The following is a 72089-nucleotide window of genomic DNA, read 5'->3' as shown; positions in this document are numbered from 1 at the left end:
TGTTGCACCGACTTAAATAGTGGTTTTTCGAAACAAGGGACTTGCTAGGCAGTTTTTAGCCACATAGGGACACCTGGGGTGATCACACATCAATTGTAGACTTGCATGTCTTGATCTTGAGCTCATGGGTGCACTATATAAGGGTCAAGAGTTGTGACCATTTGATCATTCATTTGCATCTTCACTTCTGGAGCTCCTGGACAGCTATCAAGTTTTCTTAGGCTCCATAATCCTTCTTAGGACTCTTGTAAGTGTCCTTAACCTCCCTTAATCCATTTTAGCTTAGTTAATTAGCTAAAAGTCAAACCGTCGTAATTAAGGTTTGACTCCGGGATTAGTCCATAATTACTCACTAATATCCCGAATTAAAAATACCTTTAAGTAGGTAATTATGTGGGTAAAAAACCCTTAAAAGGGTAATTCCAGAATCCCACTCTAACTATGCTAATTGTCGAGTCAAAGTACATTATAAAAAGTCAACAGAAATGACTATTTGCAAATTAATGCATAATTAGCAATGTAGGTTACATGCAATCTGTTTGATCATTAAAATAACTTGGTAATTAATGTAAGAACATGTTCCAACATGTTCAACTCGACAATTTTCAGTTTAGGCTCGGTTTGGAACCGAATGTCGTAAAGTTTGACTTCTGCTTTGACTTTCAGTTCTGACCTGTTTAAGCCAAGATTAGGATTGCCTTAGAGCTTCTTTTGAACCTATTTACATGTTAGTATAACTCTCTGAGATTATACAACTTGGTTCATTGGATATCCTATTCACGTGCATGTTTCCGTTAATCGCTTATATGTTGACCATTATGCCCATTTGACCTTAAAACGTGATTTTTGAAAATGTAAAAGGGTAGGCACCTTAGTTGCTGATTTATAAACTTGCACCCAAAATTTGAAGTCAGTTTGAGGTCTAGATTAAGAGTTATGCTCAATAGCGTAATTAAGAGCTTCTTTACTAATTAAATGGCGTAAATTACGTATAGCCTATTAAAACCCAAATTTTTATACCAAACTTTTTACCCACTGTTATAAAATAATATTTTGGGATTTTTGGTGATTTTTATTTATTTTTAGGCTGAGCATAACTTAGTGTTCTAAGATCAATTCGGTTTATGCCGGTTTTGCCCTTTTTAGCCATAAAATGAGTTTTACAAAACCTTTGACCTCAAACCAATTTCTATTGATTTTTTATGATAAATAAATTATTTTGAGCCTTCTGGAATATTAAAAATATCAGCTTTTTACAGAAAACCCGGAAATGGCTCCAAATCGCCTTTTTAGGCATTTTTAACACATAAGTGTGCACTAGGACCTTATTTAGCATAAGGGTTTGAACCTACTGATGCAATTAGTATACTTTTATATTTTTAAACAGTAGGCAAATGTTTTGAACTCAGAATTCCAGAATTGACCTTTTAGGCACTTGTGAAATTACCAAAATGCCCCTACGGTGCATAGTAAGGTTAAAGTCAATAAATTTCACATAATTTTGATACCCTACTGTTATAACTTAGTAAATTAAATATATTTACTAATGTAATCAGACCTTTAACTCAGGTTATTAATTTAACTCTTTTACACCTTATAAAATGACTAAAACGCCCTTATGAGGCATAGTTTTGGTTTAACAATCATTTGGGGCATAATGGAAGGTATCATTCTGATATCACAACATATTTTAAGTATATTAACTTCAGAAACTTGTATTTGACTCCTATGGTTACTCGTTACGCATTATACGCGTTCGGATCGGCTTATGTGGCTAGTTTGGCCATTTTAGCCGAAACGGGTCAAACCATATCTTTTTGGTCTCAAAATCCAGAATGTGATTATGATACCCATATAAAACAAGTGTGCAAACTTGTTGGGGGCAAAAACCACATTCTAAAACGGTCTTCGCCTTATTGTGCGTTTAAAACCGTAATCTTTATATAAGACTAACCGGTCTAAGCTTAAGACCCGTTAGGATTCTAATAGGTTATTAAAACCTTAATTTCCAGATCTAGGAGCCCAGTAAAAGCTACTTGCACTCGTTATATTTGGTTTATACTTGCTCAGGTAAATACGTTTAACTTATTTTCCCTATACGGGCTTGGGGTACGGTATATAAAATACCGCTTGGTCGGGGAATTGACCTTAACCAGTTGATGGCTAAGTGCTGTCAAATTAACTCGTTTGAAAATGCTGTTTTGTTTGTTTAACGCCTTTGGGGGTTTAATGACCATGTCCCGGATATCCTTGGCATCATACCATGAATGGCCACGACCTTAGCACACGGGTGTAGGCGTACACCCGTAGTGCATTTTATTGCATATAATCGTCGGCACGGGAGGAGTCTCGCGGAGATTTATATTAAGTGGTGTGTCTATTGAGCTTTAACCCGGCACGACCCGGGCTACTGAACGCAGAACAAACATGTAATTCTTTTACAAGATTATTAAGCAAATAATTATCCCAAGTTATAAAAAGTTTTATGCCACGTGCATTTAAATCAATTTTAAACATTTTTCAAAATGAGTCAGTTGAATTGTATTTACCAGTGTAAACTGACGTATTTTCCAAAAAGACTAAGTGTAGGTACTACGCGCAATAGGCTGGTCACTTCTTAAGCATCCATAGAAGTCTCGCAAGCTTAGGATGCATGAAGTCTGTTGAAATGAAGTTTCCTTTTTGTTTGATTCTGCATGTGGATTTTATTTCGACATTTTGTGATACTTGGATATTACAATAAATTTTAAGTTGAAATAAATCTATCTTTGCTTCCGCTGTGCATTATAATTTGTGTTGTTTGACTATGACGATATCAACTACGTCACGATAATCCCCCACCGGGCCCACCAGTGACACGTGGAAATTAGGGGTGTGACAGGTTGGTATCAGAGCCAACACTGAGTGAATTAAACACTAGCCTTTTGTGTTTAGTCTCAGTGCACGAATTGCACATTCTTTGAGTTCCGATGTCTAGACAAAGAACATAGGACAAACTCTGTTTTGTTTTATTTTTGGGTCTTATTTTATTATATTGTGGTTATCTAAAACTTGTATGCAGGTCAACATGCCACCAAGATTTCTTTGCGGACGAGGCAAGGCCCCAGTCACGGGTCACGACCACGAAGCCGGGCCTTCGCACCGGCGTACCCCGTCCATCACCATGAGCACTAGTCCACAAGAGCCGTGGAGGCTCTATGTTGAACCCGAGAGACGATCAGTTTCCCTCAGCTCTTCACCTTCTTACCAGCATTCATTTGGGCCCCAGTCAGAAAATGAGCCCAACGAGCAACCACCCTCTTTCATACCTCTGCAGAGATCCAACTCTCACCACTCCTTTGGTGACCCAACCCCAACCTTCCAGAGCCGGTTCAACCCGGCCAACATTTTTCCAGAACCCATGGGTTTTAACCCACTTGGACCGGAAGACCACTTCTCTGGGGAAAACGATATGGACGAGGATACTGACCCTATGGAGCCTGCTACAGGGACGCCCAATCACCCGATAGAGATCTCTGACGGATCATCTTTTAACGGATCGCCTTATCGCGGTCCAGACAGCTACGAGGAGAGGTTCCGAAACATCGACTGGTATTTTACCCCCTCACACCACTCGTCCCCATACCACCAGCAGCAGCAGCAGCCGCAACAGCAACAGGATCCTTCTCAGGATTCTCGTTTCGTGGCAGTCACTCCGCCGCCACCACCACCAGTGGAACAGCAGCCGCCTCCGGAGCCACCGAGGCGGAGGAGATCGAACGCACGGATGTCCGTGCGAGGGGGTGTCCGCATCAGCACACCCCAACCATCAAGTGGCAGCCATTATCCGCCACTTCAGGAGGAAGAGGAAGAACCACAATTGGGGGGTCCATCAAGCCCCATTCCAGAAATCAACTCAGTGCCTATGGCACCTCCATTGGGTTTTGACAACCCAATCCCTGCATACGCTGGTTCAGCAGCGTATAACCCCTTTGAGCAGCCAGTGCATACTCATTACAACTTCGGCTATGCGGAGGTCGATCCATATCAAGTAGCTCGGGACTACAACGCTCTTCATCCTGAAGGACCATACGGAGGACCATGGACCACTGGTTACCCGACTTATGGGTACCAGCATCCACCACCTCCTCAACCTATGTACCAGCCGCCGCAGCCACAACTGATTCCGCCAAAACATCAGCAGGAGGTTCTTGAGAGGTTGCATCAAGTCGAACAGGAAGTTCGAGAAGACCGCAGGGAGCGGCAAGGCTTCTTCAAGGGCCTGTCAGACTTACTAAAGGGGAAGTCTAAGAGGAGGGGTCATTAAGGACCTTTGATGTTTGTCTGCTTAGTTGTAATCAGTCCCTGCGTGGACTTTATGTTTATGTATTCAGCTCCTGCGTGAGCTTGTCTTTTAGTATTCTGCCCCTGCGTGGGCATGTCTTTCAGTTGACCCCTGCGTGGGTTTGTTTGTTGTTTTATTTGTTGTATTTCGCCCCTGCGTGGGCATGTTGTTGTAGAAGTCCCGTTTTGGGCAAATGATGTACTGTTAAATCTTGATTTAGTGAAATGTTGCATTTAAATTTTCATGATTGTTGTTATAAATAAGTATATGAATAAACTTAAAATAAAATGAAAATAACATTTCCTAAAATAAAGAAGACCTACCATTTGTGTAAAATGGCAAAATCTAAAAAGGGACAAGACATAGCCACATGTCATTTTAAGACAAGGCCAAGATGGTATCTCCATAATTAGATTCAGGTCCATAATTAACGTCTCAACTTAGGATTGATCTGCGTTATAAAGAGAATCTAAGGGGTAAGACCTAGCCACGTGTCGTTGCAGATATGGCCAAGATGGTAGAACCTGTCTAGAAGATTCCAAATTCTGTTAACATCTGTAAGTATGTTAACATAGTGGGCAAATTGTGACACAATAAAAGTCACACAGGCCATCATTGAAAATTGGGTTAATTTGAAATCCCTGTAAGTAAATGTCCATTCCTTGGGAATGAAGTGCCTACGGGTAATAATTAATGTCCTAGGGACTAAGAGACAGTTAGAGTCTGCAACTCACTGTCTAGAATAGGGAAATGAACTGTGATTCAAACCCTAATGCCTTGATTCGGTAAGAATCCGGGTTATAGGCTAACACTGTCCTTGTGACTAAGTTATATGTTAATTCTTAACTATAATATAGGGTTATAATGCAGACCCTGAATTTATGTTTAATTAATAATTTAACCTGCAATGACTATTTAAAACCATGGTTAATAAAATACATAAAATACTGTATTAGCTATTAAATAAAACCTTGCCCATTATTGTTTATATGTAGCAATTGAAGCTACATGGCGGGGTCGGATGAAGTGAATAGTCGTCCGGTGGAAAACCACGATAATGCAAAGATACAGTTAACTGGTGCGGAGTTGAAAGCACTGGTGGATGATGCGGTTACAAAGGCATTAGAAAGACAGTACAGTGAGTACAGTGGGACCCATAGTAGAACCCTGTCTACACCACATAATAAATCTAAGACTCATTCAGAGGCTCACAGCAAGCCACCTTCTGTCAAACCCAAGTCTAAAAAGGAGGAATCCAAGAAGGAGGACTCCAAGAAGGAGGATGATAGACATTCTTCGAATGAAAATGATAATCATTCCAAGAAGATTGTGCTTTATGATGCCCCACGTGCCAAAGGTTACACGTATAAATACTTTGTATCTTGTAAACCCCGGGATTTCACTGGGGAGAAGGGGGCAGTAGACTGTATGACTTGGCTTGATGAAATGGAGGCAGTAGTGGATATAAGTGGCTGTGCTGAAAAAGATATTGTGAAGTTTGTGACGCAATCTTTCAAGGGTGATGCCCTGCAATGGTGGAAGTCGTTGATTCAAGCCAACGGGAAAATACCTCTATACAACATGTCTTGGGAACAATTTGTTGCCCTAATCAAGGAGAATTATTGCCCACAGCACGAGGTCGAGGGAATAGAGTCTGATTTCCTATCTCTGGTTATGAAGAACCTAGACTGCCAGGCTTACCTCACAACCTTCAATACCTTGTCGAGGCTGGTTCCCTATCTTGTAACACCTGAACCAAAGAGGATAGCCCGTTTCATTGGGGGTCTGGCCCCAGAAATTAAATCAAACATCAAGGCCTCTCGGCCCACTACTTTTCGATCAGTGGCTGACCTATCTATGTCCCTTACAAAAGACGCAGTTAGACAGAGATCACTGAGGGTTGCAGATGCCGAGAAACGAAAACGCGAAGATGATGGTTCGCGACGCCCAGATAAGAAGCGGAAAGGCAATGACGACCACAAGAAAGGGTCGGGATCCAAGAAGGGAGATCAACAGTCGGGCGAAAAGCCCAGGTGCAAGGTGAGTAAGAAGCACCATTTCGGGAAATGTAGGCAGGAGTCTAGGTCCCAATCTCAGCAGAAACTATGTGGGATTTGCAAGTCCCCGGATCATAAGGCATTAGATTGCAAGAAACTTAAGGATGCCACCTGCTTCAATTGTAATGAGAAGGGACAAATTAGACCCAGCTGCCCGAAGCTTACCAAGAAAACAGAAGAGGGAAAGAAGACTAATGCAAGGGTCTTCCGCATGGATGCAAAGGAAGCTATACAGGATGATAATGTTATAACAGGTACTTTTCTCATTAATGATGTCTACGCAAGGGTTTTGTTTGACTCTGGGGCGGATAGGTCCTTTGTAGATAATAAGTTCTGTAAACTGTTGAAATTACCTGTTAAATTCCTACGTATGAAATATGAAGTGGAATTAGCTGATGGATCAATAGAAACAGTTTCGACTGTATTAGATGGATGTGTCCTATCCATTAGGAACCACTCTTTTCCTTTGTCCTTGTTACCCTTTAAGCTAGCTAGCTTTGATGTAGTAATAGGGATGGATTGGTTATCGCATAACCAAGCCCAGATAATGTGCAATAAGAAGCAGGTAGTAATCAAGACCCCATCTGGTGAGCCACTCACTATTCAGGGAGATACTCAACACGGAATGCCAGAGCGTGTGGCCATGCTTAAGGCATCCGGGTGCACGAGTAGGGGTTGTGTCATTTATATGGCACGAGTAACCATTGACGAGAAGAAACCCAGGATCGAAGACATACCGGTCATTTCTGACTATCCCGAGGTTTTTCCGAAGGAACTACCTGGTTTGCCACCAGATAGGCAGGTGGAATTTAGGATTGACATCATCCCCGGAGCTGCACCAGTGGCCAGAGCACCGTATAGATTAGCACCAACGGAGATGAAGGAATTAAGGACACAGCTTGATGATTTGCTAGCTAAAGGCTTTATCAAACCTAGTTTATCTCCATGGGGAGCGCCAATTCTGTTTGTCAAAAAGAAGGATGGATCAATGCGTCTATGCATTGATTACCGTGAGCTAAACAAGGTTACTATCAAGAACAGATATCCTTTGCCTAGAATCGATGATCTATTCGACCAGCTACAGGGAGCGAGTTATTTTTCCAAGATAGATCTCAGGTCTGGCTATCATCAATTGAAAGTCAAGGAGGAGGATGTACATAAGACCGCGTTTAGGACTCGTTATGGTCATTACGAGTTCCTAGTGATGCCTTTTGGGCTCACTAACGCGACTGCCGCATTCATGGATCTCATGAATCGCGTATGCAAGCCTTATCTAGATAAATTTGTCATCATCTTCATCGACGACATCCTCATCTACTCAAAGAACCAAGCTGACCATGAGGAGCATCTTCGGTGCATTCTCAAGCTACTCCATCAAGAAAAACTCTATGCCAAGTTTTCAAAGTGTGAGTTTTGGCTTCGCGAAGTCCAGTTCCTTGGTCATGTTGTGAGCGAACGTGGAATTCAAGTGGATCCCGCAAAGATAGAAGCTATTATGAACTGGCAAGAGCCAAAGACACCTTCAGAGATTCGTAGCTTCCTAGGTTTGGCTGGATACTACAGGCGTTTTATTGAAAACTTCTCAAGAATTGCTGCACCCTTAACGTCGTTAACACGTAAGAACATTAAGTTTAATTGGGGGCCTAAGCAGCAAGAATCTTTTGATATCTTGAAGCAGAAGTTGAGTAACGCTCCAGTACTGACTCTACCTGAAGGCATTGAAGAATTTGTGGTGTATTGTGATGCGTCACACACCGGAATGGGTTGTGTGAATGCAAAAGGGCAAGGTCATAGCCTACGCTTCACGTCAATTAAAGGTGCACGAAAAGAATTACACCACCCATGACTTAGAGTTGGGTGCCGTTGTATTTGCACTAAAGCTTTGGAGGCATTATCTGTATGGGACGAAGTGCGTGATCTACTCCGACCACAAGAGCCTTCACCATCTGTTCAATCAGAAAGATTTGAACATGAGGCAGCAACGATGGATGGAAACCTTGAACGATTACGATTGTGAAATAAGATACCATCCAGGCAAGGCTAATGTAGTCGCAGATGCTTTGAGCAGGAAGGAAAGAGTGAAGCCGATAAGGATCAATGCCAAGAGCATTGAAATTAAGAGCAGCTTGAATGAGAGGTTGTTAGCTGCACAAAAGGAAGCTGTGTTGGAAGCTAACTATTCCGAGGAGAAATTAGGAGTAACTGAAGAACAGTTGTCCTACGATAAAGACGGAATGTTGAGATTAAATGGACGAATATGGGTTCCTGTATATGGAGGACTTCGTGATGTTATCCTCAAGGAAGCCCACAGTTCCAAGTATTCTGTCCATCCTGGAGCTGATAAGATGTACCAGGATTTAAAGGCGAATTATTGGTGGATAGGCTTGAAAAAGTCTATAGCTGCTTATGTAGCTAAATGCTTGACGTGTGCTAAAGTCAAAGCTGAACATCAGAAGCCGTCAGGTTTACTGCAACAGCCTGAAATTCCCACTTGGAAATGGGAAATGGTGACGATGGACTTCATCACCAAATTGCCTAAGACGCCGAAGGGAAATGATACTATATGGGTCATAGTTGATAGACTGACTAAGTCAGCACACTTCCTGCCCATTAGAGAGACCTTCAGCTCTGACATGCTAGCCCAATTGTACGTAGATAAGATTGTGGCCTTGCATGGTGTGCCAGTATCTATTATCTCGGATCGGGATACTAGATACACATCTCATTTCTGGAAGAGTTTCCAACAGTCTCTGGGCACTCAATTGAATTTCAGTACGGCTTACCACCCTCAGACGGACGGGCAGAGTGAACGTACCATTCAGACGTTGGAAGACATGCTGCGTGCATGTGTGATTGATCTAGGAGGAAGTTGGGACAGGCATTTACCATTAGTCGAATTCTCCTACGATAATAGCTACCATACTAGCATTAAGGCTGCGCCTTTCGAGGCACTATATGGTAGAAAGTGCAGAACGCCCATTTGCTGGGCAGAAGTGGGAGATACGCAATTATCAGGTCCTGACTTAGTCTTCGAGACAACGGACAAGATTGTCCAAATTCGCGACCGCCTGAAAGCTGCTCGAGATAGACAGAAGAGCTATGCGGATGAAAGGCGAAAGCCTCTCAAGTTTGAGGTTGGCGATAAGGTTTTGCTCAAAGTATCACCTTGGAAGGGGGTGATGCGATTTGGCAAGAAAGGTAAGTTAAGCCCAAGGTATATAGGACCTTTCGAGATCATCGAATGTGTAGGATCAGTGGCTTATAAATTGAACTTACCTGAGGAGCTCGATGGTATTCATAATGTATTCCACGTCTGCAATCTAAAGAAATGTCTAGCTGACGAGTCGCTAGTCATACCACACACGGATGTGCATATAGACGAGAGCTTAAAATTTGTGGAAAAACCTGTGTCGATTGAGGATCGACAGGTAAAGAAGCTTCGGAGGAAGCTTGTGCCTATTGTCAAGGTAAAACAGGATGCTCGTAGAGGTCCTGAATATACATGGGAGTTAGAGTCCAAAATGCAAGAGAAATACCCTCAATTGTTTCAGTAAATCTCGAGGTCGAGATTTCTTTTAAGGGGGTGAGGATGTAACACCTCAGAAATTCCTGTCCATTGAAATAAAGACACATGTCATGAGAAACAGACGTGTCAGGAAAACCGGATCAAATAAAAAGATGTATGGTAGGATTTTTAATAAAAAGGGCGTCATGTTATTTAAAATACCTCTGAACGACCCAAGGGCGACATGTTATTAAATCACCTCTGAGCGACCCGAATTTTATAAATCCCAAGATCCTTAAATCATTTGATAAACATCCTACATGATAACCGGTTGGTTCCAAATAAATAAAGTTCCATCTTTATTACTATGGACTTTGGATTAATAAGGTTTGTTACTATTGAAAATACTAAATAAAATCCTTGTAAATGGAATCAAGAATAATTATGAAGCTTGTTAACTATAATGGGAATCCAAGACTTGTTCTTGGTGTTTCCGTCACTTTACAAGTCCCATAAAAGGTCACATGAAGGAGGAAACATGTAAGACCTATCCAAGCATGCAATGGCTGAGCCAATGGCCCCACTACTGAAAAAGATGGACTGAATTCGGAAATGGTTTGATTGCATGGTCAAGACTTAAAAGTTTACAAATTTTTGTCCTCTGACCAACGGTTACGGACCGCAAGGCTCAAGGCTTACGGTCCGTAAGGAGGATACCTAGGCGATTTCAGCAAAGGTCGGTTACAGACCGTAACCATTTCAGCATACGGTCCGCAAGAGATGCTTACGGACCGCAAGGCCTTAAGCTTACGGTCCGTAAGGCTGTCGCTGGCAGCAGGTTTTGGACAGCTGCCTGTTCAGCCTGTTGCACCGACTTAAATAGTGGTTTTTCGAAACAAGGGACTTGCTAGGCAGTTTTTAGCCACATAGGGACACCTGGGGTGATCACACATCAATTGTAGACTTGCATGTCTTGATCTTGAGCTCATGGGTGCACTATATAAGGGTCAAGAGTTGTGACCATTTGATCATTCATTTGCATCTTCACTTCTGGAGCTCCTGGACAGCTATCAAGTTTTCTTAGGCTCCATAATCCTTCTTAGGACTCTTGTAAGTGTCCTTAACCTCCCTTAATCCATTTTAGCTTAGTTAATTAGCTAAAAGTCAAACCGTCGTAATTAAGGTTTGACTCCGGGATTAGTCCATAATTACTCACTAATATCCCGAATTAAAAATACCTTTAAGTAGGTAATTATGTGGGTAACAAACCCTTAAAAGGGTAATTCCAGAATCCCACTCTAAATATGCTAATTGTCGAGTCAAAGTACATTATAAAAAGTCAACAGAAATGACTATTTGCAAATTAATGCATAATTAGCAATGTAGGTTACATGCAATCTGTTTGATCATTAAAATAACTTGGTAATTAATGTAAGAACATGTTCCAACATGTTCAACTCGACAATTTTCAGTTTAGGCTCGGTTTGGAACCGAATGTCGTAAAGTTTGACTTCTGCTTTGACTTTCAGTTCTGACCCGTTTAAGCCAAGATTAGGATTGCCTTAGAGCTTCTTTTGAACCTATTTACATGTTAGTATAACTCTCTGAGATTATACAACTTGGTTCATTGGATATCCTATTCACGTGCATGTTTCCGTTAATCGCTTATATGTTGACCATTATGCCCATTTGACCTTAAAACGTGATTTTTGAAAATGTAAAAGGGTAGGCACCTTAGTTGCTGATTTATAAACTTGCACCCAAAATTTGAAGTCAGTTTGAGGTCTAGATTAAGAGTTATACTCAATAGCGTAATTAAGAGCTTCTTTACTAATTAAATGGCGTAAATTACGTATAGCCTATTAAAACCCAAATTTTTATACCAAACTTTTTACCCACTGTTATAAAATAATATTTTGGGATTTTTGGTGATTTTTATTTATTTTTAGGCTGAGCATAACTTAGTGTTCTAAGATTAATTCGGTTTATGCCGGTTTTGCCCTTTTTAGCCATAAAATGAGTTTTACAAAACCTTTTGACCTCAAATCAATTTCTATTGATTTTTTATGATAAGTAAATTATTTTGAGCCTTCTGGAATATTAAAAATATCAGCTTTTTACAGAAAACCCGGAAATGGCTCCAAATCACCTTTTTAGGCATTTTTAACACATAAGTGTGCACTAGGACCTTATTTAGCATAAGGGTTTGAACCTACTGATGCAATTAGTATACTTTTATATTTTTAAACAGTAGGCAAATGTTTTGAACTCAGAATTCCAGAATTGACCTTTTAGGCACTTGTGAAATTACCAAAATGCCCCTACGGTGCATAGTAAGGTTAAAGTCAATAAATTTCACATAATTTTGATACCCTACTGTTATAACTTAGTAAATTAAATATATTTACTAATGTAATCAGACCTGTAACTCAGGTTATTAATTTAACTCTTTTACACCTTATAAAATGACTAAAACGCCCTTATGAGGCATAGTTTTGGTTTAACAATCATTTGGGGCATAATGGAAGGTATCATTCTGATATCACAACATATTTTAAGTATATTAACTTCAGAAACTTGTATTTGACTCCTATGGTTACTCGTTACGCATTATACGCGTTCGGATCGGCTTATGTGGCTAGTTTGGCCATTTTAGCCGAAACGGGTCAAACCATATCTTTTTGGTCTCAAAATCCAGAATGTGATTATGATACCCATATAAAACAAGTGTGCAAACTTGTTGGGGGCAAAAACCACATTCTAAAACGGTCTTCGCCTTATTGTGCGTTTAAAACCGTAATCTTTATATAAGACTAACCGGTCTAAGCTTAAGACCCGTTAGGATTCTAATAGGTTATTAAAACCTTAATTTCCAGATCTAGGAGCCCAGTAAAAGCTACTTGCACTCGTTATATTTGGTTTATACTTGCTCGGGTAAATACGTTTAACTTATTTTCCCTATACGGGCTTGGGGTACGGTATATAAGATACCGCTTGGTCGGGGAATTGACCTTAACCAGTTGATGGTTAAGTGCTGTCAAATTAACTCGTTTGAAAATGCTGTTTTGTTTGTTTAACGCCTTTGGGGGTTTAATGACCATGTCCCGGATATCCTTGGCATCATACCATGAATGGCCACGACCTTAGCACACGGGTGTAGGCGTACACCCGTAGTGCATTTTATTGCATATAATCGTCGGCACGGGAGGAGTCTCGCGGAGATTTATATTAAGTGGTGTGTCTATTGAGCTTTAACCCGGCACGACCCGGGCTACTGAACGCAGAACAAACATGTAATTCTTTTACAAGATTATTAAGCAAATAATTATCCCAAGTTATAAAAAGTTTTATGCCACGTGCATTTAAATCAATTTTAAACATTTTTCAAAATGAGTCAGTTGAATTGTATTTACCAGTGTAAACTGACGTATTTTCCAAAAAGACTAAGTGCAGGTACTACGCGCAATAGGTTGGTAACTCCTTAAGCATCCATAGAAGTCTCGCGGAGATTTATAGTGATCCTTGTATCTAGCTCGTTACCATCCGAAGTTGTAACCATTATTTGTTATATGAAAGTTTGGTGATCGGTAGTTTCCATCACCCGAGGTTTTTTATGCCGGAGATCATTCGTTGATCAAGGGCTTTTTCCTCGTATAAATCCTTGTGTCACTTGTGCATTTTACATTTGAGTGATCCTTCACTTTGTTCATCATACCAAGCATCATTCCCCGTTTACATAAAGTTTGGTTGCATTATCTTTAAGTGATTTTTGACCAAAACAGTTTGGCGCCCACCATGGGGCCATTGGTGCTTCATTCATAAGGAAGTTTTTCTGTTGGTGATCATTCCGGAAGTGTTGCATGGCTTCATCGTTGAAGAATACTTCCACAGCGATGTCAGCAGTCAATTCATCTAATGGCATTCCACCTTTGCCTCCACCACCAGCTGGATCTCAGAAAAATGCTGAGAAGAGACCAACTCCTATCTCCTCTAAACCATCATCTTCTGCTCTAACTTCTTCTATTCCCAGTACTAGTGATATATTTACTTTGATTTTGCAGATGAGGGATCGTATGCAGCAGCAGGATGAAACTAATGACAGGATCCTCAAGGAAATCGGAGATCTCAAAAGGCAAAAGAAAACGGCAGAGGATCATTCCCCACTAATGCCCAAATCTTTGAATTTTGATACTCCGATGATTACTTCTCAGCCATCAGAGGTCCCAGACGTTCAACACATGTGTGGATCAAGAGGAGTGCATTTCGGCCCAGCAGTAGTGACTCAGGCATCAGGATCATATTTCCAACCGGCAGGATCCTATACTCAGCATATGGGGTCCTTCATGAACTCAGGATCCTCCTTCGTTCCGGGATCATCCCAGGTTCAAGGATCCTCCTTCGTTCCAGGATTATCCCAGGTTCAAGGATCCTCCTTCGTTCCAGGATTATCCCAGGTTCAAGGATCCTCCTTAGTTCCAGGATCATCCCATATTCAGGGATCCCTTCAGATGCCAGGATCCTTGAAGAATTTGCAAACAGGAAGTCCAGATGTCCATCAAGGAGATTTTATTCCGATGCAGTCCATTGCTTCCACTGGTCCATCAATCATCCCAGAATCCCAGCAATATGGATTCACATCCAATGTTCCTAACTTGAACCCGATGGGAGGTAACACTTTTAATAATTCTCTTACCACTAACCATGGATTCATGCAGGATACAGGTATCAATCATGCTATGGCCAGAGAACTACAAAAACTGAAGGATATGATATCAAGTGTTCTAGGGGTAGTCAAACCTATCCCGGAGATTGCAGATGGAAGCCATAAGGTATCTCGTTTTGCACCACCAATTTGTGATGCTGAGATACCCAAAAGATTCCATATCCCTACTATGAAGCTGTATGATGGTACAACGAATCCTGAGGAACACATAGCACAATACAGGGAGAGGATGGAGATCAATCCTATTCCAGAAAGGTTAAAGGAAGCATGCATGTGCAAGGGATTTGGATCCACTCTTACTGGATCAGCTCTTAAATGGCTACTAAGTCTTCCCCCTTACTCTATTACTTCGTTTGCTAATTTAGTTAACTTATTCAATAATCAATTTTCTTGTAGCAGAAAATTTGAACGATTGACTAGTGATTTATATAGGATAACACAGGGTCATAATGAATCATTAAGGGATTATATAACCAAGTTTAGTAAAGAATCCTTGGACATTCCTAACTTGGATGTGGCCACAGCTGTTGAGGCCTTCAAGATGGGATTGCTTAAGGATTCATTGTTCTATGATGATCTTGTTATGACACCGTGCAGGAACCTAGACGAAGTAAGAACCCGGGCACTCAGGTTCATCCGGCTAGAGGATGACAAAAGGATCCAGGAGAGACAAGTAGGATCCTCAAAACAAGAAAAGCAAGGATCCTCTTTCAAAAGCAACAAATTCAAATCCTATAACAGAACTGACAATCAGAATGTGCATGCTATAGACCAAGAAGAGGATGATGAAGATTATCCTCCAATTTCTGAATACTGTTTTTCCGTTGATAATCATGAACTAATCCTTGCAATGCAGAATCTAGGAGAAAAAGCCAGATGGCCCAGAAAAAATGACAAAACAGCCGCAACTAAAGATAAATCAAAGTGGTGTGCATACCATGAAGATTTTGGGCATTTGACAGAGGAATGCATCGCATTACGAAAGGAAATTGGATATCTGCTGAGCAAGGGGCATTTGAAAGAATTGTTGGGAAGAAAAAAGCAAAGGACTCAGGATCCTGAAAGGATCCCTGAGAAAGCTCCAGCTCCTCCAGTAGATGCACAAGTGATTAACTTTATATCTGGAGGATCAGACATCTGTGGTACATCCTTCTCAGCAGCTAAAAGGCATGCAAAGGAAGCTAAAATGGATAACGGAGAAAGACCTATTCGAACATCAAGTGTCTCGGAAGGAAAAATCATAACCTTTGATGAGGATGATAGAATTAACATCCAGGATCCTCATCATGATAGTTTAGTTATTACTCTTTTTATTTCTAACCATTTTTTCCGCAGGATCCTTATTGACGGAGGAAGCTCAGTAAACATTATCCAGCTTGATGTTCTGAAGAAAATGGGTATCCCTGAATCAGATATCACACCAAGATCCTCCGTGCTTGTAGGATTTAGTGGCGAAACTAAGAAAACCCTGGGGGACATTAAACTCCCAATTTATGTGGAAGGATTACATAATTATCAAAAATTTTGTGTTATTGACTGTTTGTCTTGTTGTAATGTTATCCTTGGCAGGCCCTGGATACACGATATGAAGGCAGTCCCATCCACCTACCATCAGTGTGTGAAGCTTCCTAGCCCATGGGGAATAATCAAGATCGATAGTGATCAACAGGAGGCTAAGGATTGTTACACCTCATCAATGAAACCAGCCTCGAAATCAAGGGAGCAATAGCAATTAAAGTATCCTCCAAGGGGTGTCTTGCAGGCAAGAGAGCAGGATGTGGACGAAATCCTCTTGGATCCTGATGATCCTGAATCCAAGATCTACATCGGATCAGGGATCCTTGATAAAACGAAAGAAGACATAGTATCCTTCCTCAAAAGAAGAAAATCTACCTTTGCATGGAAACGTGAGGATATGACAGGTATATCTAAGGATATTATCACTCATAAACTTGGCATTGACAGGTCAGTTAAACCGATCCATCAAAAAAGGAGGAAGTTTGCACCAGAAAGAAATGCCATTATCCAGGAAGAGGTAGAAAGATTACTACGAGCAGGTATGATCAGAGAAGTGAAGTATCCAAAATGGCTGGCCAATGTGGTTGTTGTTCAAAAGAAAAATGGAAAGTGGAGGGTATGTGTCGATTTCACTGATTTGAATAAGGCATGTCCCAAGGATCCTTTCCCATTACCCCACATTGACTCCATGGTGGATGCAACGGCGGGTCATGAACTGTTAACCTTTATGGATGCATCATCTGGATTCCAACAAATTCAGATGGAACCATCTGACCAAGAGGATACGGCTTTTATGACCCCAACCGGTTTATATTGTTATATTGCTATGCCTTTTGGATTAAGAAATGCAGGTGCAACGTATCAAAGGCTGGTGAATATGATGTTCAAAGATCAAATTGGACAAACCATGGAAGTGTACATAGACGATATGGTGGTGAAATCCAAAAAAGCTGAGGATCACCTAAGGGACTTGGAGGAAGCATTTGATATCCTTGATAATTATAACATGAAGCTTAATCCTTCAAAATGTCACTTTGGTGTTAAAGCAGGTAAATTCTTAGGATATATGGTAACCCAGAGGGGCATTGAAGCAAGCCCAGAACAAATCAAAGCATTGGTGAATATCAAATCCCCTACCAACGCTAAGGATGTGCAAAGGCTAACAGGCAGGATAGCAGCTCTAAACAGATTCATATCCAAATCCTCATAAAAGTGTAAAGAATTCTATGATATCCTAAGAAAGAACAAGAAATTCGGATGGACTGAAAAGCATGAGAATGCTTTACAAGCCCTAAAAGAATACATGTCCTTAGCCCCAGCATTGATGAAACCAGAAAAAGGAGATGTGTTATCCTTATACCTTGCGGTATCCTCAAAAGCAGTAAGTGCAGTCCTTGTTAAGGATCATGAAGGTACACAATATCCTGTCTATTATGTAAGTAAGAGTTTACTTGATGTTGAATCCAGGTATTCACACCTTGAAAAACTTATTCTTGCACTGATTTTGGCATCTACTAAACTAAGACATTATTTTGAAACCCATGTTATTGTTGTTAGAACTAATTTCCCAATTAAGAATGTCCTCAGGAAACCAGATGTTTTGGTCAAAAATCAGACAAGGAGAATGCAACCAAACTTTATGTAAATGGGGAATGATGCTTGGTATGATGAACAAAGTGAAGGATCACTTAAATGTAAAATGCACAAGTGACACAAGGATTTATAGGAGGAAAAAGCCCTTGATCAATGAATGATCTCCGGCATAAAAAACCTCGAGTGATGGAAACTACCGATCACCAAACTTCAATATAACAAATAATGGTTACAACTTCGGATGGTAACGAGCTAAGTACAAGGATCACTATAGTATCGTGTGTCAAAGCGTGTGAGAAGTGTGTTGTGTCTTCCGAATGTTGAAGAGTGCTACTTATACAAGTGAGTGTGGTCATATTTTAGGTAAATAACCTAACTATTAGCTCGTTACCCCTTCAAGAATAGAAGTAAATTTAGCCTAAATTTTCGCCCTTAAATTGTGCTGAGTTTCCATATTGTCCACAACGTCCATCTTTGATTATGCATATGCCAAAGTAGAGTGACAGGTTCCTTGTTTACGTTGTTAAGAGCGGATCCTACTCGAAATTCCTGCAAGACAACATTAAATCCAAAGAGAACAATCGTTAGTATGAGGATCCCTAGGATGGTCCGTGATCCTGATCCTGGAACTCTTCTGAGGATCACTATCTGCCAAAGAAACAAGGATCACTGGTTAGGATCACATGTAAGGATCATAAGTCATAAAAATCCAGCCCTAACAATTGCCCCCAAAATATAAGGAGTATTTATCTAATATAAACGAGTTATATTTTGCCAGTCTTATCTCTAACTGACTTAACGAATATATAGCCGTTACAATGGAACTATCCGTTGTGATCTGACGTCACAGAAGTGACAGCCCTGCACAAATCATCATTATAAATAGAAATAGGGATAGGATCGAATGCATTTAAATTCAAAGCGACTCCCTTTATAACCGTATTCGGAAGATCAGCCAGGTATTCTCCTTCGCATCTTCTTCTCTTTTGCTCTGTTTTTCTTCTTCTTTCCATTCTTCTGTAAAGATGTTGCTCCGGAACTCCCCGCATAAGGATCCTAAGAAGAACAGCCCCTTGAAGGGTCAAGGGATCATCAAAGATTCTCCCACCGATAGATGCTGTTTTACCGATCCTCAGATCGACAGAATCCGTCAATGCTTTCCGGCGAACACTATCTTCAAGTCTTTTACCCCCACTGCTTTGAGTGATTTTATTTCTGATACTTGGGTAGCTTTCTCGGTTACTCCGTTCTTGATAGGATATTCGTATCCTTTCCCACAGTTCACTCAATCCTTTTTCTCTCTTACCGGCATCTGCTATATCCAGGCTATGCCCATGATCTGGAGGGTGTTATACACCCTTGAGAGGATCATTGATCAAGAGGCCTTTAAGTTGACTCATCTTAAGTTGACTCCTGCTGCAAAAGAGAGACTCTTGGCCTTTAAGAAGCTTGATCCGGAGACAAGAACTTTCCAGGTTGCCATCCAGGATTCTCAAGAAGTATCCTCTTCCTCTGTCACAATGTCAAGTAAGTATCCTCATTTAAAAAGTAATTCTATGTAGGATTTTCAAGTTTAATTAGAATACTTATCTTATTTTGGTTGTGTAGGTGCTGGAAAATCTTCTAAGTCTGCCTCAAAGTTTGGCATCGATGATCTGACCAACGTGAAATCCTCAAGAAAGAAGAATCCTGCTAGCCCAAGCGCTTCAGCCCCTAAAGCACCTATTAGGGGTAAAGGAAAGAAGAGAAAGGCCTCTGAGGATTTACAAGGTCTGCCCCTGCTCCGCCAACAGTTCCTGGACTACTTCAATGAGGTAAGGATCACTGCCCCTGTTTGCTATCCTGACAGTTTTGAGGATCACTTGTTTCTGATGTTGGGCCTTGTTTTCCTTGCAGAAATTTGCTGAAATAGAGACTTATGTTGGCCACGTCGAGGATCAAGACCGTTAAATCGCTGACCTCCAACAAATGGGTGTGCTGAAGGATCTCAAGATTGCTGATCTTGAGAAGGAGCTCCGGGCTACCAAGGATGATGCTGCCAAGATGCTGATCAACTTTGATTATGAGAAGCATGATATCACCCAGGATGCCAAGGTCTCTGCTGTGATAGCCATGTATAAGATCCAGCTGCAGATGGCTGCGGAAGCTCAGGATCCTGCCTTCGACAAAAGCACATGGGACGTGGAGGGCTGGAAGGCGAGGCTGGCAGAGTTGGAGGATGATGAGGAGGCTGAGGAGATCCCGATGCTTGAAGGTGCTGGCAAGGATCATGCTGGGGAGGCAAGTGGAGCCGGTGGTGATGGTGCAGCGAAGGATTGAGCTGCAAGATTGGGCAATGATGGAAACTTCGTGACTTAGCCGGAGCCCAATTTTTTTGTGGTTGTTGATGTTTTTTAGAAACAATTATGGTCTGTAACTTTGAACAATAGTTTTAGGATTAAGGATCCAGGATCCTTCAGACAATAGGTAGGATTGCAAATGGTGGAGGGATCCTCTGTTTGGGGGATGAAGCCATTGTGATCCTGCCGCCTTTTAATTTCCTGCATGCTATGACCGCACAAACAATGGACACCCTTTGCTAACCCATGTGGACGGGCCACGTTTTGCTGGTAGAAACGTGGGTTGGCAATTTTGACAACTTTGAAGGGTTTTAAACCTTTGTTAATAAAATAACTCTAATCTTTTTGGCTTATCTCGTATTGTTATCCTTTTAATTTCCAACTGTTTTGATACATGTTTGTTTGAGTAAGAAAAGTTAAGCAAACTATGTTTAAGAAATTTAGGATATGATCCTGGATCAAATATCCTATAATCGAAAATTTTCAAAGTAGTTTATTTTAAGGATCATAGGTTCAGTTGTCAAGGTCTAAGGGTTATTCAAATGAATAATGAATGAAATTGAAAATAATTAAGGATCATACCTGAGGATCCAAGTTAGGATCCTAACCTTTAATCAGGATAACCATAAATGAAACTTTAATGGATAATAAGGATTAAGTGTCACACCCCCAAAATACCACCTAGGGAGTGTCCCTGCTAGGCGTGTGACGTACCAGCACTGAGCCACTAATCACATTGAACCCATACAAGTTTCTAAATAAAGTTCTCAATTATTAATAAAATACCATCAATATGTTTAAATGAAAACCAATATGTTCAGCGGAAGCAAATAGTAAACCAAGTTAAACTGTTTCAAAACCCAAGTATAGTTTCATGAAATCAATCGCATAAATCCTCCCAGTCGACCCATGACCACTCCAGCTACTCCAGACAGCAAGTTCCCCCAAATCCAAGATACCTAACGACCTGCGAGCATGCAACAAGTGTATCAGACAACGCTGGTGAGTTCATAGTTTTACAAAAACGTTGGTTACCAAGTGTTTAGTTAATCCATTGAATTTAATTCCGAAAGTAATGTTGAAAACAATGTTGATAATACCCCAATACAAGACGGCTTCTGATTTACATTGCCCTTTCTCCAATGCTCCTATCAAAGCATTGGTCATGACTAGGTCCTTAGTTCAACACCCGTCCTCCCAGGTACGGGGTGAGGTTGCCAAACCTAAGTAGCGCTACTAACTAATACCATGTTACCTTCCTGGTAACCAAACAACACGGAGGGACTTTAAAGGTGATAGGAAGAGTATATTATCCAACATTCCCGTTTTTACCCAAAAGACTTATCCCTTCCCGGGATACCCACTGACAGTCCCAACCACCGGGACGCATGCTCAAGAAAGATGAACTCACCTTTGATTTGCTCGGTAAGACTAGTTATGTGTTCACACTTGATTAATCGAATCCTAATATCAGTTCCAGTTATGGTCAGCTTTATAGCACACAATCATACGTCCCTTATACACATTTTGCATGAAATTCCCACATAGATCATACAAGTCATAACAAGAAATCACGCATCACACTAGTCACAACATTCATTGAGGAATCAGTTTCAGTCTCACTGATTCGCTTTCGTCACATGTACAGGTATCACATCAACACTTAAATAAGCCATTCATGCATCCTACAATTTATAACTTAAGTGTTCACTAACTAGTGTACTTTAACCATTCAATCCATAGGTAACACATATTAAATTATTCCACTCGGCCTAACCCAACAAGTATTGTGATTCTTTTAATCTGAATGGCTCATTCATTCAGTTTATGACCCAAGTGATGCAGGCCCAAGGTTCGCTTGGGTGAAGTGGTATCACAGCCTAGATGTAACCCGGGCCCAAATCAAATGCAAGTGGGCTTCCTTTTTGCGCGATCCCCCCCACATTCAGCCCATGTTTAACGTGAAACTTTACCCAGTGAATTTAATAGTTGTTTACTTTGCAACTAGGTTAACACAAGCCATATTCAAGATTAATAGCATCTCTTTTACCACCCCCTAAACATAATTACCCTTTTAAGAAATTTCGAAAACAACAACATCATGCACAGTTGATTTTTAAGATGGCTTAACCAATCAATTATTCGCCCTCATGCACCTTAATATTACACATAATCCGATCTATGAGTAAACATCTATATTTACGTATCATTAATATGAATCATATCAATTTCTACACAAATAATCCAGTTAATAATGAACTAACATTTATATCTTTGACTAACCTGACAACACACATGGGCCTCCACTTTTTCATTCATGTTACCAAGCTTTACCAACCATGTACTATCAATCCTATTGGACCTCTAACTCTACTGTTACATCAATATTTCTTATGGATCACATGCCATCAAATGTATTGGACCCCCCCCCTCTAAAAGCTACTGATATATCATAATTAGCAAGCATTCAAGTTAAATAATATTCCCATCAATCCCTCACATGACCAATCACATTAATTCTATTACATACTCGAACCCCATCTTGTGTTTTAGACATACTAATTTAATTTCTGAATCCTTCTTTACTGTTATCATCTCAACTAATTTAATGCCATGTTCATGTATACAACACCCTAATCATCACATAAATACCACCTGTTATCATGATTTATTTAATGCATGATCCTAGCAATAATCATCCATTCCTCATTAATCGTTCAAGTCCACTGTTATATTCTTTAATCAAACTCATACACACAACATTAAGCACATAATCTAATCTCAACTAAGGTTATGTACACATACCTTTTATTACAGTCAAGCATCAAGATTAAACGTATAAATTGTTGCACCCCTACTAATGTTCGATCCCCCTATATCAACACAGTTTCTAACAAGACCAATTCAGACCTTTTACTTACACATACTCATGCAATCGAACATATCATCACATACCATATATTACCACATATGAGCATAATTCATGTCAACCTCAAGAACAACAAGCAGGTTAACAATAACAAGCAGGTTGACAATAAAATTACTAACCGAAGTCAAGAACGCCGATTGAAAGGCCTCGATGAAGGGGGGTCTCCTGGTGCCGTGCGTAGACTATGGAGACTAATAGGGTTTTTGTTTTTGATTTAGTGTTTATGATAAACAATCACAATTATCATGCAATAACTATTAAACTTTGAGGCGGAAACGGTTTCCTGTTTGGCCGACATGGGCTCCAGCCCACTCACTTGGGCTGCCATATCACTTAGCAAACATTAGTAAGGTTTGTGATGGCTTGGGCTTGTAAATATGTATGTGTTAATCAGGTTCGCGGCCCAAATGTATCACCGGCCCAATTTCTATATCTATAATTAGGCTTGGGTGAATTATATTTGATTATCATACTAATAAGTGTGCAAGTTCGGGTTTTGTATGCGGGAGTGTTAAACGAGTTTGCAGCCCAATCGAGTTGGTTCTTTAAATTAATTGAACAACACACAACAACATTTAACGGTTTCTTCTATGCATACACACCTAATCCTTAATAGTGCGCGATACAAGTAAATAAACACGGAGACACACGCTAAAGGTTCGTGGAATTTTGAGTAGTGCCAACCTTAATTATTCGGGTTGTCACATCATCCCCAACTTGAAAGAAATTTCGTCCCGAAATTTGATAAGCAATCCAAAACAACTCGGTGTTAGATCAGGATGACTGTGGATTTTTCCCCAGGTGCCACATCATCCCCAACTTGAAAGGGAATTTCGTCTCGAAATTCGCGAACGATATCAGAAGTTGATTCCACCGCTCGAATAACTGAGGATACTAGAGTTTATTCCGATCATTGTGTTACCATGTGAACTCCGGTCCACGTCTTGAGTTCCAACGAACTCTCTCACGATTGGGATTCGACTATACTAATAAACCTTGACTTTCTAGTCCATGCCAAGCTTCGTTACTATGCGTGGCTATGTGGGCCTTTAGGACCGGTCATCCGTACATGGTCGTCTTCAGGTTTTTAATACACCCTATTAAAACTCAGATGAATAGAATATCGAGACCAGCGTGCTTTTCCTGCACCAGTTCCCTAAGGTTGCTGTATAGTGAGGTCCGTATTCGTTCCATGAAGTAGCAAATATCGTCCGACCTGCCAAAGGTTGCTTCCCCATGCCCTACATGGGTCAATCTTGAGAACTCTCTTTCTTCAGTTCTCCAGTTTAAGCAAAGCGAGTCTGATCAGGTATGTTAGAGTCAATAGCAAGCTGCGAAGCTCGTGCACGTCCAGGCTTCAAGGTCGTATTCATTCAAAAGTTCCATCCAGTGATGTCGTTACATGTTTAACTCCTTAGGAACAAGGGTATACGGGAGGCCCTTGTGATCGGTCTAGGTAGCGCATTTGGTACCGTCCAAGCAATGCCTCCAACTTAAATCCAAAGACCATGGCTTCCACCGCAGGTCGTGACTCGTGTAGTTCTTCCTGTAAGTCCACCACGTAAGCCATCGCCTTCTCATGTTGCATTGGTGTGTGACTGGGACTCTGATTCAAACCATCATGGTATACCGCCAGATCATCAGTACTCTCGGATAGAAGTGATACTCATTGCGTTACAGGGTTGGGTTTCGAAAGCTGAAGAACGTTTCCCTGTTTTAGTTCCCATGAATTCACAGCTCCCCGCTGTGCTAAGGAGGTTGAAGTTGCGCCATCTTCGAAAACTCATGATGAATCTGCGATAGTATCCAGCGAACCCAAGGGATTGCTGTATCCCAGAAGGAATCCGAAATTGCCTGAGGTTAATTTGAAATTCCACCTGACGATGTGGAGGTAAACCAAGTAACTCTTCAGAAAACACGAGAGAAAATTTTACGAACACAGGGAAGATCTTCTTCAGGTTGCGAATCGGTGACGAGAGCCAGAATAGCAGGGTAGCCCTTCAGTAGACACTTCTGGGCTTTCATGGCTAAGACGATGCCAACAATGGCACCACTACGATGATCTTGAGCTGACAAGGGTTCCCCATTAGGGAGAGGGATACGCACGATTTTCTCTTTACAGAGAATTTCCGCTCGATGCATGGGTAACCAAATCCATGTCAACGACCACGTCAAAACTTACAAGGGTATCAGGAAGTAGGTCAATGTCGAACACTTGACCCATGAAATCAAGTTTACAACCAAAAAGAACATGAGAAGCTTCTATCGATTTACTATCAGTTAATTCTACTACATGCTTATTTACAATAAGGGTGCGAGTCAGTCCTAGCTAACGATTGAACCCCAGAGACACATAACTCAAATCGGCACCAAAGTCGAATAAAATAGAAGCAAAAAGATCATTCAAATAAGACGTACCGTTCTCAGCATTGCCATCATTGTGAGCTTCCCCCAGCGCCAATAGTAAATACTCTTCCACGTGCTCCGTTCCCACCATTGTTTCCATTGTTGTCGCTCCCAGTATTGTTGTTGTTGCCAGCATTCTGATTAAGCTGAGGGCAATCCCTCTTAAAATGACCCTCATCACCACACTGAAAGCACCCCTTTTGATTTCCCCGGTTCTGTTGAGACTGTTGCCTCTCCTGTTGCTGTGGCTGCTGCTGCGGCTGCTTTGGAAGCCAGACCCTGCAATCTTTAGCCATATGACCCACCTTGTTGCACCTATGACATACCCGGGTGCACGGTCCGCGATGGTGGAACATACACTTGTCACACTTTGGTAGCTTTCCCGCGTAAGAACCCTGATTTGAATTGTTGCTCTGATTCTGATTCACAGAAGACGACTGGCTGAAACTACGGTGGATGCTGTGGTCTGCCCTTTTCTGAGATTGGCTGGCACTGGTTGCTTTGTCAGTATCGCTCCATTTTCGCTTGTGATCACTAGCAGGTGTGGTAGCTGTAGCAGTCAAGGTAGTAGCAGAAACACGTGGCGGCAAGTTGCCACGTTCGACCTCTTGGTCAGTAATCTTATGTGCCAAACGGACGATACGGGGCAGATTGTCTAAGTTTGCAGCAGTAACGTACCCCTTAACAGCTGGTGCTAAGCCCTTGAGATACAACTCAATTCGCCGAGGTGGGGGTCGAGACATGTTAGGGCACAAAGTTGCTAAATCATTAGACCTCCTAGTGTATGCTTCAATCTCAGATCCCTCCATTTTCAGATTGTAGAACTCGTTCTCCAGTTTCTGAATCTCATCACGAGGACAATACTCCTCTCGCATCAACTCCTTGAAATCATCCCAAGTAGTGGCATTCGCCATCTCAATACCCAACATCTGAACCTGGGCATTCCACCATGTAAGGGCACCATCCTCGAGTGTACCCGTAGCATACTTCACTCTGTCCCCAGCTGGACAGTTACACATTGCAAATACTGATTCTGCCTTCTCAAACCATCGCAGGAGTCCTACAGCCCCTTCAGTCCCACTGAAGGTCTGTGGCTTACAATCCATGAACATCTTGTACGTACATGCAGGTGGAGCAGGTGGATTGTTTTGATTCGCAGGTTGACCTAAAACGTAAGAACGTACAACGCACTGGTAAGATTCGAGTATACGACACAAGGATATAAAGTAATTGGCACCTATCGTACCAGCCTGGTAAGCCGCTAGGGCTTCAGCTACACGAGTGTTGATCAGGTTGGTCAGCTCAGCTTGGGTCATCGCGATGTGACCACGTCCATGTCCTCGTCCACTCATGATTCTATAGGATAAGAGGGAAAGGTTACGAGTTGAAATGAGGTACAGGTCAAGTATCACGTTGAAATCTACAATCTACCAAGTTTACACACAATAGGGCAGAACCCTTCTCACGCTCGTTAAGCCTCACTGGGACTTGCATGCACCTCGCGTTATTATTATGTGTGCACCCATAATAATAAGGCGATTTGCATGCTTATCTCAGCGCCTCTTAACTTGCGCTAAAAGGTTCCCCACATTCAAATAGCAAGCGAAAAGGTTTTATATGATCAAGAATCACAACAGTCGAAGGGTAGTGTCACACTAACAGTTCACATAACAGGGGTTGGTAATATAAGGGCTCATGCTGTTGTGCTAAGTGTGCATTCACGTGTGATGTTATACATAAGTGTACACTAGATATACTATGCAATAGTAAATGAGAAACGAACCTTGCAGTCTGGAGCTGAGTGTCATGGTCGATTTCGGTACTGTTCGGTTATAGTCTGGTTTTATGAAAACGTTTTAAAACCAAGTTCACTATAACCAGTGGCTCTGATACCAAACTGTCACACCCCCAAAATACCACCTAGGGAGTGTCCCTGCTAGGCGTGTGACGTACCAGCACTGAGCCACTAATCACATTGAACCCATACAAGTTTCTAAATAAAGTTCTCAATTATTAATAAAATACCATCAATATGTTTAAATGAAAACCAATATGTTCAGCGGAAGCAAATAGTAAACCAAGTTAAACTGTTTCAAAACCCAAGTATAGTTCCATGAAATCAATCGCATAAATCCTCCCAGTCGACCCATGACCACTCCAGCTACTCCAGACAGCAAGTTCCCCCAAATCCAAGATACCTAACGACCTGCGAGCATGCAACAAGTGTATCAGACAACGCTGGTGAGTTCATAGTTTTACAAAAACGTTGGTTACCAAGTGTTTAGTTAATCCATTGAATTTAATTCCGAAAGTAATGTTGAAAACAATGTTGATAATACCCCAATACAAGACGGCTTCTGATTTACATTGCCCTTTCTCCAATCCTCCTATCAAAGCATTGGTCATGACTAGGTCCTTAGTTCAACACCCGTCCTCCCAGGTACGGGGTGAGGTTGCCAAACCTAAGTAGCGCTACTAACTAATACCATGTTACCTTCCTGGTAACCAAACAACACGGGGGGACTTTAAAGGTGATAGGAAGAGTATATTATCCAACATTCCCGTTTTTACCCAAAAGACTTATCCCTTCCCGGGATACCCACTGACAGTCCCAACCACCGGGACGCATGCTCAAGAAAGATGAACTCACCTTTGATTTGCTCGGTAAGACTAGTTATGTGTTCACACTTGATTAATCGAATCCTAATATCAGTTCCAGTTATGGTCAGCTTTATAGCACACAATCATACGTCCCTTATACACATTTTGCATGAAATTCCCACATAGATCATACAAGTCATAACAAGAAATCACGCATCACACTAGTCACAACATTCATTGAGGAATCAGTTTCAGTCTCACTGATTCGCTTTCGTCACATGTACAGGTATCACATCAACACTTAAATAAGCCATTCATGCATCCTACAATTTATAACTTAAGTGTTCACTAACTAGTGTACTTTAACCATTCAATCTATAGGTAACACATATTAAATTATTCCACTCGGCCTAACCCAACATGTATTGTGATTCTTTTAATCTGAATGGCTCATTCATTCAGTTTATGACCCAAGTGATGCAGGCCCAAGGTTCGCTTGGGTGAAGTGGTATCACAGCCTAGATGTAACCCGGGCCCAAATCAAATGCAAGTGGGCTTCCTTTTTGCGCGATCCCCCCCACATTCAGCCCATGTTTAACGTGAAACTTTACCCAGTGAATTTAATAGTTGTTTACTTTGCAACTAGGTTAACACAAGCCATATTCAAGATTAATAGCATCTCTTTTACCACCCCCTAAACATAATTACCCTTTTAAGAAATTTCGAAAACAACAACATCATGCACAGTTGATTTTTAAGATGGCTTAACCAATCAATTATTCGCCCTCATGCACCTTAATATTACACATAATCCGATCTATGAGTAAACATCTATATTTACGTATCATTAATATGAATCATATCAATTTCTACACAAATAATCCAGTTAATAATGAACTAACATTTATATCTTTGACTAACCTGACAACACACATGGGCCTCCACTTTTTCATTCATGTTACCAAGCTTTACCAACCATGTACTATCAATCCTATTGGACCTCTAACTCTACTGTTACATCAATATTTCTTATGGATCACATGCCATCAAATGTATTGGACCCCCCCCCCCCCTCTAAAAGCTACTGATATATCATAATTAGCAAGCATTCAAGTTAAATAATATTCCCATCAATCCCTCACATGACCGATCACATTAATTCTATTACATACTCGAACCCCATCTTGTGTTTTAGACATACTAATTTAATTTCTGAATCCTTCTTTACTGTTATCATCTCAACTAATTTAATGCCATGTTCATGTATACAACACCCTAATCATCACATAAATACCACCTGTTATCATGATTTATTTAATGCATGATCCTAGCAATAATCATCCATTCCTCATTAATCGTTCAAGTCCACTGTTATATTCTTTAATCAAACTCATACACACAACATTAAGCATATAATCTAATCTCAACTAAGGTTATGTACACATACCTTTTATTACAGTCAAGCATCAAGATTAAATGTATAAATTGTTGCACCCCTACTAATGTTCGATCCCCCTATATCAACACAGTTTCTAACAAGACCAATTCAGACCTTTTACTTACACATACTCATGCAATCGAACATATCATCACATACCATATATTACCACATATGAGCATAATTCATGTCAACCTCAAGAACAACAAGCAGGTTAACAATAACAAGCAGGTTGACAATAAAATTACTAACCGAAGTCAAGAACGCCGATTGAAAGGCCTCGATGAAGGGGGGTCTCCTGGTGCCGTGCGTAGACTATGGAGACTAATAGGGTTTTTGTTTTTGATTTAGTGTTTATGATAAACAATCACAATTATCATGCAATAACTATTAAACTTTGAGGCGGAAACGGTTTCCTGTTTGGCCGACATGGGCTCCAGCCCACTCACTTGGGCTGCCATATCACTTAGCAAACATTAGTAAGGTTTGTGATGGCTTGGGCTTGTAAATATGTATGTGTTAATCAGGTTCGCGGCCCAAATGTATCACCGGCCCAATTTCTATATCTATAATTAGGCTTGGGTGAATTATATTTGATTATCATACTAATAAGTGTGCAAGTTCGGGTTTTGTATGCGGGAGTGTTAAACGAGTTTGCAGCCCAATCGAGTTGGTTCTTTAAATTAATTGAACAACACACAACAACATTTAACGGTTTCTTCTATGCATACACACCTAATCCTTAATAGTGCGCGATACAAGTAAATAAACACGGAGACACACGCTAAAGGTTCGTGGAATTTTGAGTAGTGCCAACCTTAATTATTCGGGTTGTCACATTAAGGATCCTTAATTGTTTAACTTTGAAAACCTGAAAAATAGAACATAACTTGGGACTAAGCCAATATAAAAGATAAGTTAGTAACTGGGGACATGCCCAAAGGATCACTGGGGACAAGCCCGAAGGATAACTGGGGACAAGCCCGAAGGATAACTGGGGACAAGCCCGAAGGATAACTGGGGACAAGCCCGAAGGATAACTGGGGACAAGCCCAAGGATCGTATGTAAACTGGAGTATGGCCCTTACTGGCGATTATCCAAACTTAGTGACATGAAAATGCCAAAACCTTAGCTAACGTGAAAACGTTAGAAACCTTAGGAACGGATGTATGGTACGTCTACCATTATACGTAGGATCCTAGGTATAGCCAGTACGATGAGGTTATCAGCCCCTAAAGCGGGTACTGGTCCCAAAGACGTGAACTATACCAGGATCATCGTGCGCTACAGGCGAAAACTGAGGACAAGCCCAAGGATAACTGGGGTTGAACCCAAGGATCTGAGATGCTTTTGAAGACTATCAATAACATGCTGAGGATACCTGGACTATCAGAACTCAAATTCTCGTGAGAGGAGGATGAAGGATACATGATCCTTATCCTTAGGTAAAAATAAGAAAATGGAATAGTTTAGGATTAGGACTTTACCAGAGTAAGGATCATTGACATCACTGGGATCCTTCGAGGATGCTTTCAATGTAAGGATCATATGTGCCAGGAGGATCCTGCTCACATGAAATATTTCTTTAAGTGAACAGCATTCCAGGCTCTTGGTAACAAATTTCCTTCCATGGTTAGCAATCTATATGCCCCCTTTCCTGCTTCAGCTTCAATCAAGTAAGGGCCTTCCCACTTTGGTGCTAATTTCCCATCAGCAGGATTGATGGTATTTTGGAATGCTTTTCTCAATACGATATCCCCCACTTGGAATTTCCTTATTCTGACATTTTTGTTGTAAGCACCAGCCATTCTTTGTTGGTAGCTCGCCATCCTTATCCTAGCCAGATCCCTGATTTCCTCAATAGTATCCAAGTCCTGAGCCAAGTTTACAGCATTTCCTTCAGGATCACGAGTACTTGTTCTAGCAGTTGGAACCACCATTTCTGTTGGGATTACTGCTTCTGCCCCAAACACTAAAGAGAAGGGTGTTTGACTGTTAGGGCTGGATTTTTATAATACATGATCCTTACATGTGATCCTAACCAGTGATCCTTGTTTCTTTGGCAGATAGTGATCCTCAGCAGAGTTCCAGGATCAGGATCACGGACCATCATAGGATCCTCATGCTAACAGTTGCTTTCATTAACTTTAATGTTGTTTTGCAGGAATGACTAGCAGGATCCGCTCTTAGCATCACAATCAAGGGACGCGTCTTTACAATTTTGGCACACGCTCAATCAGAGATGAACGTTGCAAAGGATATGGAAACTTGGCATGATTTAAGGGCGGCAATTTAGGCTAGATTTACTTTTATTTCTAAAGGGGTAATGAGCTGATTATTAGTCTTTTTACCTAAAATAGGCCACCTACACTTGTATATATAAATACTCTTCCCCATTCGGAAGAACACACAATAAAATTCTCACACGCTTAGACACACATTACGATAGTGATCTTTGTACTCAGCTCATTATCATCCGAAGTTGTAACCATATTTTTGATATATTGAAGTTGGTGATCGGTAGTTGCCATCACCCGAGGTTTTTTATGCCGGAGATCATACATTGATCAAGGGCTTTTTCCTCGTATAAATCATTGTGTCTTTGCATATTACATACTAAAGTGATCCTTTACTCTTTCAATAAACCAAGCATCATACCCCGTTTACAAAGAGTTTGGTTGCATTATCCTTGTGTGATTTTTGACCAAAACAGTTTGGCGCCCACCGTGGGGAAATTAGTGCTTCATTCATAAGAAAACTTTCTGTTCGAAATCATTTCAAAGAGTTACATGGCTTCGTCATTGAAGAATACATCCACAGCGATGTCGGCAGTCAATTCATCTACTCGCATTCCACCTTTGCCTCCACCACCAGCTGGATCTCAGAAAAATGCTGAGAAGAGACCAACTTCTATATCCTCTAAACCATCATCTTCTGCTCTAACTTCTTCTGTTCCCAGTACTAGTGATATATTTACTTTGATTTTGCAGATGAGGGATCGTATGCAGCAGCAGGATGAAACTAATGACAGGATCCTCAGAGAAATCGGAGATCTCAAAAGGCAAAAGAAAACGGCAGAGGATCATTCCCCACTAATGCCCAAATCTTTGAATTTTGATACTCCAATGATTACTTCTCAGCCAACAGAGGTCCCAGACATACAATATATGGGTGGATCAAGAGGAGTGCATTTCAGCCCAGCGACAATGACTCAGGCATCAGGATCATATTTTCAACCGGCGGGATCCTACGCCCAGCATTCGGGATCCTTCATGAGCTTAGGATCCTCCTTTGTCCCTGGATCATCCCAGGTTCAAGGATCCTCCTTCGTTCCGGGATCATCCCAGGTTCAAGGATCCTCCTTTGTTCCAGGATCATCCCAGGTTCAAGGATCCTCCTTCGTTCCGGGATCGTCTCAGATACCAGGATCCTTCCAGATGCCAGGATCCCTAAAAAGTTTGCAAATAGGAAGTCTAGATGTCCATCAAGGGGACTTCATTCCAATGCAGACCATTGCTTCCACTGGTCCCTCCGTTATCCCAGAATCCCAGCAATATGGATTCACACCCAATGTTCCTAACTTGAACCCGATGGGAGGTAACACCTTAAATAATTATCCGACCACTAACCATGGATTCGTGCAGGATACAGGTATCAATCATGCTATGGCCAGGGAGTTACAGAAGCTAAAGGATATGATATCAAGTGTTCCACGGGTAGTCAAGCCTATCCCGGAGATTGCAGATGGGAGCCATAAGGTATCTCGTTTTGCACCACCAATTTGTGATGCAGAGGTACCCAAAAGGTTCCATATCCCTACTATGAAGCTGTATGATGGTACAACGGATCCTGAGGAGCACATAGCACAATACAGGGAGAGGATGGAGATCAATCCAATCCCAGAAAAGTTAAAGGAAGCATGCTTATGTATAGGATTTGGATCTACCCTTACTGGATCAGCTCTTAAATGGCTGCTAAGTCTTCCCCCTTACTCTATCACTTCATTTGCTAATTTAGTTAATTTATTCAATAACCAATTCTCTTGTAGTAGAAAATTTGAAAGATTAACTAGTGATTTATATAGGGTAACTCAAAGTCATAATGAATCATTAAGGGATTATATAACTAAATTTAGTAAAGAATCCTTGGACATTCCCAACTTGGATATGGCTACGGCTGTTGAAGCCTTCAAAATGGGACTGCTTAAGGATTCATTGTTCTATGATGATCTTGTTATGACACCATGCAGGAATCTAGATGAAGTAAGAACTCGGGCACTCAGGTTCATCCGGCTAGAGGATGACAAGAGGATCCAGGAGAGACAAGTGGGATCCTCAAAACAGGAGAAGCAAGGATCCTCCTTCAAGAACAATAAATTCAAATCCTACCATAGAAATGACAACCAGAATGTGCATGCTGTTGACCAAGAAGAGGATGATGAAGATTATCCTCCAATCTCCGAATATTGTTTTTCCGTTGATAATTGTGAACTAATCCTTGCAATGCAGAATCTAGGAGAAAAAGCTAGGTGGCCCAGGAAGAATGATAAACCATCCGGGACCAAAGACAAGTCAAAATGGTGTGCATACCATGAGGATTTCGGGCATCTAACTGAAGAATGCATAGCTTTAAGAAAAGAAATTGGATATCTGTTAAGCAAGGGGCATCTAAAAGAATTGTTGGGAAGAAAAAAGCAAAGGACTCAGGATCCTGAAAGGATCCCTGAAAAGGCTCCAGCCCCTCCGGCGAATGCACAAGTGATCAACTTTATTTCCGGAGGATCAGACATCTGTGGTACATCCTTCTCGGCGGCCAAAAGGCATGCAAAGGAAGCAAAAATGGATAATGGAGAGAGACCTATTCGAACATCAAGTGTCTCAGAAGGAAAGACGATAACGTTTGATGAGGATGATCGCATTAACATCCAGGATCCTCATCATGATAGTTTAGTTATTACTCTCTTTATCTCTAACCATTTTGTCCGCAGGATCCTTATCGACGGAGGAAGCTTAGTGAACATTATCCAGCTTGATGTTCTGAAGAAAATGGGTATCCCAGAATCAGACATCACACCAAGATCCTCCGTGCTTGTAGGATTCAGTGGAGAAACGAAGAAAACTCTGGGGGACATCAAACTCCCAATCTACGTGGAAGGATTACATAATTATCAAAAATTTTGTGTTATTGACTGTTTATCTTGTTGCCATGTTATCCTTGGCAGGCCCTGGATACATGATATGAAAGCAGTCCCATCCACCTATCATCAATGTGTGAAACTCCCTAGCCCATGGGGGATAATCAAGATCGACAGTGATCAGCAGGAGGCTAAGGATTGTTATACCTCATCCATGAAGCCAACCTCGAAGCCAAGGGAGCAATAGCAATTACAGTATCCTCCGAGGAATGTCTTGGAGGCAAGGGAACAAGATGTGGACGAAATCCTCTTGGATCCTAGTGATCCTGAATCAAAAATCTATATCGGATCAGGGATCCTTGGCAAAATGAAAGAAGACATAATATCCTTCCTCAAAAGAAGAAAATCTACCTTTGCATGGAAGCACGAAGATATGACAGGTATATCGAAGGATATCATCACTCATAAACTTGGCATTGACAGGTCTATCAAACCAATCCATCAAAAAAGGAGGAAGTTTGCACCAGAAAGGAATGCCATTATCCAAGAAGAAGTAGAGAGACTACTTCGAGCAGGTATGATCAGAGAGGTAAAATATCCAAAATGGTTAGTGTTTTGGTCAAAAATCACACAAGGATAATGTAACCAAACTTTATGTAAACGGGGTATGATGCTTGGTTAATTATGAAAGTAAAGGATCACTTCTGTGATAAAGATGCAAAGACACAATGATTTATACGAGGAAAAAGCCCTTGATCAATGTATGATCTCCGGCATAAAAAACCTCGGGTGATGGCAACTACCGATCACCAACTTCAATATAAGAAAAATATAGTTACAACTTCGGATGATAATGAGCTGAGTACAAGGATCACTATTGTTTCGAGTGTCTAAGTGTGTGAGAGTTGCGTTGTATGTCGTGTGTCCTCTTCCAAATGATGGAGAGTGGTATTTATACAAGTGTAGGTGACCTATTTTAGGTAAAAGGACTAATTATCAGCTCATTACCCCTTTAGAAATAAAAGACAATCTAGCCTAAATTGCCACCCATACATCAAGCCAAGTTTCCATATCCTATGCAACGTCTATCTCTGATTATGCTCCTGCCATAATTGTGAAGACGCGTCCCTTGATCATGATGCTAAGAGCGTATCCTGCTAGATATTCCTGCAAAATAACATTGCATTAAGTGAAGGTGACCGTTAGCATGAGGATCCTTTGATGGTCCATGATCCTGATCCTGAAGTCCTGCTGAGGATCAGTGTCTGCCAAAGAAACAAGGATCACTGGTTAGGATCACGTGTAAGGATCACCTATAATAAAAATCCTGCCCTAACAATTGCCCCCAAAATATAAGGAGTTTATTGTAAATTAATGAGTTGTATTTTGATCTTATCTCCAACGGGTAACTCCGAATAACTAGCCGTTAATATCGAACTAGCCGTTGCGATCATTACGTCATAGATGTGACAATCCTTGCAAATCATGATTATAAATAGGAGATAGGGTTGGGATCACTCTGCATTTAAATTCGAGATATCTTCCCTTTATAATCGCTGCCGAAGATCGATCAGGTATTCTCTTTTCTTCTCTTTTCATTCTTCCTTCTCTTGCTCTGTTTTTCTGCTGTGAGAATGTTGCTACGAAACTCTCCCCATAAGGATCACGAGAAGAGCAGTCCCCTGAAAAGCCAAGGGATCATTAAGGATTCTCCTACGGAGAGATGTTGCTTTACCGATGCTCATGTAGATAGGATTCGTCATTGTTTCCCGGCGGATGCTGTTTTCAAATCCTTCACATCCACTGCTTTGAGTGACTTTGTTTCAGACACCTGGGTGATCTTTCCTGCAACTCCATTTACCATAGGATATTCGTATCCTTTTCCGGCCTTCACCCAATCTTTCTTTTCTCTGACCGGCATATCTTATATCCAAGCTATGCCGATGATCTGGAGGGTCTTGTATACCTTCGAGAGGATCATCGAGCAGGAGGGGATTGATTTAGGGATGGCAGAGCTGGCCGCGCTTTATGATCTTACCACATTTGGTTCTCATCGATATTTGTTGAAACGGAAGGCCGGGGAGGATCACCCTGTTATGAAAGTTACCAAAAATGACGCAAATTGGAAGCGTCGTTTCTTCTTTGTGAGAAGGGATTCCCTCCCTAATGGGAATGATCTGCCCAAGGAGTGGGCCACTCATGGTAGGGTAGAGGATCCTCGAAGGATCACTATCAGTCTTGTCTCATATGATGAAGATCACTTATGTCTTTTTTCCTTTGTCTTTTGTGCAGCTATTTTCGTTGCTCACCTAAAATTGACCCCTGCTGCAAGAGAAAGAGTGTTAGCTTTTAAAAAGCTTGATCCTGAGATCAGAAGTTTTCAAGTCACCATCCAAGATTCTCAAGAAGTATCCTCCGCATCTGCCACAATGTCAAGTAAGTATCCTTACCAAAAAGTAAGTTCTATGCAAAAATATTAAATAAGTTAGGGGACTTATCTTGTTTTGATTGTGTAGGTGCTGGGAAATCTGCTAAGTCTGCCAAGTCTGCCTCCTTATTTGGGATTGATGATCTTGCCAACGTCAAGTCTTCGAAGAAGAAGACTTCTGTTGCTAGTCCTTCTGCTTCAGCCCCTAAATTACCCATTAGGGGTAAGGGAAAGAAGAGGAAGGTTTCTGAGGATCTTCAAGGATTTCCCCTAATTCGCCAACAGTTTCTTGATTCTGTCAACGAGGTTAGGATCACTGCCCCTGTTGGTTATCCTGATGGTTTTTGAGGATCACCCGTGTCTGACGTCATATCCTGTTGTTTTTGCAGAAACTTACTAAAATAGAATCTTATGTTAGCCACGTTGAAGATCAGGATCGCCAGATTGCCGACCTTCAACAGATGGGTGTGCTGAAGGATCTCAAGATCGCTGATCTTGAGAAGGAGATCCGGGCTGTTAAGGATAAGGCTGTCAAAGCATTGATCAAGTTTGATTATGAGAAGCATGACATTACTCAGGACGCTAAAGTCTCTGCCGCGATAGCTATGTACAAGATACAACTGCAGATGGCTACGGAGGCTCAGGATCCTTCCTTTGATAAGAGCACATGGGATGTTGAAGGCTGGAAAGCAAGGCTAGCAGAGTTGGAGGATGACGATGATGCTGAGGATATCCCTATGCTCGAAGGTGGAGATGCTGGTAAGGATCAGGGGGAGGCAAGTGGAGCTGGTGGTGATGGTGCAGCGAAGGTTTGAGCTGCAAGATTGGGCGATGATGGAAACTTCTAGACATAGCCGGAGCCCAGTTTTTTTTTGAATTTTGATAGTAGTTTGTGGTATTTGAAACAATTATGGTCTGTAATCTCCGAACAATAGTTTTTAGGGTTGAGGATCCTGGATCCTTCGAACAATAGGTAGGATTACAAAAGGTGGAGGGATCCTCTGTTTGGGGGATGAAGCCTTTGTGATACTGCCGCTTTTAATTTCCTGCACAATGCTAAGACCGCATAGACAATGGACACCCTTTGCCAACTTTTTGCAAGGGTTAAAGATCCTTTTGCTAATAATATAACCTTAATCTTTCTGGCTTATCCTGTGTTGTTATCCTTTGTTTATCTTTTTGGTTTCCAATTGTTTTAGAAATATATTTGTAACAATAATTAAGCAAACCATGTTCAAGAGATATAGGATATGATCCTGGATCAAATATCCTATAATCGAAAATTTTCAAGGAAGTTTATTTTAAGGATCATAGGTTCAGTTGTCAAGGTCTAAAGGTTTTTCAAATGAATAATGAAATTAAAAATAGTTAAAGATCATACCTGAGGATCCAAGTTAGGATCCTAACCTTTAATCGGGATAACCACAAGTAAAACTTTAATGGATGATAAGGATTAAGGATCCTTATTTGTTTAACTTCGAGAACCTGAAAGATGGAACATATCTTGGGACTAAGCCAATGTAAGAGATAAATTAGTAGCTGGGGACATGCCCAAAGGATAACTGAGAATGATCCTGGAGGATCACTGGGGACAAGCCCATAGGATAACTGAGAATGATCCTGGAGGATCACTGGGGACAAGCCCATAGGATAACTGGGGACAAGCCCAAAGGATAACTGGGGACAAGCCCAAAGGATCGTATGTAAACTGGAGTATGGCCCTTTCTGGCGACTATCCAAACTTAGTGACATGAAAATGTCAAAACCTTAGCTAACGTGAAAACGTTAGAAACCTTAGGAACGGATGTATGGTACGTCTACCATTATACGTAGGATCCTAAATATAGCCAGTACGATGAGGTTGTCGGCCCCGGAAGTGGGTACTGGTCCCAAAGACGTGAACTATATCAGGATCATCGTGCGCTGCTGGCGGAAACTGGGGATAATCCCAAGGATAACTGGGGTTGGACCCAAGGATCTGCGGTGCTTTTGAAGATCTTTGACGATATGCTGAAGATACCTGAACTATCATAACTCAAATGTTTTGTGAGTAGAGGATGAAGGATACATGATCCTTATCCTTAGGTAAAAAGTAAGAAAATACAATAGTTTCTAGGATAAGCATATTACCAGAGTAAGGATCACTGATATCACCGGGATCCTTTAAGGATACTTCAATGTAAGGATCACGTGCATGGAGGATCATGTTCACATGAAATATTTCTTTAAGTGAACAGCATTCCAGGCTCTTGGCAACAAGTTTCCTTCCATGGTTAGCAACCTGTATGCCCCCTTTCCTGCTTCAGCTTCAATCAAGTAGGGACCTTCCCATTTTGGTGCTAACTTCCCGTCAGCTGGATTGATAGTATTTTGAAATGCTTTTCTCAACACCATATCTCCGACTTGAAATTTCCTTAATCTGACATTTTTGTTGTAGGCACCAGCCATTCTTTGTTGGTAGCTTGCCATCCTTATCCTAGCTAGATCCCTGATTTCTTCAATAGTATCCAAATCCTGAGCTAGAATTGTAGCATTTTCTTCAGGATCACGAGCACTTGTTCTAGCAGTTGGGATCACCATTTCTGTTGGGATCACTGCCTCTGCCCCAAATACTAAAGAAAAAGGTGTTTGACCAGTGGCATTCTTGGGAGTTGTTCTATCAGCCCATAGCACATAAGGTAACTCCTCTGCCCATTTCCCCTTCTTGGATCTTAGCTTCTTCTTGAGATTGTTGATGATGATCTTGTTGGATGATTCTGCTTGACCATTGGCTTGTGGATGAACTGGTGTTGATGTTATCATCTTGATTCCCCAACTGTCACAAAAGTTAGTGGTTCTGCTTCCAATGAATTGGGAGCCATTATCACATACAATTTCAGAGGGAATGCCAAATCTAGTTATAATATTTCTTTTGATGAAGGATATGACTTCCTTTTCTCTGACTTGGGCGAAGGCTTCAGCTTCTATCCACTTAGAAAAATAGTCAGTCATGGCAAGCATAAATACTTTTCCACCAGGTGCTTTAGGAAGCTTGCCCACTATATCCATTCCCCATCTCATGAATGGCCAAGAGGATGGTATAGGGTGTAGCAGTTCAGCTGGTTGATGAAGGATATTGCTGTGTCTTTGACAAGGATCACATTTCCTAGCATATTCCACAGCATCCCTTTTCATGGTTGGCCAGTAGTATCCTGTTCTGAGGATCCTTGAGAATAATGCCCTGCCCCCAGTGTGGTTTCCACAATCTCCTTCATGGAAGTCTCTCAACACTTCTTCAATTTCAGGATCCTCAATACATCTTAAGTATGGTCCTGCAAGGGATCGTTTATATAGCACATTATTTAAGATTGTAAATTGAGATACCTTGATCCGGAAAGCTCTAGGGTTTTCTCCCATTGGAATCTCTCCGTTTTGCAAGTATTTCATGATTGGTGAGACCCATGATCCTGAATAAGATTGAGCTTCTTCACTAGGGATTATTGCAGTATCCTCTTCTATTTCCATGGCCACTTGATTTTCAATAGCAGGAGCCAGGATATGGATGATAGGGATACTTATGTCTTCTGGAATTTTTAAGGATGATCCTAAGTTGGCCAATGCATCAGCTTCCGTGTTATCCTCCCTTGGTACCTGTGTTAAGCTGAAAGAAACAAAAGAGAGTGCCAATTTTTTGACTATCTCTAAATATTTGGTTAGTTTTTCACCTTTAACAGCATAGGATCCGTTAAAGTGATTGGTGATCAATAATGAGTCTACATATACTTTAAGATATTTTACCCCCATATCCTTAGCAATTTGCAAGCCAGCAATCAAGGCTTCATACTCAGCCTCATTGTTAGTTGCTTGGAACTCACAGGCTATGGAGTGGGGTATTATGTCCCCCTGTGGCGATTTTAGTAGGATCCTGAGCCCTGTGCCCTTGACATTTGAGGATCCGTCAGTGTGTAATATCCAAGGATCCTTGGTTTCATCCAGCTGCTGGACCTCCAATTCTGCTTCTTTTTGTAGATCACTACTGAAATCAGCCACAAAGTCGGCTAAGGCTTGTGATTTAATGGCTGTTCTTGGTTCATATCTTATATCATGGGCACTAAGCTTCACTGCCCACTTAGCCATTCTCCCTGACATCTCCGGTTTCCTGAGGACATTCTTAATTGGAAAATTAGTTTTAACAACAATAGTATGGGTTTCAAAATAATGCCTTAACTTAGTGGATGCCATGATTAATGCAAGAATAAGTTTTTCGAGGTGTGAGTACCTGGATTCGGCATCAAGTAGACTTTTACTTACATAGTAGATAGGATATTGTGTACCTTCGTGATCCTTGACAAGGACAGCACTTACAGCGGTTGAGGATACCGCCAGGTATAAGGATAACACATCTCCTTTTTCCGGTTTTGCTAATGCTGGTGCTGAGGACATATATTCTTTAAGGGCTTGTAAAGCGTTCTCATGCTTCTCAGTCCATTCAAACTTCTTATTCTTCCTTAGGATATCGTAGAATTCTTTGCATTTTTCTGAGGATTTCGATATGAACATGTTCAAAGCTGCTATCCTGCCTGTCAGTCTTTGAACATCCTTGGCATTGGCAGGAGATTTGATATTTACTAATGCTTTGATTTGTTCCGGGCTTGCTTCAATGCCCCTCTGAGTTACCATGTATCCTAGGAACTTTCCTGCCTTAACACCAAAATGGCATTTTGAAGGATTAAGTTTCATGTTGTAATTATCAAGGATATCGAATGCTTCTTCCAAGTCCCTTAGGTGATCCTCAGCTTTCTTTGACTTGACCACCATATCATCTATGTACACCTCCATAGTTTTTCCAATTTGATCTTTGAACATCATATTTAGCAGCCTTTGATATGTTGCACCTGCATTTCTTAGTCCAAAAGGCATGGCAATATAACAATATAAACCGGTTGGGGTCATAAAGGCTGTATCCTCTTGGTCAGATGGTTCCATCTGAATTTGTTGGAATCCAGATGATGCATCCATAAAGGTCAACAGTTCATGCCCCGCTGTTGCATCCACCATGGAGTCAATGTGGGGTAATGGGAAAGGATCCTTGGGACACGCCTTATTTAAATCAGTGAAATCGACACATACCCTCCACTTTCCGTTTTTCTTTTGTACAACAACCACATTGGCTAACCATTTTGGATACTTTACCTCTCTGATCATACCTGCTCGAAGTAGTCTCTCTACTTCTTCCTGGATAATGGCATTCCTTTCTGGTGCAAATTTCCTCCTTTTTTGATGGATTGGTTTGATAGACCTGTCAATGCCAAGTTTGTGAGTAATAATATCCTTAGATATACCTGTCATATCTTCATGTTTCCAAGCAAAGGTAGATTTTCTTCTTTTGAGGAAGGATATTAGGTCTTCTTTCATCTTGCCAAGGATCCCTGATCCGATATAGATTTTTAATTCAGGATCACTAGGATCCAAGAGGATTTCGTCCACATCTTGTTCCTTTGCCTCCAAGACATTCCTCGGAGGATACTGTAATTGCTATTGCTCCCTTGGCTTCGAGGTTGGCTTCATGGATGAGGTATAACAATCCTTAGCCTCCTGCTGATCACTGTCGATCTTGATTATTCCCCATGGGCTAGGGAGCTTCACACATTGATGGTAGGTAGATGGGACTGCTTTCATATCATGTATCCAAGGCCTGCCAAGGATAACGTTGCAACAAGATAAACAGTCAATAACACAAAATTTTTGGTAATTATGTAATCCTTCCACGTAGATTGGGAGTTTGATGTCCCCCAGAGTTTTCTTCGTTTCCCCACTGAATCCTACAAGCACGGAGGATCTTGGTGTGATATCTGATTCTGGAATTCCCATCTTCTTCAGGACATCAAGCTGGATAATGTTCACTGAGCTCCCTCCATCAATAAGGATCCTGCGGACAAAATGGTTAGAGATAAAGAGAGTGATAACTAAACTATCATGGTGAGGATCCTGAATGTTAATGCGATCATCCTCATCAAATGTTATCATCTTCCCTTCTGAGACACTTGATGTTCTAATAGGCCTTTCACCATTATCCATTTTTGATTCTTTTGCATGTCTTTTGGCCGCCGAGAAGGATGTACCACAGATGTCTGATCCTCCGGAAATAAAGTTGATCACTTGTGCATTTGCTGGAGGTGCTGGAGCCTTCTCAGGGATCCTTTCAGGATCCTGAGTCCTTTGCTTTTTTCTTCCCAATAATTCTTTTAGGTGCCCCTTGCTTAACAGATATCCAATCTCTTTCCTTAAAGCTATGCATTCTTCAGTTAGATGCCCGAAATCCTCATGGTATGCACACCATTTTGACTTGTCTTTAGTCCCGGATGGTTTATCATTCTTTCTGGGCCACCTAGCTTTTTCTCCTAGATTCTGCATTGCAAGGATTAGTTCATGATTATCAACGGAAAAACAATATTCTGAGATTGGAGGATAATCTCCATCATCCTCTTCTTGGTCAACAGCATGCACATTCTGGTTGTCACTTCTATGGTAGGATTTGAATTTATTGTTCTTGAAGGAGGATACTTGCTTCTCCGGTTTTGAGGATCCTACTTGTCTCTCCTGGATCCTCTTGTCATCCTCTAGCCGGATGAACCTGAGTGCCCGAGTTCTTACTTCATCTAGATTCCTGCATGGTGTCATAACAAGATCATCATAGAATAATGAATCCTTAAGCAGTCCCATTTTGAAGGCTTCAACTGCCGTAGCCATATCCAAGTTGGGAATGTCCAAGGATTCTTTACTGAATTTAGTTATATAATTCCTTAATGATTCATTATGACTTTGAGTTATCCTGTACAAATCACTAGTTAATCTTTCAAATTTTCTACTACAAGAGAATTGGTTATTGAATAAATTAACTAAATTAGCAAATGAAGTAATAGAGTAAGGGGGAAGACTTAGCAGCCATTTAAGAGCTGATCCAGTAAGAGTGGATCCAAATCCTTTACATAGGCATGCTTCCTTCAACTTTTCTGGGATAGGATTGATCTCCATCCTCTCCCTTTATTGTGCTATGTGCTCCTCTGGATCCGTTGTACCATCATACAGCTTCATAGTAGGGATATGGAACCTTTTGGGTACCTCTGCATCACAAATTGGTGGTGCAAAGCGAGATACCTTATGGCTTCCATCTGCAATCTCTGGGATAGGCTTGACCACCCCTGGAACACTTGAGATCATATCTTTTAGCTTCTGCAATTCCCTGGCCATAGCATGGTTGACACCTGTATCCTGCATGAATCCATGGTTAGTGGTAAGATATTTATTTAAAGTGTTACCTCCCATTGAGTTCAAGTTAGTGAATCCATATCGCTGGGATTCTGGGATAACGGAGGGACCAGTGGAAGCAATGGTCTGCATTGGAATGAAGTCCCCTTGATGGACATCTAGACTTCCTGTTTGCAAACTTGTTAGGGATCCTGGCATCTGGAAGGATCCTGGTATCTGGGATGATCCTGGAACGAAGGAGGATCCTTGAATCTGGGGTGATTCTGGAACAAAGTAGGATCCTTGAAACTGCTGCGCTCCCGGATAGGCTCCTGAATTCATGAAGGATCCCATATGCTGGGGATAGGATCCTGCCGGCTGAAAGTGTGAGCCTGATGCCCGAGTCATTGCTGTCGATCCGAGGTGCAATCCTCTTGATTCTCCCATAATTTGCACGTCTGGAATTTCCGATGGCTGAGAAGTGATCATTGGAGTATCAAAGCTCAAGGATTTGGGCATCAGTGGGGAATGATCCTTTGCCGTTTTCTTTTGTCTTTTGAGATCTCCAATTTCCCTGAGGATCCTTTCATTAGTTTCATCCTGCCACTGCATACGATCCTTCATCTGCAAAATCAAAGTAAATACATCACTAGTACTGGGAATATAAGAATTCATAGCAGAAGGAGATGGAGATTTAGAAGTAGTAGGAGTTTGTCTCTTCTCAGCATTCTTCTGGGATCCTGCCGGTGGTGGAGGCAGAATGCTCTGGGACGAGGTGACTGCAGACATTGTCGTGGACATGTTTTTCAATGATGAAGCCATGTAACTCTTCGAAATGATTTCGAACAAAAGATTTTCTTATGAATGAAGCACCAATTGCCCCACGGTGGGCGCCAAACTGTTTTGGTCAAAAATCACACAAGGATAATGTAACCAAACTTTATGTAAACGGGGTATGATGCTTGGTTAATTATGAAAGTAAAGGATCACTTCTGTGATAAAGATGCAAAGACACAATGATTTATACGAGGAAAAAGCCCTTGATCAATGTATGATCTCCGGCATAAAAAACCTCGGGTGATGGCAACTACCGATCACCAACTTCAATATAAGAAAAATATAGTTACAACTTCGGATGATAATGAGCTGAGTACAAGGATCACTATTGTTTCGAGTGTCTAAGTGTGTGAGAGTTGCGTTGTATGTCGTGTGTCCTCTTCCAAATGATGGAGAGTGGTATTTATACAAGTGTAGGTGACCTATTTTAGGTAAAAGGACTAATTATCAGCTCATTACCCCTTTAGAAATAAAAGACAATCTAGCCTAAATTGCCGCCCATACATCAAGCCAAGTTTCCATATCCTGTGCAACGTCTATCTCTGATTATGCTCCTGCCATAATTGTGAAGACGCGTCCCTTGATCATGATGCTAAGAGCGTATCCTGCTAGATATTCCTGCAAAATAACATTGCATTAAGTGAAGGTGACCGTTAGCATGAGGATCCTTTGATGGTCCATGATCCTGATCCTGAAGTCCTGCTGAGGATCAGTGTCTGCCAAAGAAACAAGGATCACTGGTTAGGATCACGTGTAAGGATCACCTATAATAAAAATCCTGCCCTAACAGTTAGCCAATGTGGTCGTTGTCCAAAAGAAAAACGGAAAGTGGAGGGTATGTGTCGATTTCACTGATCTGAATAAGGCATGTCCCAAGGATCCTTTCCCATTACCCCACATTGACTCCATGGTGGATGCAACGGCGGGGCATGAACTGTTGACCTTTATGGATGCATCATCTGGATTCCAACAAATTCAGATGGAACCATCCGACCAAGAGGATACGGCCTTTATGACCCCAACCGGTTTGTATTGTTATATTGCCATGCCTTTTGGACTAAGAAATGCAGGTGCAACATATCAAAGGCTGGTGAATATGATGTTCAAAGATCAAATTGGACAAACTATGGAAGTATACATAGATGATATGGTAGTCAAATCAAATAAAGCTGAGGATCACCTAAGGGATTTGGAAGAAGCATTTGATATCCTTGATAATTATAACATGAAGCTTAATCCTTCGAAATGTCACTTTGGTGTTAAAGCAGGTAAATTTCTAGGATATATGGTAACTCAGAGGGGCATTGAAGCAAGCCCAGAACAAATTAAAGCATTGGTGAATATCAAATCCCCTGCCAATACTAAGGATGTACAAAGGCTAACAGGCAGGATAGCAGCTTTAAACAGGTTCATATCAAAATCCTCAGAAAGATGTAAAGAATTTTATGATATCCTAAGGAAAAACAAGAAATTTGAATGGACTGAAAAGCATGAGAATGCTTTACAAGCCCTTAAAGAATATATGTCCTCAGCACCAGCATTAATGAAACCCGGAAAAGGAGATGTGTTATCCTTATACCTAGCGGTATCCTCAACCGCTGTAAGTGCTGTCCTTGTTAAGGATCACGAAGGTACACAACATCCTATTTACTATGTAAGTAAGAGTTTACTTGATGCAGAATCCAGGTACTCACACCTTGAGAAACTTATTCTCGCATTAATTATGGCATCAACTAAGTTAAGACATTATTTTGAAACCCACACTATTGTTGTTAGAACTAATTTTCCAACCAAGAATGTCCTCAGGAAACCAGAGATGTCCGGAAGAATGGCTAAGTGGGCAGTAAAGCTTAGTGCCCATGATATAAGATATGAGCCTTAGGTAAAAATAAGAAAATGGAATAGTTTAGGATTAGGACTTTACCAGAGTAAGGATCATTGACATCACTGGGATCCTTCGAGGATGCTTTCAATGTAAGGATCATATGTGCCAGGAGGATCCTGCTCACATGAAATATTTCTTTAAGTGAACAGCATTCCAGGCTCTTGGTAACAAATTTCCTTCCATGGTTAGCAATCTATATGCCCCCTTTCCTGCTTCAGCTTCAATCAAGTAAGGGCCTTCCCACTTTGGTGCTAATTTCCCATCAGCAGGATTGATGGTATTTTGGAATGCTTTTCTCAATACGATATCCCCCACTTGGAATTTCCTTATTCTGACATTTTTGTTGTAAGCACCAGCCATTCTTTGTTGGTAGCTCGCCATCCTTATCCTAGCCAGATCCCTGATTTCCTCAATAGTATCCAAGTCCTGAGCCAAGTTTGCAGCATTTCCTTCAGGATCACGAGTACTTGTTCTAGCAGTTGGAACCACCATTTCTGTTGGGATCACTGCTTCTGCCCCAAACACTAAAGAGAAGGGTGTTTGACTGTTAGGGCTGGATTTTTATAATACATGATCCTTACATGTGATCCTAACCAGTGATCCTTGTTTCTTTGGCAGATAGTGATCCTCAGCAGAGTTCCAGGATCAGGATCACAGACCATCATAGGATCCTCATGCTAACAGTTACTTTCATTAACTTTAATGTTGTTTTGCAGGAATGACTAGCAGGATCCGCTCTTAGCATCACAATCAAGGGACGCGTCTTTACAATTTTGGCACACGCTCAATTAGAGATGAACGTTGCAAAGGATATGGAAACTTGGCATGATTTAAGGGCGGCAATTTAGGCTAGATTTACTTTTATTTCTAAAGGGGTAATGAGCTGATTATTAGTCCTTTTACCTAAAATAGGCCACCTACACTTGTATATATAAATACTCTTCCCCATTCGGAAGAACACACAACACAATTCTCACACGCTTAGACACACATTACGATAGTGATCTTTGTACTCAGCTCATTATCATCCGAAGTTGTAACCATATGTTTGATATATTGAAGTTGCTGATCGGTAGTTGCCATCACCCGAGGTTTTTTATGCCGGAGATCATACATTGATCAAGGGCTTTTTCCTCGTATAAATCATTGTGTCTTTGCATATTACATACTAAAGTGATCCTTTACTCTTTCAATAAACCAAGCATCATACCCCGTTTACATAGAGTTTGGTTGCATTATCCTTGTGTGATTTTTGACCAAAACATTGACCAGTAGCATTCTTGGGAGTTGTCCTATCAGCCCAAAGCACATAAGGCAATTCCTCTGCCCATTTCCCTTTCTTGGATCCAAGTTTCTTCTTCAGATTATTGATGATGATCTTGTTGGATGATTCTGCTTGACCATTGGCTTGTGGGTGGACTGGTGTTGATGTTATCATCTTAATCCCCCAGCTGTCACAAAAGTTAGTAGTTCTGCTCCCAATAAATTGGGAACCATTATCACATACAATTTCAGAAGGAATGCCAAATCTAGTTATGATGTTTCTTTTAATAAAGGATATAACTTCCTTTTCTCTAACTTGGGCAAAAGCTTCAGCCTCTATCCATTTGGAGAAGTAGTCAGTCACAGCAAGCATGAATACTTTTCCACCAGGTGCTTTAGGGAGTTTTCCAACTATATCCATTCCCCATCTCATGAATGGCCAAGAGGATGGTATAGGATGTAGAAATTATGCCGGCTGATGAAGGATATTGCTGTGTCTTCGACAAGGATCACACTTCTTAGCATACTCCACAGCATCCCTTTTCATAGTTGGCTAGTAGTATCCTGTCCTTAAGATCCTTGAGAATAATGCCCTGCCCCCAGTGTGGTTGCCACAGTCTCCTTCATGGAAGTCTTTTAAAACTTCTTGAACTTTAGGATCCTCGATACATCTTAAATATGGTCCTGCAAGAGATCGCTTATATAGCACATTATTTAAGATTGTGAATTGAGATACCTTAATCCTGAAAGCCCTAGGATTTTCTCCCATAGGAATCTCCCCGTGTTGTAAGTATCTCATGATTGGTGAGATCCATGATCCTGAATAAGATTGAGTATCCTCATTAGGGATCATTGCAGTATCCTCTTCTATTTCCATGGCCACTTGATTTTCAATAGCAGGAGCCAGGATATGGATGATGGGGATACTTATATCCTCTGGGATCTTCCTAGATTGGCCAAAGCATCAGCTTCTGTATTTTCCTCCCTTGGTACCTGTGTTAAACTGAAAGAAACAAAGGAGAGTGCCAATTCTTTGACTATCTCTAAATATTTGGTTAGTTTTTCGCCTTTAACAGCATAGGATCCATTAAAGTGATTAGTGATTAACAATGAGTCCACGCATACCTCAAGATACCTGATCCCCATATGTTTAGCAATTTGCAAACCAGCGATTAAGGCTTCATATTCAGCCTCATTGTTAGTTGCTTGGAACTCACAAGCTATGGAGTGGGGTATTATGTCCCCCTGTGGCGATTTTAGTAGTATGCCGAGCCCTGTGCCTTTGACATTTGAGGATCCATCAGTATGTAGTATCCAAGGATCCTTGGTCTCATCCAGCTGCTGGACCTCCAATTCGGCTTCTTTTTGTAGATCACTACTGAAATCAGCCACAAAGTCTGCTAATGCTTGAGATTTGATGGCTGTTCTAGGCTCATATCTTATATCATGGGCACTGAGCTTTACTGCCCATTTAGCCATCCTTCCGGACATCTCTGGTTTCCTGAGGACATTCTTAATTGGGAAATTAGTTCTAACAACAATAATATGGGTTTCAAAATAATGTCTTAGTTTGGTAGATGCCATAATTAATGCAAGAATAAGTTTTTCAAAGTGTGAATACCTGGATTCAGCATCAAGTAAACTCTTACTTACATAATAGACATGATATTGTGTACCTTCATGATCCTTAACAAGGACTGCACTTACTGCTTTTGAGGATACCGCCAGATATAAGGATAACACGTCTCCTTTTTCTGGTTTCATCAATGCTGGAGCTGAGGACATGTATGCTTTGAGGGCTTGTAAAGCATTCTCATGCTTTTCAGTCCACTCAAATTTCTTGTTCTTCCTTAGGATATCATAGAATTCCTTACACCTTTCTGAGGATTTGGATAGGAATCTGTTTAGAGCTGCTATCCTGCCTGTTAGCCTTTGCACATCCTTAGCGTTGGCGGGGGATTTGATATTCACCAATGCTTTGATTTGTTCCGGGCTTGCTTCAATGCCCCTCTGGGTTACCATATATCCTAAGAATTTACCTGCTTTAACACCAAAGTGACATTTTGAAGGATTAAGCTTCATGTTATAATTATCAAGGATATCAAATGCTTCCTCCAAGTCCCTTAGGTGATCCTCAGCTTTCTTGGATTTTACGACCATATCGTCTATGTATACTTCCATAGTCTGTCCAATCTGATCTTTGAACATCATGTTTACCAGTCTTTGATATGTTGCACATGCATTCCTTAATCCAAACGGCATAGCAATATAACAATATAAACCGGTTGGGGTCATAAAAGCCGTATCCTCTTGGTCAGATGGTTCCATCTGAATTTGTTGGAATCCAGATGATGCATCCATAAAGGTTAACAGTTCATGACCCGCAGTTGCATCTACCATGGAGTCAATGTGGGGTAATTGGAAAGGATCCTTGGGACATGCCTTATTCAAATCAGTGAAATCGACACATACCCTCCACTTTCCGTTTTTCTTTTGAACAACGACCACATTGGCTAGCCATTTTGGATACTTTACCTCTCTAATCATACCTGCTCGAAGTAATCTTTCTACTTCTTCCTGGATAATGGCATTTCTTTCCGGTGCAAACTTCCTCCTTTTTTGATGGATTGGTTTGATTGACCTGTCAATGCCAAGTTTATGAGTGATAATATCCTTAGATATACCTGTCATATCCTCGTGTTTCCATGCAAAGGTAGACTTTCTTCTTTTGAGGAAGGATGCTATGTCTTCTTTCATCTTGCCAAGGATCCCTAATCCGATATAGATTTTTGATTCAGGATCATTAGGATCCAAAAGGATTTCGTCCACATCCTGTTCTCTCGCCTCCAAGACATTCTTTGGAGGATACTGTAATTGCTATTGCTCCCTTGGCTTCGAGGCTGGTTTCATTGATGAGGTGTAACAATCCTTAGCCTCCTGCTGATCACTGTCGATCTTGATTATTCCCCATGGGCTAGGGAGCTTCACACATTGATGGTAGGTGGATGGGACTGCCTTCATATCGTGTATCCAAGGTCTGCCAAGGATGACATTACAACAAGACAAACAGTCAATAACACAAAATTTTTGATAATTATGTAATCCTTCCACATAGATTGGGAGTTTGATGTCCCCCAGGGTTTTCTTAGTTTCGCCACTAAATCCCACAAGCACGGAGGATCTTGGAGTGATATCTGATTCAGGAATTCCCATCTTCTTCAGAACATCAAGTTGGATAATATTCACTGAGCTTCCTCCGTCAATAAGGATCCTGCGGACAAAATGGTTAGAGATAAAGAGAGTGATGACTAGACTATCATGATGAGGATCCTGAATGTTAACGCGATCATCCTCATCAAAGGTTATCGCTTTTCCTTCCGAGACACTTGATGTTCGAATAGGCCTTTCTCCGTTATCCATTTTAGCTTCATTTGCATGCCTTTTAGCTGCTGAGAAGGATGTACCACAGATGTCTGATCCTCCAGAAATAAAGTTGATCACTTGTGCATTTGCCGGAGGGGCTGGAGCTTTTTCAGGGATCCTTTCAGGATCCTGAGTCCTTTGCTTTTTTCTTCCCAACAGCTCTTTTAAATGTCCCTTGCTTAGCAGATATCCAATTTCCTTTCTCAATGCGATGCATTCTTCAGTTAAATGCCCGAAATCCTCATGGTATGCACACCACTTTGACTTGTCTTTAGTTCCGGCTGGTTTGTCGTTTTTTCTGGGCCATCTGGCTTTTTCTCCTATATTCTGTATTGCAAGGATTAGTTCGTGATTATCAACGGAAAAACAATATTCAGAAATCGGAGGATAATCCTCATCATCCTCTTCTTGGTCAACAGCATGCATGTTCTGGTTGTTATTTCTATCATAGGATTTGAATTTATTGCTCTTGAAAGAGGATCCTTGCTTTTCTTGTTTTGAGGATCCTATTTGTCTCTCCTGGATCCTCTTGTCATCCTCTAGCCGGATGAACCTGAGTGCACGAGTTCTTACTTCATCTAGGTTCCTGCAAGGTGTCATAACAAGATCATCATAGAATAATGAATCCTTAAGCAATCCCATCTTGAAGGCTTCAACAGCTGTGGCCACATCCAAGTTAGGAATATCCAAGGATTCTTTACTAAACTTGGTTATATAATCCCTTAATGATTCATTATGACCCTGTGTTATCCTATATAAATCACTAGTCAATCGTTCAAATTTTCTGCTACAAGAAAATTGATTATTGAATAAATTAACTAAATTAGCAAATGAAGTAATAGAGTAAGGGGGAAGACTTAGCAGCCATTTAAGAGCTGATCCAGTAAGAGTGGATCCAAATCCTTTGCATAGGCATGCTTCCTTTAACTTTTCTGGAATTGGATTGATTTCCATCCTCTCCCTGTATTGTGCTGTGTGTTCCTCAGGATCCGTTGTACCATCATACAGCTTCATAGTAGGGATATGGAATCTTTTGGGTATCTCAGCATCACAAATCGGTGGTGCAAAACGAGATACCTTATGGCTTCCATCTGCAATCTCCGGGATAGGTTTGACTACCCCTGGAACACTTGATATCATATCCTTCAGTTTTTGTAGTTCTCTGGCCATAGCATGATTGATACCTGTATCCTGCATGAATCCATGGTTAGTGGTAAGAGGATTATTAAAAGTGTTACCTCCCATCGGGTTCAAGTTAGGAACATTGGATGTGAATCCATATTGCTGGGATTCTGGGATGATGGATGGACCAGTGGAAGCAATGGTCTGCATTGGAATAAAATCTCCTTGATGGACATCTGGACTTCCCGTTCGTAAATTCTTCAAGGATCCTGGTATCTGAAGGGATCCCTGAACCTGGGATGATCCTGGAACGAAGGAGGATCCTTGAACCTGGGATAATCCTGGAACGAAGGAAGATCCTTGAACCTGGGATAATCCTGGAACGAAGGAGGATCCTTGAACCTGGGATAATCCTGGAACGAAGGAGGATCCTTGAACCTGGGATAATCCGGGAATGAAAGAGGATCCTTGAACCTGGGATAATCCTGGAACGAAGGAGGATCCTTGAACCTGGGATAATCCTGGAACGAAGGAGGATCCTGAGTTCATGAAGGATCCCATATGCTGAGTATAGGATCCTGCCGGTTGGAAATATGCCTGATGCCTGAGTCACTACTGCTGGGCCGAAATGCACTCCTCTTGATCCACATATGTGTTGAACGTCTGGGACCTCTGACGGCTGAGAAGTAATCATCGGAGTATCAAAATTCAAAGATTTGGGCGTTAGTGGGGAATGATCCTCTGCCGTTTTCTTTTGCCTTTTGAGATCTCCGATTTCCTTGAGGATCCTGTCATTAGTTTCATCCTGCTGCTGCATACGATCCCTCATCTGCAAAATCAAAGTAAATATATCACTAGTACTGGGAATAGAAGAAGTTAGAGCAGAAGATGATGGTTTAGAGGAGATAGGAGTTGGTCTCTTCTCAGCATTTTTCTGAGATCCCGCTGGTGGTGGAGGCATAGGTAGAGTGCTCTGAGATGAGTTGACTGTAGACATCGCTGTGGAGGTATTCTTCAATGATGAAGCCATGCAATACTTTGAAATGATCACCAACAGAAGAATTTTCTTATGAATGAAGCACCAATTGCCCCACGGTGGGCGCCAAACTGTTTTGGTCAAAAATTAGACAAGGAGAATGCAACCAAACTTTATGTAAATGGGGAATGATGCTTGGTATGATGAACAAAGTGAAGGATCACTTAAATGTAAAATGCACAAGTGACACAAGGATTTATACGAGGAAAAAGCCCTTGATCAATGAATGATCTCCGGCATAAAAAACCTCGGGTGATGGAAACTACCGATCACCAAACTTCAATATAACAAATAATGGTTACAACTTCGGATGGTAACGAGCTAAGTACAAGGATCACTATAGTATCGTGTGTCAAAGCATGTGAGAAGTGTGTTGTGTCTTCTGAATGTTGAAGAGTGCTACTTATACAAGTGAGTGTGGTCATATTTTAGGTAAATAACCTAACTATTAGCTCGTTACCCCTTCAAGAATAGAAGTAAATTTTGCCTAAATTGTCGCCCTTAAATTGTGCTGAGTTTCCATATTGTCCACAACGTCCATCTTTGATTATGCATATGCCAAAGTAGCGTGACAGGTTCCTTGTTTACGTTGTTAAGAGCGGATCCTACTCGAAATTCCTGCAAGACAACGTTAAATCCAAAGAGAACAATCGTTAGTATGAGAATCCCTAGGATGGTCCGTGATCCTGATCCTGGAACTCTTCTGAGGATCACTATCTGCCAAAGAAACAAGGATCACTAGTTAGGATCACATGTAAGGATCATAAGTCATAAAAATCCAGCCCTAACACCAGAGATGTCCGGAAGAATGGCTAAGTGGGCAGTAAAGCTTAGTGCCCATGATATAAGATATGAGCCCAGAACAGCCATCAAATCCCAAGCATTAGCAGACTTTGTGGCTGATTTCAGTAGTGATTTACAAAAGGAAGCCGAATTGGAAGTCCAGCAGCTGGATGAAACTAAGGATCCTTGGATACTACATACTGACGGATCCTCAAATGTTAAAGGCACGGGACTTGGTATACTACTAAAATCGCCACAGGGGGACATAATACCCCATTCCATAGCTTGTGAATTCCAAGCCACTAATAATGAGGCTGAATATGAAGCCTTAATCGCTGGTTTGCAAATTGCTAAACATATGGGGATCAGGTATCTTGAGGTATACGTGGACTCATTGTTAATCACTAATCACTTTAATGGATCCTATGCTGTTAAAGGTGAAAAACTAACCAAATATTTAGAGATAGTCAAAGAATTGGCACTCTCCTTTGTTTCTTTCAGTTTAACACAGGTACCAAGGGAGAAAAATACAGAAGCTGATGCATTGGCCAACCTAGGATCATCTTTGAAGATCCCAGAGGATATAAGTATCCCCATCATCCATATCCTGGCTCCTACTATTGAAAATCAGGTGGCCATGGAAATAGAAGAGGATACTGCAATGATCCCTAGTGAGGATACTCAATCTTATTCAGGATCATGGATCTCACCAATCATAAGATACTTACAACACGGGGAAATTCCTATGGGAGAAAATCCTAGGGCTTTCAGGATTAAGGTATCTCAATTCACAATCTTAAATAATGTGCTATATAAGCGATCTCTTGCAGGACCATATTTAAGATGTATCGAGGATCCTAAAGTTCAAGAAGTGTTAAAAGACTTCCATGAAGGAGATTGTGGAAACCACACTGGGGGCAGGGCATTGTTCTCAAGGATCTTAAGGACATGATACTACTGGCCAACTATGAAAAGGGATGCTGTGGAGTATGCTAAGAAGTGTGATTCTTGTCAAAGACACAGCAATATCCTTCATCAGCCGGCTGAATTTCTACATCCGATACCATCCTCTTGGCCATTCATGAGATGGGGGATGGATATAGTTGGCAAGCTCCCTAAGGCACCTGGTGGAAAAGTATTCATGCTTGCTATGACTGACTACTTCTCCAAGTGGATAGAGGCTGAAGCTTTTGCCCAAGTCAGAGAGAAGGAAGTTATATCCTTTATTAAGAGAAACATTATAACTAGATTTGGCATTCCTTCTGAAATCGTATGTGATAATGGTTCCCAATTTATTGGGAGCAGGACTACTAACTTTTGTGACAGTTGGGGGATTAAGATGATAACATCAACACCAGTCCACCAACAAGCTAATGGTCAAGCAGAATCATCCAACAAGATCATCATCAACAATCTGAAGAAGAAACTTGGATCCAAGAAGGGGAAATGGGCAGAGGAATTGCCTTATGTGCTTTGGGCTGATAGGACAACTCCCAAGAATGCTACTGGTCAAACACCCTTCTCTTTGGTATTTGGGGCAGAATCAGTGATCCCAACAGAAATGGTGGTTCCAACTGCTAGAACAAGTACCCGTGATCCTGAGGAGAATGATGCAAACCTGGCTCAAGACTTGGATACTACTGAAGAAATCAGGGATCTGGCTAGGATAAGGATGGCTAGCTACCAACAAAGAATGGCTGGTGCTTACAACAAAAATGTCAGGATAAGGAAATTCCAAGTTGGGGATATGGTATTGAGAAAAGCATTCCAAAATACCACCAATCCTGCTGATGGGAAATTGGCACCAAAATGGGAAGGCCCTTATTTGATCGAAGCCGAAGCTGGAAAGGGGGCATATAGATTGCTTACCATGGAAGGTAATCTGTTACCAAGAGCCTGGAATGCTGTCCACTTGAAAAAATATTTCATGTAAGCAGGATCCTTCTGGCATGAGTGATCCTTACATTGGAAGTATCCTTCAAGGATCCCTGAAGCATCAATGATCCTTACTATGGTAATGTCCTAAGCTTGAACTCTTATTTACATATCTTCTTATTTAAGGATAATGATCATGTATCCTTCATCCTTCTCTCACGAGATTTTGAGTTCTGATAAGTTCAGGTATCCTTAGCATAATGTTGACAATCTTCAGAAGCAACTCAGATCCTTGGGCTTGTCCCCAGTTATCCTTGGGCTTGTCCCCAGTTTTCGCCTGCAGCGCACGATGATCCTGGTATAGTTCACGTCTTTGGGACCAGTACTCGCTTTAGGGGCTGATAACCTCATCGCACTGGCTATACCTAGGATCCTACGTATAATGGTAGACGTACCATACATCCGTTCCTAAGGTTTCTAACATTTTCACGTTAGCTAAGGTTTTGGCATTTTCATGCCACTAAGTTTGGATAGTCGCCAGTGAGGGCCATACTCCAGTTTACATACGATCCTTGGGCTTGTCCCCAGTTATCCTTCGGGCTTGTCCCCAGTTATCCTCCGGGCTTGTCCCCAGTGATCCTTTGGGCATGTCCCCAGTTACTAACTTATCTTTTATATTGGCTTAGTCCCAAGTTATGTTCTATTTTTCAGGTTTTCGAAGTTAAACAATTAAGGATCCTTAATCCTTATTATCCATTAAAGTTTCATTTATGGTTATCCTGATTAAAGGTTAGGATCCTAACTTGTATCCTCATGTATGATCCTTAATTATTTTCAATTTCATTCATTATTTATTTGAATAACCCTTAGACTTTGACAACTGAACCTATGGTCCTTAAAATAAACTACTTTGAAAATTTTCGATTATAGGATATTTGATCTAGGATCATATCCTAAATTTCTTAAACATAATTTGCTCAACTTTTCTTACTCAAACAAACATGTATCAAAACAATTGGAAATTAAAAGGATAACAATACGAGATAAGCCAAAAAGATTAGAGTTATTTTATTAACAAAGGTTTAAAACCCTTCAAAGTTGTCAAAATTGCCAACCCACGTTTCTACCAGCAAAACGTGGCCCGTCCACATGGGTTGGCAAAGGGTGTCCATTGTTTGTGCGGTCATAGCATGCAGGAAATTAAAAGGCGGCAGGATCACAATGGCTTCATCCCCCAAACAGAGGATCCCTCCACCATTTGTAATCCTACCTATTGTTCACAGGATCCTGGATCCTCAACCCTAAACTATTGTTCAAATATAGACCATAATTGTTTTAAAACATCACAACCACCAAACAAAAAAAATTAGGCTCCGGCTATGTCTAGAAGTTTCCTTCATCGCCCAATCCTGCAGCTCAATCCTTCGCTGCACCATCACCACCAGCTCCACTTGCCTCACCAGCATGATCCTTGCTAGCCTCTCCACCCTCAAGCATCGGGATCTCCTCAGCCTCTTCATCATCCTCAAGCTCTGCTAGCCTCGCCTTCCAACCCTCTACATCCCATGTGCTTTTGTCGAAGGCAGGATCCTGAGCCTCCATAGCCATCTGCAGCTGGATCTTATACATGGTTATTGCAGCAGAGACCTTGGCATCCTGGGTGATCTCATGCTTCTCATAATCAAAATTGATCAGCATCCTGGCAGCATTATCCTTGGTGGCCCGGAGCTCCTTCTCAAGATCAACTATCTTAAGATCCTTCAGCACACCCATCTGTTGGAGGTCAGCAATTTGGCGGTCTTGATCCTCGACGTGGCCAACATAAGTCTCTATCTCAGCAAATTTCTGCAAGGAAAACAAGGCATAACGTCAGAAACAAGTGATCCTCAAAACTGTCAGGATAACAAACAGGGGCAGTGATCCTTACCTCGTTGAAGTAGTCCAGAAACTGTTGGCGGAGCAGGGGCAGACCTTGTAAATCCTCAGAGGCCTTTCTCTTCTTTCCTTTACCCCTAATAGGTGCTTTAGGGGCTGAAGCAGTTGGGCTAGCAGCAGGAGTCTTCTTCTTTGCGGATTTGACATTGGTAAGATCATCGATGCCGAACTTTGAAGCAGACTTAGAGGATTTTCCAGCACCTACACAACCAAAATAAGATAAGTATTCTAATTAAACTTGAGAATCCTACACAGAATTACTTTTTAAATGAGGATACTTACTTGACATTGTGACAGAGGCAGAGGATACTTCTTGAGAATCCTGGGTGGCAACCTGGAAAGTTCTTGTCTCCGGATCAAGCTTCTTAAAGGCCAAGAGTCTCTCTTTTGCAGCAGGAGTCAACCTAAGATGAGCAACGGATATAGCTGCACAATAAACAAGAAAATGTTAGTGATCCTTATCCTAAGGAACAAGTTCTATGATGATCCTTCCAGGATCCTCTATCCTACCATGGGTAGCCCACTCCTTGGGCAAATCCTTCCCATTAGGGATGGAATCTCTCCTAACAAAAAAGAATCGTCGCTTCCAGTTCGTGTCATTTTTGGTCACTTTGAAAACAGGGTGATCCTCTCCAGCTTTTCGCTTGAACAAATATCGGTGGGATCTAAAAGTTGTGAGATCATACATCTCACCCAACTCCGCCATACCGAGGTCAATACCCTCTTGCTCAATGATCCTTTTAAGGGTGTATAACACCCTCCAGATCATCGGCATAGCCTGGATATAGCAGATGCCGGTAAGGGAGAAAAAAGATTGGGTGAATTGAGGAAAAGGATACGAATATCCTATCAAGAAAGGGGTGACCGGGAAAGCTACCCAAGTCTCAGAGATGAAATCACTCAAAGTGGTAGGACTAAAAGACTTGAAAAGGGTTTCCGCCGGGAAACAACGACGGATTTTATCGATTTGAGGGTCGGTGAAGCAACACCTCTCGGAGGGGGAATCTTTGATGATCCCTTGACCCTTTAAGGGGCTGTTCTTCTTAGGATCCTTGCAGGGGGAGTTCCGGAGCAACATCTTTTACAGAAGAATAGAAGAAGAAGAAAAACAGAGCAAGAGAGAAGAAGATGAAAAGGAGAATACCTGGTTGATCTTCTGAATACGGTTATAAGGGAGTTGCTTGGAATTTAAATGCATTCGATCCTATCCCTATTTCTATTTATAATCATGATTGTGCAGGGCTGTCACCTCCATGACGTCAGACCATAACGGATAGTTCCACCTTAACGGCTATATATCCGTTGAGTTAGTTAGAGATAAGATTCAGCAAAATATAACTCGTTTATATCACATAAATACTCCTTATATTTTGGGGGCAATTGTTAGGGCTGGATTTTTATGACCTATGATCCTTACATATGATCCTAACATATGATCCTAACAAGTGATCCTTGTTTCTTTGGCAGATAGTGATCCTCAGAGGAGCTCCAGGATCAGGATCACGGATCATTCCAAGGATCCTCATACTAACGACTGTTCTCTTTGGACTTAATATTATCTTGCAGGAATTACGAGTTGGATCCGGTCTTAGCAACGTAAACAAGGAATCAGTCACGATAATCTCGCACATGCATAATCAAAGATGGACGTTATGGCAAATATGGAAACTCAGCACAATTCAAGGGCGATTATTAGGCTAAATTTACTTCTATTTCTAAAGGGGTAACGAGCTAGTAGTTAGGTGATTTGCCTAAAATAGAACCACACACACTTGTATAAATGGCACTCTTGAACATTCGGAAGACACAACACACTTCTCACACGCTTTAGCATACGATACTATAGTGATCCTTGTATCTAGCTCGTTACCATCCGAAGTTGTAACCATTATCTGTTATATGAAAGTTTGGTGATCGGTAGTTTCCATCACCCGAGGTTTTTTATGCCGGAGATCATTCGTTGATCAAGGGCTTTTTCCTCGTATAAATCCTTTTGTCACTTGTGCATTTTACATTTGAGTGATCCTTCACTTTGTTCATCATACCAAGCATCATTCCCCGTTTACATAAAGTTTGGTTGCATTATCTTTAAGTGATTTTTGACCAAAACATTTTCCACGAGGTGCCTTAGGGAGCTTACCAACTATATCCATGCCCCATCTCATAAATGGCCAAGAGGAGGATATAGGATGTAGAAATTCAGCTGGCTGATGAAGGATATTGCTGTGTCTCTGACATGGATCACACTTCTTAGCATATTCCACAGCATCCCTTTTCATAGTTGGCCAGTAGTATCCTGTCCTTAGGATCCTTGAGAACAATGCCCTGCCCCCAGTGTGGTTTCCACAATCTCCTTCATGGAAGTCTTTTAAAACTTCTTGGACTTCAGGATCCTCAATGCATCTTAAATATGGTCCTGCAAGAGATCGCTTATACAACATATTATTTAAGATTGTGAATTGAGATACCTTAATTTTGAAAGCCCTAGGATTTTCTCCCGTAGGAATCTCTCCGTGTTGTAAGTATCTCATGATTGGTGAGATCCATGATCCTGATCCTGAATAAGATTGAGTATCCTCACTAGGGATAATCGCAGAATCCTCCCCTATTTCCATGGCCACATGATCCTCGATGGCAGGAGCCAAGATATGGATAATGGGGATACTTATATCCTCCGGGATCTTCAAGGATGATCCTAAGTTAGCCAATGCATCAGCTTCTGTATTTTCTTCCCTTGGTACCTGTGTCAAACTAAAGGAAACAAAAGAGAGTGCCAATTCTTTGACTATCCATTAAAGTGATTTGTAATTAATAATGAATCTACATGTACCTCAAGATACCTGATCCTCATATGCTTAGCAATTTGTAAACCAGCAATCAAGGCTTCATACTCAGCCTCATTGTTAGTGGTTTGAAACTCACAAGCTATAGAGTAGGGTATTATGTCCCCCTGTGGCGATTTTAGTAGTATTCCAAGCCCTATGCCTTTGACATTTGAGGATCCATCAGTATAGAGTATCCAAGGATCCTTGGTCTCCTCTAGCTGCTGGACTTCTAACTCAGCTTCTTTTTGTAAATCACTACTGAAATCAGCCACAAAGTCAGCCAATGCTTGGGATTTGATAGCTGTCCTAGGCTTATATCTTATATCATAGGCACTAAGCTTCACTGCCCACTTAGCCATCCTTCCTGACATCTCTGGTTTCCTGAGGACATTCTTAATTGGAAAATTAGTTTTAACAACAATAACATGAGTTTCAAAATAATGTCTCAACTTAGTAGATGCCATAATTAATGCAAGAATAAGCTTTTCAAGGTGTGAATACCTGGATTCGGCATAAAGTATACTCTTACTTACATAATAGACAGGATGTTGTGTACCTTCGTGATCCTTAACAAGGACTTCACTTACTGCTTTTAAGGATACCGCAAGATATAAGGATAGCACATCTCCTTTCTCTGGTTTCATCAAGGCTGGGGCTGAGGATAGGTAATCTTTGAGAGCTTGTAAGGCATTCTCATGCTTCTCAGTCCACTCAAATTTCTTGTTCTTCCTTAGGATATCATAGAATTCTTTGCACTTCTCTGAGGATTTGGATATGAATCTGTTCAAAGCTGCTATCCTGCCTGTTAGCCTTTGGACATCCTTAGCATTGGCAGGAGATTTGATATTCACTAAGGCTTTGATCTATTCCGGGCTAGCTTCAATGCCTCTCTTGGTCACCATGTATCCTAAGAATTTACCTGCTTTAACACCAAAGTGACACTTTGAAGGATTAAGTTTCATGTTATATTTGTCAAGGATATCGAATGCTTCCTCCAAGTCCCTTAGGTGATCCTCAGCTTTAATGGATTTTACCACCATATCATCTATGTAAACTTCCATAGTTTGCCCAATCTGATCCTTGAACATCATATTCACCAGCCTTTAATATGTTGCACCTGCATTCCTTAATCCAAACGGCATAGCAATATAACAATATAAACCGGTTGGAGTCATAAAAGCCGTATCCTCTTGATCAGATGGTTCCATCTGAATTTTTTGAAATCCAGATGAAGCATCCATAAAAGTCAACAGTTGATGACCCGCCGTTGCATCCACCATGGAGTCAATGTGGGGTAATGGGAAAGGATCCTTGGGACATGCCTTATTTAAATCTGTGAAATCGACACATACCCTCCACTTTCCATTTTTCTTTTGAACAACAACCACATTGGCCAACCATCTTGGATACTTGACCTCTCTAATCATACCTGTTAGGGCTGGATTTTTACAATACATGATCCTCACATGTGATCCTAACCAGTGATCCTTGTTTCTTTGGCAGATAGTGATCCTCAGCAGAGTTCCAGGATCAGGATCACGGACCATCATAGGATCCTCATGCTAACAGTTGCTTTCGTTGAATTTAATGTTGTTTTGCAGGAATGACTAGCAGAATCCGCTCTTAGCATAACAATTAAAGGACACGTCTTTACAACTATAGCATGTGCTTAATCGGAGATGGACGTTGTGAAGGATATGGAAACTTGGCATGATTTAAGGGCGATAATTTAGGCTAGATTTACTTTTATTTCTAAAAGGGTAATGAGCTGATTATTAGTCTTTTTACCTAAAATAGGTCACCTATACTTGTATATATATAACACTCTTCCTCATTCGGAAGAACACACAACACAACTCTCACACGCTTAGACACTCGAAACTATAGTGATCCTTATACTCAGCTCATTATCATCCAAAGTTGTAACTATTTTTCTTATATTGAAGTTTGGTGATCGGTAGTTGCCATCACCCGAGGTTTTTTATGCCGGAGATCATACATTGATCAAGGGCTTTTTCCTCGTATAAATCATTGTGTCTTTGCATATTACATACTAAAGTGATCCTTTACTTTTTCTATAAACCAAGCATCATACCCAATTTACATAAAGTTTGGTTGCATTATCCTTGTGTGATTTTTGACCAAAACAGTTTGGCGCCCACCGTGGGGCAATTGGTGCTTCATTCATAAGAAAACTTTCTGTTCGAAATCATTTCAAAGAATTACATGGCTTCATCATTGAAAAACATGTCCACGACGATGTCTGCAGTCACCTCGTCTCAGAACACTCTGCCTCCTCCACCGGCAGGATCCCAGAAGAATGCTGAGAAGAGACAAACTTCTACTAACTCTAAACCTCCATCTTCTTCTGCTATGAATTCTTATATTCCCAGTACTAGTGATGTATTTACTTTGATTTTGCAGATGAAGGATCGTATGCAGCGGCAGGATGAAACTAATGAAAAGATCCTCAGGGAAATTGGAGATCTCAAAAGACAAAGGAGAACGGCAGAGGATCATTCCCCACTGATGCCCAAATCCTTGAGCTTTGATACTCCAATGATCACTTCTCAGCCATCGGAAATTCCAGACGTGCAAATTATGGGAGAATCAAGAGGATTGCACCTCGGATCAACAACAATGACTCAGGCATCAGGCTCACACTTTCAGCCGGCAGGATCCTATCCCCAGCATATGGGATCCTTCATGAATTCGGGAGCCTATCCGGGAGCACAGCAGTTTCAAGGACCCTACTTTGTTCCAGGATCATCCCAGGGTCAAGGATCCTCCTTCGTTCCAGGATCCTTCCAGATACCAGGATCCTCCCAGATGCCAGGATCCCTAAAAAGTTTGCAAACAGGAAGTCTAGATGTCCATCAAGGGGACTTCATTCCAATGCAGACCATTGCTTCCACTGGTCCCTCCGTTATTCCAGAATCCCAACAATATGGATTCACTAACTTGAACCCAATGGGAGGTAATACTTTAAATAATTATCATACCACTAACCATGGATTCATGCAGGATACAGGTATCAATCATGCTATGGCCAGGGAATTGCAGAAGCTAAAAGATATGATCTCAAGTGTTCCAGGGGTAGTCAAGCCTATCCCAGAGATTGCAGATGGAAGCCACAAGGTATCTCGCTTTGCACCACCAATTTGTGATGCAGAGGTACCCAAAAGGTTCCATATCCCTACTATGAAGCTGTATGATGGTACAACGGATCCAGAGGAACACATAGCACAATACAGGGAGAGGATGGAGATCAATCCTATCCCAGAAAAGTTGAAGGAAGCATGCCTATGTAAAGGATTTGGATCCACTCTTACTGGATCAGCTCTTAAGTGGCTGCTAAGTCTTCCCCCTTACTCTATTACTTCATTTGCTAATTTAGTTAATTTATTCAATAACCAATTCTCTTGTAGTAGAAAATTTGAAAGATTAACCAGTGATTTATATAGGGTAACTCAAGGTCATAATGAATCATTAAGGGATTATATAACTAAATTTAGTAAAGAATCCTTGGACATTCCCAACTTGGATATGGCTACGGCTGTTGAAGCCTTCAAAATGGGACTGCTTAAGGATTCATTATTCTATGATGATCTTGTTATGACACCATGCAGGAATCTAGATGAAGTAAGAACTCGGGCACTCAGGTTCATCCGGCTAGAGGATGACAAGAGGATCCAGGAGAGACAAGTAGGATCCTCAAAACAGGAGAAGCAAGGATGTGACAACCCGAACCTTTGAGGTTTGTAACATTTTATCTTACGATCTTAATCCCTTGCCATTCAATCTTAATTTCTCTAAATTAAGGTGCTTGACAACTCGAACGATTAACCCAGTGACAATTATCCGCGTAAACCCTTATATTTATGCCTTCTATGCTGACCCAATTGTGCCAGGTCCGACTAATAAATTATGTGGACTGTAATTATTCCAAATAGAAATCGGCCCATTAGTGTCCTCATACTCATGCCCCATTCGATTATTACTAGTATATTACAAGGTTGCAAGGGTTGGATGTGATCAAAGAAATAATAACAATCTGTTAGTAAATTTTATATAAATAACATATACTTAGAATTATTAACAATCGGTTAGTAAAATCTTGTCTCCCCTTGTTATTACATCCGGTGGCCCAGTCCGATTATTAGTCAATATTGAGGTGGGCTTAGGCCCAGTTCGATTATTAGTAAAACAAACCGCCCCAAATCCCTATCAATATGTATACGTAACACATTAGGATGGCTTTACCATAAAACAAACCCTACCCCTCCTCTTCATTGATACGCATCAGACGTAGGAGACCCCCCCCCCTTTCGGCAGAAGACAATATCTTCCAATCTCAGAGCATCATCCCATCCATTCGATCGTTGTGGTTAGTAATTTCATGTGTCCGCTAACTGTTAATTGCTAATTGGTAATTGTATGTTGTGTATAATCTTGATCGACAAAGTTGTTTGTATATTTTATAAACGTGCTAGATATGACAGTATGTTGTGTATGATAAGTGATGCTTAGGATCCATGCTAGAATTATATAAATGAATTAGGATAGATCATAACACTAGTTAATGGATTTAATCTTTACAGTGATAATAAGAATAATGATATGATAGACAATTATTGTTATCAATCAACCAAGAAGTTACTGCCGATGATTAAAATATTATAGCTATTAAGTGATTATGTAGGTCCAATTAGCATAAGCTGAGATGTCACGAAATTGTTGGGCCGAACAAAGGTCCAATGGGGCGGCTGGGTTAACTTAAGTGGAACAACATGAACTTATTATCAAATCTTAGCACTGTTCGATGTTGATGATGTTAATTGTGCATAAACTCATTAGTCAATGCCTAGTTAGCGGCCCAATAAGGTAAGCCAATTAAAAAAACGGTCCAATGGTTTGACCAAATAGTGGAGGATCTTAATAGATGGCAGCCAGGTGAATTTTGGTAGTTTCGATATATGACCATGTGCAAATAACATGCATATTGTATGATTGTAAATTACATGCACTCTGCTATTTGAATTTATGCATACTTGTGAATCGATATATAACCTTAATATAAAACATCGGATTGAATGATCGCATGTACTTTGCTATTTGAATTTATGTTTGCAAAAGTATTAATGCTGCAACAAGTTAAATTATGTGGGCCGCACATGGTTCAGGTGGATTGGGCCGGGTAGCGTGTATTGGGCTGTACGAGGGTAAGGGTCTACGGCTATAAGGGGTGTTGTTGGATTAGATGTAGCGTACTTGTTCAGGTTATAGAGAGTGGTCAAAGGTGGGCCGAATAATTAGTAACAATCAACATAAATATGTTGGGCTGGTTAAACAGTGAATTAGCGATGGGCTGGGTGGTTTGGGATTGAGTTTAATGTTGGGCCGGTTGATATAATATGGTTAATTTAGTTCACTGATCTTATGTTAAATATTAGTTAATTGGGTTTAGTGTATTGATTTGGGCCGCCTATTACTATGATGAATGTATGAAGGTATGTGAGATATGAACACTTGACTTCGTGCGAATTAGTAGACCGTTTTGTGATATGATTGGCTACTGTGACTCGCATGATAATACGTGAAATACATGTGTGCTACTTGTGTCATATGAGTAAGAAACTATGTGACTCGAGTCTATGTGAAACTAATTGGCTTTGACAACCATGCTAGGACTTGATTGATTAACTTGAATACGTGAATAAACACACCGAGCAAACCAAAGGTGAGTTCATTGCTCTTTTCTCAAGCATGGATCCCAGGGAAGGGATAACGGGTAACGTTCCGAGGGGGAATGCATGTGTAACGGGATGTTGGTTATCATACTCAGTTTTCTATCATTGTAAGACCACTACATCTACCGGGTCGTTGCTTGTAGGGCAACGGGGGTTATTAGTTGATAGCGCTATTAGGTTTGGCACCCTCACGACGTTCGAGGAGAACGGGCGTGAACTAATTACCTTAAAACATGACCAATGCTTTGATAGAGGCATTGGGGTTGGCAATCACATATCATATGGCCATTCGGTAATCGAGTAATAACAACATCGTAACATCAACTATCATAACAACAAACAACGTATCGTCTTGTAAATTGTTTTACTCACATGATTGGTAACACAACTTGGTAAACAAACACAAACCTTGAACTCACCAGCGTAGTCTGACACACTTGTTTACATGCTTGTAGGTAATTATTGAAGGAACTTGGGAGCTTGCCGTCTGATGCTGCTGGAGTGGTTATGGTCATTATAAACAGTTATTTCGATTTGGTTTTGATACATTTACACACTCATACATTTATGCTTCCGCTTAATACTTTGGTTTTGGTTTAACTTTTCAAACGATACATTCCTTTCAATTGGGTATTTTAATACATTACGACTTGTGTTTGATATGATTGGTGGCTCTTTGTTGGATCGTTGCACCTCCAATAGGGACATACCCTAGGTGGTAATTTGGGGGTGTGACAGTTTGGTATCAGAGCCACTGGTTATAGAGAACTCGGTTTTAAAACGTTTTCATAAAACCAGACTATAACTGAATTGATCCAAACGATGACCATGACACTCAGCTTCAGACTGCAAGGTTCGTTCCTCGTTAGCTTATGCTTTATATGCCTAGTAAACGTAACTATATTTATAGCATGCACGATACGACATGGTAGGCATCATGACACATTGATAGTGTAACATAACACTCGCATCTAGTAAATTCTAATCTTGTTGGTAGTGCATATTTTGTGTTGATTGGAGTGGGAGAAACTTCAAACATAAGTTTAGAAGCATCGAGAGGAGCATGCAAACCGCCTTATTATCATGGGTGCACACATAATAATAACGCGTGGTGCATGCAAATCCCAATGAGGCTTAACGAGTGTAAGAGGGGTTCTTCCCTGTTTGTGTATGAATATGGTAGTTAGTCGTTCTTAACGTGATAAACCTGAGCACCTTCCTCGTTTTCGACACCTAAATTAGTTCATTTCCATATATAGAAACATGAGTGGAAGAGGACACGGACGTGGTAGCATCAACATGACTCAGGCCGAGTTAACAAATCTGATAAACACACGTGTGGCTGAGGCTCTGGCAGCCTACCAAGCTGCGCACCCAAACAACCAGCCTGCCTGTACGTTCAAGAAGTTTATGGATTGTAAGCCACAGACCTTCAGTGGGACGGAAGGGGCTATGGGACTGTTGAGGTGGTTCGAGAAAGCTGAGTCAGTGTTCGCTATGTGCAACTGCCCCGTGGGGGACCGTGTGAAATATGCTACAGGCACTTTGGAGGATGGTGCCTTAACCTGGTGGAATGCCCAGGTTCAGCTGCTGGGTATTGATGCAGCAAACGCTACTACTTGGGACGACTTCAAGGAATTAATGAGGGAGGAATACTGTCCTCGTGATGAGATACAGAAGCTAGAGAACGAGTATTACGATCTGAAACTGGTGGGATCTGAGGTTGAGGCATATGTGAAGCGGTCATATGAGTTGGCTGACTTGTGTCCGAATTTGTCTCGACCTATGTCACGAAGGATCGAGTTATTCATCAAGGGGTTACCTCCACGAGTGAAGGGTTTGGTTACCGCTGCAAACCTCAATAACTTGACCCAGATTGTCCGGTTGACTCACAAGATTATTGATCAGGAGGTGGAAAGCAACTCACTGCCACCGCGTGTTTCTAAAGCTACTACTGCCGCCACTACAGCCACTACTCCTGTCACTGATGGCAAACGCAAGTGGGGTGATATGGACAAGGCGTCCAACTCGGTTCAGCCCCAAAAGAAGACAGATACTGGCAGTACTCGCAGCTTTAGCCAATCATCCTCAGTGAATCAAAATCAGAGACCTTATGTGGGAAAGAAGCCTCAGTGTAGCAAATGTGGGTTTCATCATTATGGGCAGTGTGATCGAGTTTGTCGCAGGTGCGACAAGGTAGGCCATGAGGCCAAGGATTGTAGGGCTCCTCAGCCAAAGCAGCAGCAGCAGCAGACTCAGCCGAATCAGAGACAGCAAGGGCAACAGTCTCAACAGAACCAGGGAAATCAAAAGGGGTGCTTTCAGTGTGGTGATGAGGGTCATTTTAAGAGGGATTGCCCTCAGCTTAATCAGAATGCTGGCAACAACAACAATACTGGGAGCGGCAACAATGGGAACAATGGTGGGAACGGAGCACGTGGAAGAGTATTTACTATTGGCGCTGGGGAAGACTCGCAATGATGGCAATGTTGAGACCGGTACGTCTTCTTTGAATGATCTTTTTCTGCTTCTGTTTTATTTGACTCTTGTTTCGATTGGAGTTATGTGCCTTAGGGTTCAGTCGTTAGTTAGGACTGACTTCCACCTTTCTTGTAAATAAGCATGTAGTAGAACTAACTGATAGTAAATCGATAGAAGCTTCTCATGTTCTTTTTGGTTGTAAACTTGATCTCGTGGGTCAAGTGTTCGACATTGACCTACTTCCCAATACTCTTGTAAGTTTTGACATGGTCGTTGACATGGACTTGGTTATCTATGTATCAAGCAGAAAATTCTCTGCAAAAAGAAAATCGTGCGTTCCCTCTCCCCAGTGGGGAATCCTTATCAGTTTAAGATCATCGTAGTGGTGCCGTTGTTGGCATTGTCACAGTCGTGAAAGCCCAGAAGTGTCTACGGAAGGGCTACTCTGCTATACTAGCTCTTGTCACCGATTCGCCACTTTAAGAAAGGAAGATAGAGTATCTTCCAGTATTCGTGAATTTTCTGACGTATCTTCTGAAGAGTTACCTGGTTTACTTCCACATCGTTAGGTAGAATTCCAGAATTGACCTTATGCCAATCCTGATTTCCTTCTGGGATACAGCAATCCCTTGGATTCGCTGGATACTATCACAGATTCATCACGGGATTTTCGAAGATTGCGTAGCCTTAACCTCGTTAGCACTGCGGGGAGCGGTGAACTCTTGGGAACCAAATTAGGGGGACGTCTTCTCAGCTTTCTCAGCTTAGGGAAGTGGGGTAGGCGAAGCACATGGGCCTCGATATCCTATTCACCTGAGTTTTGATAGGATGCATTGAAACCTGAAGACCAAATGTGGGTGACCGGGCCTGAAGGCCCAGATAGCCACGCATGGGAACGAAGTTTGACATGTGGGAAAGTCAAGGTAGGATTTTAGCAACCAGAAAGACATATATGGAAATGAGAACCTAGTCACAGATCCAGGATTTGTACTTGAACCCCTTGGGAAGCTGTTAAGCTTAAGAAATAGTGGAAATTTGCGGTGGGAGAACGCAAAGATCAGGTGAAGCTCTGTTATCCCCGATTGTTCAACGGTGGGACCAACTTTCGATATCCTTGGCGAATTTCGGGACGAAATTCCCTTTCAAGTTGGGGATGATGTGGCACCCAACTGACCTAGCAATCCTGTTTTTACAATTTGGTTTACGTAGTGCCTGTGCAGTACTTGGATGTTTAGTGATTGCGTGTAATGCTTGATTTTTATTTGTGATTATTATTTGCGTAGTATTACATATAGTTTAATTAGAGTTTTCATCACTTCATTCCTCTGTGCTTACTTGCCAATTTCGGGACGAAATTTCCTTCAAGTTGGGGATGATGTGACAACCCGAACCTTTGAGGTTTGTAACATTTTATCTTACGATCTTAATCCCTTGCCATTCAATCTTAATTTCTCTAAATTAAGGTGCTTGACAACTCGAACGATTAACCCAGTGACAATTATCCGCGTAAACCCTTATATTTATGCCTTCTATGCTGACCCAATTGTGCCAGGTCCGACTAATAAATTATGTGGACTGTAATTATTCCAAATAGAAATCGGCCCATTAGTGTCCTCATACTCATGCCCCATTCGGTTATTACTAGTATATTACAAGGTTGCAAGGGTTGGATGTGATCAAAGAAATAATAACAATCTGTTAGTAAATTTTATATAAATAACATATACTTAGAATTATTAACAATCGGTTAGTAAAATCTTGTCTCCCCTTGTTATTACATCCGGTGGCCCAGTCCGATTAATAGTCAATATTGAGGTGGGCTTAGGCCCAGTTCGATTATTAGTAAAACAAACCGCCCCAAATCCCTATCAATATGTATACGTAACACATTAGGATGGCTTTACCATAAAACAAACCCTACCCCTCCTCTTCATTGATACGCATCAGACGTAGGAGACCCCCCCCCCCTTTCGGCAGAAGACAAGATCTTCCAATCTCAGAGCATCATCCCATCCATTCGATCGTTGTGGTTAGTAATTTCATGTGTCCGCTAACTGTTAATTGCTAATTGGTAATTGTATGTTGTGTATAATCTTGATCGACAAAGTTATTTGTATATTTTATAAACGTGCTAGATATGACAGTATGTTGTGTATGATAAGTGATGCTTAGGATCCATGCTATAATTATATAAATGAATTAGGATAGATCATAACACTAGTTAATGGATTTAATCTTTACAGTGATAATAAGAATAATGATATGATAGACAATTATTGTTATCAATCAACCAAGAAGTTACTGCCGATGATTAAAATATTATAGCTATTAAGTGATTATGTAGGTCCAATTAGCATAAGCTGAGATGTCACGAAATTGTTGGGCCGAACAAAGGTCCAATGGGGCGGCTGGGTTAACTTAAGTGGAACAACATGAACTTATTATCAAATCTTAGCACTGTTCGATGTTGATGATGTTAATTGTGCATAAACTCATTAGTCAATGCCTAGTTAGCGGCCCAATAAGGTAAGCCAATTAAAAAAACGGTCCAATGGTTTGACCAAATAGTGGAGGATCTTAATAGATGGCAGCCAGGTGAATTTTGGTAGTTTCGATATATGACCATGTGCAAATAACATGCATATTGTATG

This window comes from Helianthus annuus, chromosome 16, assembly GCF_002127325.2.
Source record: "Helianthus annuus cultivar XRQ/B chromosome 16, HanXRQr2.0-SUNRISE, whole genome shotgun sequence".
Lineage (NCBI taxonomy): Eukaryota > Viridiplantae > Streptophyta > Magnoliopsida > Asterales > Asteraceae > Helianthus > Helianthus annuus.
Note: the sequence above shows the minus strand (reverse complement) of the source record.